Raw genomic sequence first — 72089 nt, forward strand, 5'->3', positions numbered from 1 at the left:
AATAAACAATTACAGATGTAAGGCTACATTGAAATACTGGCAAAAATATTATATGCATATTTACATAAATACATGTTTGTTAGCAACTAAGTTAGTAGTTGCTAACAATCATATATTTTTGTAAATTTGAGAAAAAACAAGTACTATAAAATAAATACCTACTTGCTCAGGAACCACATTTTATGATGACATTTGAGAGCTTAATGGCATCCAAACTACATCCTTCACAACCTGGTTTCTATTGAGATGCTATTCAAAACAGGAAAATCAGAGGGAATGATGGGAATTATATATTTATGTTTACTAAAATAAAGATTTTCCAATGCAAAAATAGTCCATGTAGAGTTCAATATAGGAAAATAACTATATGCAGCATTTTATATTTAGTATTTCTCAAGACCAAACTTCAGAGAAATTTTCTTGATGAAATTATACAGATCATCTAAAAATCTACACAAATTTTGAGATTAAAAAATATTCTAAAGGCTGGCTGTGGTGTCCTATGTCGTTAATCTCAACACTCAGGAGGCAGAGACAGGTGGATCTCGGTGAGTTCAAGGTCAGCCTGCTCTACAAAAGCAAGTTCCAGGATAGCCAGGGCTACACAGAAGAACCCTGTCTTAAAAAAAAAAAAACAAAAATACGAAAATAATACTCAGTACTTATATTTAAACAATTTCATGAAAATGAATCCATGACATTTTTATTTAAGTAGTAAAAGTATCCATTTAAAATAATATTTACAGTTTACAATTTATGATACTAAATATGGGGGTAAGCTGTCATTGAATTGCCTTATGAAAAGAAAGTAAGAAATGAGTCTTTTTGTTGTTCAGAAAGAAAGCCTACTCGCTCAGGAACCACATTTTATGATTACAAATGAGAGCTCATTAGCTTCCTAACTGCATCCTTCACATCCTTGTTCCTGAGGCTGTATATCAATGGGTTCAGCATGGGGATGATGACTGTGTAGAATACTGAGGCCACCTTGACCAGAAGCCAGGAACTTTTGGTAGTGGGAACACAGTAGAGACAGATAATAATGCTATGGAAAATGGTGATGGTAGTGAGATGGGAAGCACAGGTGGAGAAGACTTTGTAGCGTCCACCTGTTGCAGGCATTTTCATAACAGTGATGACAATGAAAACATAAGAGGTGAGGATGATCATCAGACTGCTTAGTTCATTGAAAGTGGCAAAGATGAAAATGACCTTCTGGCTAATGTAAGGGTCAGAGCAGGCTACAGCAACAATGGCATCATGCTCACACACAAAGTTATTTATGAACTTGGTCCCACAGAAGAATAAGGTCAACATAAAGTGTATGAATACAAAGGAACAGGTTATACCCCAGGAGTATGATGCAGTGACCAGTGAGCAGCAGAGCTTTGGAGACATAGCCACTGTGTAGAGGAGGGGGTTGCATACTGCCACAAACCTGTCATAGGCCATCACTGCCAACATGAAGGTTTCTGTCACCACAAATATGCATGCAAAGAAGAATTGCATGACACAGCCTGTAAAGGAGATCCTTCTGTCTTCCACAATCAAATTTTCTAAGAGTTTGGGAGTCACCACAGTTGAGTAACAGAAATCTACAAAGGACAGGTGACTAAGAAAAAAGTACATGGGGGTGTGGAGCTTTGGGTTGAGCTTAATGATGGCAATCATGCCCAGATTTCCCAGCACAGTGACTGTGTATATGGTCAGAAAAATGAGAAACAGGAGCACCTGGAGATCTGGATATTCTGAGAAGCCCACGAGTATGAAAGTCACTGCAGAAGTCTCATTTTCAGGAATACTATAGAGAAAAGAGGAAAGGTCCATCTGTCAGTTTAAGAACTAGTATTTGTAATAGAGAAGAATAAGAAAATCACAGAACAATTTTATGGTTACTACAGAACATAACTAAAAATACAACAGTTTTTTAATTTTTTTTTTAATATTTTACTTATATAACAAATTCAATGCACAATTTTTCTGCTTAATTCATTGTAAAGATAAATAAGACAGTAATAAAGAATTCTAAATTTTCCAATCTGTATTTTAATAAAAAATTGCCACTGTTATTATAGACATCTCTGTTCCTGAGATTGGCCCCTCTAACCACTAACATGTTTTGAAAGCAAAACACTATCCTTAGGCAGTAAATAGACATTACCATTGTCCATGGTTTACTTACTGTTGTACTACACCCATTAATTCAAAGCTTAAAGTAAAAATATGAAAGTAGTTTTCTGGAAATTCAGTGCAAGAGCTTACAAAAGCTCAAGGATCATAAGTGGGTGTCTAGCCTGGGCTACATATGACCATTTCTGAGAAAAGTATAGAACACAGAAAAGTAAATGTTAATCTTTTTTCACAATATTCTAAATTTGTATTTGGAATCTTTTTCTATATTTACCCTTTCAATCTATTTTGAATATCAAGTAACATAATTTCAAAACATATAATTTTAATGTTCTCTGACAAAGTTTAATGCAGTTCTATTTGTGTTAAATTTATCTGAATATGAAAGTTTTATTCTTAGATTAATGTTATCCATTATAATGTGATCAAAGAAAAAGGTATGCTGGGCATGTTGTGGGAAAATGATTAAAAGTAATAGTGAATAAAAAGACTCATGGCTCCTCAATATTCTAGAATAATGTACTGATGAATGCTGTTTTCTAAACATTTTATTGAGGTTGCACATCCTGTGGGGATCAGAAAAATTTTTGGAATGAGAAAGAGAAAGACTGTAAGACTTCAAAGACAGGTATTAGGGGTTCGAATGCTATCTTCTAGGCATGACACTGCTGTGTCAAGCATAGTACAGTTATTTGTTCTGGCTCTGCACAAAGTGAAGCTGTCAATAGGCCTGGGTCAGAGGAGAGTTCCTAGGGCTAAACTCCTAGCAAAATTATAAACAAATGTTGGATTCTGAAGTAACAAACAATGAGCTCATCAGACTCCAATGCATAGTTCCAAACTCATTGCTATGCAAAATGTCTTAAAACCAGAGGGGCAGAAAACAAAGTAAGTAAAAAACCTAGAAGGAGGACAAGAACTTGTACAAAGAGGGTGATGAGAGGGATGAATATGATATCAGTAAGTCAGTGTTGTGGGAGTAAACAAAATGCATTGCACATGTATGATATTGTCAAAGAACAACCTTACCCAGTCAAAATAGTTTATGTGACATTTTGAGAGTAATGTATATGATCATGCTGGCCTGACCTTCATTACTTTAAGAACTTCAAATGTTTTAGGAATGAGACATGAAATCTACATTGTTATGACTTCCTGAAACCACCAAACTCTACATATCCAATTATGTTACAACTGGGACAATCTTCTCAAACCTGGGAATATTTGACAACATGTTATAATGTACATATTCATCTGATAAAATTTAATTTTCTCTTCTGTTCTCAATATTCTCATGCATTATTGAATCACTCTCTGTGATAGGTATTATCCAGTTCATTCATCTCCTCCATTCATAGTCAAGAAAATGGTTGCTATTTTTCCATTATTAAAAATGATTGACTTTTGACTTCTTTTAGTTTTTCTTAGACCAGATCTCAAGTAGCTCTGTCTGGCTTCCAGATAAGTATGAAGCCACAGCTACTGCAACTTCTAGCATAGTTAAAGATGGCTTTGTAATCCTGATCTTCCAGCCTCCACCCTCTGAGTGCTGTGAGTATCAGCTGCTGCTAACATAGAATCCTTGAAGTCTTCTTTTAAAAGTGTAGGATGTGTATTGTTGGTCTTACTTACCTCCAGAGAGTTATTATAAATTACATTTTATTTGTTTTACTGGTACGTTATAATTTGTATTTTATTTATTTTTTTACCAGTATGTTTTTCGCCTTGATTGATGCACAGGAAATTTCCACTAGAAAGCAATGAAGGAATCAATCTAGAGTACTAAGGATTTTTCTTAGGGAAAAATTTGGATTTAAGGTTGTTGAGATCCACAAATATGGATTTCCCTTGTAAAGAATACTAAGGTTCCTCATTCAAATAAAATAACAGAACTGAATCAACTCACCTAAATACAGAGGTCCCTGAATGATGCATTTACTTAAGAATCACTTGTTAAGATTAATGAGCTACAAAATTCTTCTTGCGTACTAGTTAATACATAGAAAAGGTCCTGAAAGAATTGCTTTAAGCACTATATTTTAGTGAGTGTTTTAAATGAAGTTTAGCCACCCTCTTAGACAAACTCAAACATACCAGACCAAATACTGTATCTACAAATTAAATACTGGTTCCAAATTTTGGAAAAAATATTTGTCATCAAGACCTTAAGGAACAGAACACTAGGGAATTAGACTGAAAAATTGCCCACGAGGCTACAGTTTGAACAATTAGATGTAACACTGTCCCATGTGATTGTGTGTTACATGTATAAAGCCCTGGGGAATTTATACTATCAACTGTACTCTGTAATCATAATGAACATGTACTGACTTTTAGTAACCACAGTCCAGTAAATCATTTATTTTATATATATATATATATATGTGTGTGTGTGTGTGTGTGTGTGTGTATTATATACATTAGATGCACATATGTATGTAGTATATCATATATGTAACAATACACAGGTATTATCTATAAGACACATAATATGTGATGTATATATAATGTCACTAATATATATAAATGTTTATATATAACTAATATATATAAATAATATATGTCTGCATGTAATATGTAATAACAATTACATATGTATATATACATATATGTATATATGCATATATACATAAACATAAATGTATATGTATATGTATACACACACAAACCCTATTACCCTTAGCTGTCTTGGACATGTGCTTTTTGACTTCTGGGATTATTTTACTGAATTCTCTCACAAATATGTAGATAATATTAGGGCCCATCAAATGTCAAATTTTAAAGACATGATCTTGTTCCTTTTTAAAATTTTATTTATTTGTTTATGTATTGTGTATTAATGTTTTGTCTGGATGTTTGCCTGTGCACAGTATGTATGGCTGGTACCCAAGGAGGTCAAAAGAGAGCTTGATATACCTTGGCATTTACAAGTGATTGTGAGCTGTCATGTGAGTACTGGGAATTTAACCTGAGTCCTCAACAAAAGCAGCTAGTGTCATTAAGCACTGAGCTATCTCTCCAACCTTCCCCCTACTCTTTTATGTATGTATAAGTGTGTCTGAGGGCAAGGGAAGTTACATGCATGTGACTTCCAGTGCCTTCATAGATCAGGGTGTCTTATGCTAGAATTCTACACAAATAGATAATACTGGGTCTTTTGGAAGGATAAGATGTGTGATGAACCAATGAGCCATCTTTCTTGCCACATAATCTGATTTTTACCTCTCATCAAGTTATATTCTGATGGATATGTTTGATATACAAATAAATATAGGTAATAAAGGCCATGATCAGGTGGAGATACCTATCAAAACACTTGTACAATAATGATCCAAATAATTCTATACATATTAAATGATATCATAAAGATTTGTACAAATTGATAAAGTTTAAATAATAAGGCAATTTTAAGTCCCTAACAGAAATATGTATCCCATTTTATAAAATGTTTGAATTTGATTTTTACTAGTATTTCTGCATTTATGTAGATAAGAACCACAGGCTATAATAACTGAAATGCAAAGAAAAATCATGTCTGGAATAATCCTTTCCCAGATTCACATGTTTAGGGCTTTTAAACTTACTATCTTGACTATTTATTTCAATAAATGAGTAGATCAAAGCCATAATGACCTAATATCTCTCTACACTAAATATGAATATAATAAACAAAAATACACCAAAGCTAAATAAAATGTACAGATTTGTAAAAGTATACAACATTCATGAAAGTATCAGCATTCTAAAGAAACAAAGTAGACTAGTGATAAATGCTATGCATCTAGTCTATCCAAATAACAATTTCAAGAAATAACTACAGGTGTGCAACTACTTTATAATAAATCACATTATAGCTTTGTGAATATATTCAAATATATTTTTGATATATTTAAATGTAAAATGTGAGAAGTGATTACTCAGTGGCTAAGACATAAACACACACACACATATATACACAGCATAATACATTTAATTAAAAATAAAACAAAAATCCTTTTAAAAGAAACACAATGTATAATACCAAATAAAATATAAATCTACTAATTCAAATATAGTAAGGATTATTTATAAGATTTATATTGTTCATTTGTGATAAGCAAAATATCTGGTATAAGAATATCTCTTGAAGAATAAATGTAAGTGTTTTCTTCATTTTTGTCACTCCTTATTGAATAGCTCTAAATATTTGCATTCAAATTATCATAAAAGCTTCCTTGATAAGTTGCTTCAGATCTTCTGAAAAGTCCTATATTTGCAATATATAACTTGAGTTAAACATTTTCATGGGAAGCATTATATTAAACTATACAAACATGGAAACATACAAGAAAACATTGTTCTTAAAATATCTGAATAAGCCCCGTCTGCCTGGAACTTCCATCTGGACCAGAGGTGAGTACCTGGGGTTATAGCCAGAGAGGCACCTGCCCTTGGGTCCCACCACTGGACACAGGCCACCCCAGAAGGACCTGACCAACTAGGCCCCAGCTTCCTGCCAATCAGCAGGCCCTACTGAAAGGCTCCCCTTTTCCAAGACTGCAGGCAGACACTACAGTCTCCACACCCTGCCCCCACACCCATCTGCTGGACACCCCAGCCACTTCCTGAGAATAAGAGACCAGCCCCAAGCTTCCATCCTGCCCTGGAACTCCCATCTGGCCCAGAGACCAGAGGAACACCCATCTGGACAAGAGGAGCTCCCATCTGGACAAAATAAGGAGACATCAGGGATTTCCCAAGACTCAGAGTCCACCCCCTAGCTCCTATCCTGCCAGCACTCTTATCTGGACCAGCTCTCCCATCTGGCCCAGAGCTTCCATCTGGACCAGAGAAAGGCTCCCTAAATCTGGCAACTCTCTCTGGACCAAATACACTGATAAAACCAAGAATGAGCACAAGAAGAGATGGGCAGACATCAAGGCAGCAGTACATACAGCAAAATAAAGAGCAATACAGCATCACCAGATCCTAGGCCTGAACATCACAGAATGGAAGAAGAAGAAGAAAATAACCTTATAAGTAACATCATGAAGAGGCAAGAGCCTTATATAGAAGAAATCAAAAATAAAGTAGAGGAACAGACAAACAAAAAATGGGAAGAACGCTATAAAAAAAAAAAAAAACTAGAGGAAAGGACAATTAAAGCAGAAGAAAACAATAAATCCTTGAATGAAAATCATGAAAAAGCAAGGGAGACAATCCAAGACCTGAAGAGGGAAATAGAAAAAATGAAGAAGACACTAGAAAAAGGAATGCCAGAAATAGAAAATCTGAGTAAACCAACAGGAACTTCAGATGCAAGTATAACCAACAGAATGCAAGAGATGGAAGAGAGGATCTCTGGTGTTGAAGATACGGTAGAAGAAATAGATTCATCAGTCAAAGAAAACACTAAAATCAACAAAGTCATGACCCAAAATGTCCAAGAAATTTGGGACACCATGAAAAGACCAAACCCACGAATAATAGGGATAGAGGAAAGAGAAGAATACCAACTCAAAGACAGAAAATATATTTAACAAGATCATAGAAGAAAACTTTCCCAACTTAAAGAAGGAAATGCCTATGAAGATACAAGAAGCCTATAGAACACCAAACAGACTAGACCCCCCCAAAAAGTCCCCTCGCAATATAATAATTAAACAACTAAATGTGCAGAATAAAGAAAGAATATTAAGGGCAGCAAAGGAAAAAGGCCAAGTGACTTATAAAGGCAAACCCATCAGAATCACACCTGATTTCTCAATGGAGACTTTGAAAGCCAGAAGGACCTGGACAGATATAATGCAGACACTAAGAGACCATGGATGCCAGCCTAGACCAATAAACCCAACAAAACTTTCAATCATCATAGATGGAGTGAACAAGACCTTCCAAGACAAAACCAGATTTAAACAATACTTATCCACAAACCCAGCCCTACAGAAAGCACTAGAAGGAAAATCCCAACCTAAGGAAGGCATATACACCCATGAAAACACAGGCAATAGATAACACCACAGCAGTAAACCCCACAGAAGAGAAGTACACACACACTACCACCAAAAAAATAAAAGTAACAACAGGAAAGAACAATCACTGGTCGTTAATATCCCTTAATATCAATTGACTTAATTCACCTATAAAAAGACGCAGATAAGAGAATGGGTACAAAAACAGGACCCATCTTTCTGCTACATACAAGAAACACACCTCAAATTCAAAGACAGACACCACCTAAGAATAAAAGGCTGGGAAAAGACTTTCCAATCAAATGGTCTTAAGAAGCAAGCTGGTGTAGCCATCCTAATATCCAGCAAAATAGACTTCAAACTAAAATCAATCAAAAGAGATGATGAAGGACATTACATACTCATCGCAGGAAAGATCCACCAAGATGAAGTTTCAATTCTGAACATTTATGCCCCAAACACAAGGGCACCCACATATGTAAAAGAAACATTACTAAAAATTAAATCACATATAAAACGCCACACATTAATAGTGGGAGACTTCAACACCCCACTTTAACTTCTGGACAGATGGGCCAAATTGAAACTTAACAGAGACATAATGGACTTAACTGATGTTGTGGCACAAATGGACTTAATAGATATCAACAGAACATTCCACCCAAACAAAAAAAAATATACCTTCTTCTCAGCACCCCATGGAACCTTCTCTAAAATCGACCACATGACCACATACTTGGCCACGAAGCAAATCTCAACAGATACAAAAAAATTGGAATAACCCACTCTGTTCTATCAGACCACCATGGTTTAAAGTTAGATTTCAACATCAACAAAAAACTACAGAAATCCTACAATCTCATGGAAACTGAATAATGCTCTACTGAATCACCAATGGGTTAAGGAAGAAATAAAGAAAGAAATTAAAGACTTCTTAGAGATCAATGAAAATAAATACACCACATACCCAAACTTATGGGATAGTATGAAAGCAGTGCTGAGAGGGAAATTCATAGCACTGAATGTCCACATAAAGGAGCTGGCAAATCTCACGCTAGTGACTTGACAGCACACTTGAAAGCCCTTGAGCAGGAAGAAGCAAAGTCTCCCAGGAGGAACAGACGCAAGGAAATTATCAAATTGAGAGCTGAAATCAATAAAATAGAAATAAAGAGAACAATACAAAGGATTAATGAAACAAAGAGTTGGTTCTTTGAGAAGATCAACAAGATAGACAAGCCCTTATCCAAACTAACCAAAAAGACAGAGAGAGAGCATCCAAATTAACAAAATCAGAAATGAAAAAGGGGGACATAACAACAGACAAAGAGGAAATCCAGAGAATCATCAGGTCATACTTCAAAAAACTCTACTCTACAAAACTGGAAAATCTAAAAGAAATGGATAATTTTCTGGATAGGTACCATATACCTAAGTTAAATCAAGACCAGATAAACCATTTAAATAGTCCAATAACCACTAAGGAAATAGAATCAGTCATTAAAAGTCTCCCAACCAAAAAGAGCCCTGGACCTGATGGTTTCACTGCAGAATTCTACCAGATCTTCAAAGAAGTCTTTATGCCAATACTCTTTAAATTGTTCCACACAACAGAAGCAGAAGGTATATTACCAAACTTCTTCTATGAGTCTACAATTACCCTGAATCCTATAACAAACAAATATGCAACAAAGAAAGAGAACTACAGACCAATCTCCCTCATGAACATTGATGCAAAAATACTCAATAAAATTCTGGCAAACAGATTCCAAGAACACATCAAAACAATTATCCACCATGATCAAGTAGGCTTCATCCCAGGGATGCAAGGGTGGTTCAACATACGAAAGTCCGTCAATGTAATACACCATATAAACAAACTCAAAGAAAATAACCCCATGATCATCTCACTAGATGCAGAAAAGGCATTTGACAAAATCCAACACCCCTTCATGATAAAGGTCTTGGAGCGATCAGGAATATAGGAAACATACCTAAACATAATAAAGGCAATCTACAGCAAGCCAACAGCCAACATCAAATTAAATGGAGAGAAACTCAAAGCAATACCACTAAAATCAGGAACAAGGCAAGGCTGTCCCCTCTACCCATACATATTCAATATAGTATGTGAAGTTCTAGCCAGAGCTATAAGACAACATAAAGAGATTAAAGGGATTCAAATTGGAAAGGAAGAAGTCAAGCTCTCCCTATTTGCAGATGACATGTTTCTATACATGAGTGACCCCAAAAATTCAACTAAGGAACTGATACAGCTAATAAAAACCTTCAGCAACACTGCAGGATACAAGATCAACTCAAAAAAAAAAAATCAGTAGCCCTTCTATATACAGTAGACAAACAGGCTGAGAAGGAAATCAGAGATACATCACCCTTTACAATAGCCACAAATGATACAAAATACATTGGGGTTATGCTAACTAAGCATGTGAAGGACCTATATGACAAGAACTTTAAGTCCCTGAAAAAAGAAATTGAAGAAGATGTCAGAAAATGGAAAGATCTCCCATACTCCTGGATAGGCAGGATTAACACAGGGAAAATGGTGATCTTACCAAAAGAAATCTACAGAATCAAGGCAATTCCCATCAAAATACCAACACAATTCTTCACAGATCTGGAAAGAATAATACTCAACTTCATATGGAAAAACAAAAAACCCAGGATAGCCAAAAGAATTCTGTACAATAAAACAACTTCTGGAGGCATCTCAATCCCCAACCTCAAGCTCTACTATAGAGTTATTGTAATAAAAACAGCTTGGTACTGGTATAAAAACTGAATGTGTACCAATGGAATCGAATTGAAGACCCTGACATTAACCCTCATGCCTATGAACATATAATTTTTGACAAAGAAGCCAAAATGTACAATGGAAAAAAGAAAGCATCTTCAACAAATGATTCTGGCATAACTGGATGTCAATGTGTAGAAGGCTGCAAATAGATCCATATCTGTCACCGTGCACAAAACTTAAATCCAAGTGGATCACAGACCTAAACGTAAATCCAGCTACTCTGAACCTGATAGTAGAGAAAGTAGGAAGTACTCTTGAATGCACTGGCATCAAAGAACACTTTCTAAATATAACACCAGTAGCACAGACACTGAGAGAAACAATAAATCAATGGGATCTGTTGAAACTGAGAAGCTTTTGTAGAGCAAAGGACAAGGTCAGCAAGACAAAGCAACAGCCTACAGAATGGGAAAAGGTCTTCACCAACCCCACATCTGACAGAGGGCTGATATCCAGGATATATAAAGAACTCAAGAAATTAGACATCAAAATGCCCAACAGTCCAATTAAGAAATGGGCTATAGAACTGAACAGAGAATTCTCCACAGAGGAAGTTCAAATGGCTGAAAGTCATTTAAGGAATTGCTCATCATCCCTAATTATCCAGGAAATGCAAATCAAAACGACTCTGAGATACCACCTTACACCTGTCAGAATGGCTAAGATCAAAAGCACAGAAGACAGCTTATGCTGGAGAGGATGTGGAGCAAGGGCAACTCTCTTCCACTGATGGTGGGAATGCAAGCTTGTACAGCCACTTTGGAAATCAATATGGTGCTTCCTAAGAAAATTGGGAATCCATCTCCCCCAAGACCCAGCTATAGCACTCTTGGGCATATACCCAAGGAATGCTCAATCATACCACTAAGGCATTTGCTCAGCTATGTTCATATCAGCATTGTTTGTAATAGCCAGAACCTGGAAACAACCTAGATGCCCTTCAGCTGAAGAATGGATAAAGAAAATATGGTACATATACACAAGGGAGTACTACTCAACAGAGAAAAACAATGACATCATGAGGTTCGCAGGCAAATGGATGGATCTAGAAACAATCATCCTGAATGAGGTAACCCAGACTCAGAAGGAAAAACATGGTATGTACTCACTCATAGGAGGATACTAGATGTAAAACAAAGATGACTAGACTGCTACACAACTCCAGGGAGGCTACCTAGAAAGGGGGACCCTAGGAAAGATTCAAGGATCACCCAATGATAGAGAAATGGATGAGATCTACATGAACAACCTGGATGACAGTGGGAGTAATGAAGGGCAAGATTTGAGGGAAAGAAAGCTTAGGGGAGCAGGAGATCCCAGCAGGATCAAGAACAGAAATGGAGAATGAGGAATAACAGACCATGATAAATGAAGACCACATGAGAACAGGAATAGGCAGAGTGCTCGAGAGGTCCCCAAAAATCCGCAATGATATATCCTCTGTAGTCTGCTGGCAATGGTTGAGAGAAAGCCTGATCTGACCTAGTCTGGTGATCAGATGGCCAAACACCCTAACAGTCGTCTTGGAATTCTCATCCAATAACTGATGGAAGTGGATGCAGAGATCCTCAGCCAGGCCCCAGGTGGAGCTCCAGGTGTCCAACTCTCGTGAAAGAGGAGGGTCTGCAAGAGCGTGAATTGTGAATTCAAGATTGCAAAAAGCACAGGGACAAATAGCCAAACTAATGGAGGCACATGAATTGTGAACCAAAGGCTGTGGAGCCCCCAGCTGGATCAGGTCCTCTGGATAAGTGAGACAATTGAATAGCTTGATCTGTTTGGGAAGCCTATAGTCTGTGGGACCGGGATCTGTCCTTGGTGCATGAGGTGGCTTTTTGAAACCTTGGGCTTACACAGGGACACTTTGGTCAGTCTGGAAGTAGGTGATAGGACCTGCCTGTACTGAATCCACCAGGTTTAAATGAATCCCCAGGGGTGCCTTGATCCTGGAGGTCATGGGATTGGAGGGGAGGGGCTGGGGGGAAGGTGGAGGTGGTGGCAGGTGGGAGAGGACAGGGGAACCCATGGCTGATGTATAAAATTTAAAACACATAATAATAAAGAAAAAAGATATTAAAATATCTGAATAAAATATTTAGAGAAAATAACCTAAGCTTCATTCTCAAATAATATTTACATTTTGAAGGTTGTTGTAATGTATATTTTTATTAATTGATATTGGAATGATGTATAGAAAGGAGCTGAACATATAGATTCTTACTGATTTCTGTACCAGATCATAAGACTTTAACATAAAAAAACTCATCATTCTAGAACCATACTTTACAATGATAAATGAGAGCTAATAAGCTTCTTTACTGCTTCCTTCACATCCTTTTTCCTGAGGCTGTATATCAATGGGTTCAGCATGGGGATGATGACAGTGTAGAAGACCGAGGCTACCTTGACCAGAAGCCAGGAACTGTTGTTGGTGGGAACACAGTAGAGAGGATGGTACCATGAAAAATGCTATTGGCAATGAGATGGGAGGCACAGGTTGAGAAGACTTTGTAGCGTCCACCTGTTGCAGGCATTATCATAACAGTGATGACAATGAAAACGTAAGAGGTGAGGATGATCATCAGACTGCTTAGCTCATTGAGAGTGGCAAAGATGAAAATGACCTTCTGGCTAATGTAAGGGTCAGAGCAGGCTACAACAACAATGGCATCATGCTCACACACAAAGTTATTTATAAACTTGGTCCCACCGAAGAATAAGGTCAACATAAAGTGTATGAATACAAAGGAACAGGATATACTCCAGGAGTATGATGCAGTGACCAGTGAGCAGCAGAGCTTTGGAGACATAGCCACTGTGTAGAGGAGGGGGTTGCATACTGCCACAAACCTGTCATAGGCCATCACTGACAACATGAAGGTTTCTGTCACCACAAATATACATGCAAAGAAGAATTGCCTGACACAGCTTGTAAAGGAGATCCTTCTGTCTTCTATAATCAAGTTTTCTAAGAGTTTGGGAGTTACCACAGTCGAGTAACAGAAATCTACAAAGGACAGGTGACTAAGAAAAAAGTACATGCGGATGTGGAGCTTGGGGTTAAGCCTGATGATGGCAATCATACACAGATTTCCCAGCACAGTGACTGTGTAATGGACAGAAAGAGGAGGAACAGGGGGACCTGAAGGTCCGGGTATTCTGAGAAGCCCACGAGTATGAAAGTCACTGCAGAAGTCTCATTTTCAGGGATACTATAGAAAAAAGAGAAAAGGGTCATCCGTCAAGGCAAGAACTAACATATGTAATAGAGAAAAATAAGAAAAAAACACTGAGCAGCTTGACAGGTACTATAGAAAATGGCTGAAAATGCTAGTACTTCATCTAATTTTAATACTCTGTTACATAACTCATATTCCATAAACTGATATTATCTGATTTAATTTATTAGAAGGAAAGCGTCTTCATGAAAGGAGATAATTGCTAAATATATTTATAGAAAGTGAGTCATTATTATCACCTACAGTTAGCTTCTTTGAAAAGGTTCATGCTAACCACTCCAATTAATTTTACCAAAATTGAGCTGGGACATGTATTGGAGGGAATATACATCATAAATTCCAAATGTTTTATGTCTTTAATTACTACTATTATTTTAGTGTTATAGAAAATACTATATGCTATGATTCTTGGTAGTTGGGATTTAAGAAAGAAATGAGGTACTTTTGAAGCTAGCCTATATTATAAAGTATGACACTGTTTCAAAAAAATTAAAAAGTGAAAAACTTTTTTATTATATGCTAACTTTAGTATAATATAAGTCTTTTTAAATTTTCTTTTCAATGTTATTTTTACTCTTTGAAACATATTATTGGAGCTTATTATGGATACATACTTTGGCAATACATAAAATGTCTAAATTCTTGTTGAATTTGAATGCATTGTATTTTGTGTAGAGCCAAATAGATGCTTTGTCTGTCATGACATAACAGTTGAAAAGAAAGAGTTAATGTTATGCTGTTCTTTTTCCCAGTTTGGTATGTTTCTGAAGACAGGAAATTCAGACAAAATTACCACTGAGATACACTAGACATTCAATCATGTTTTAAGACATTGAAGAAAATACATTCTTGAATTTTAAGGATTTATCAAAATGACTATTGAAACAGATCTAATATTTCGGGATGCTTTTAGTTGCATCCTCAAAAGCAAGAGGAGGATGCTACTAATATGAAATGAGGTTCATGATGACATACACATTATAAAATACACCATGATGGAGAGCAGATACACGTCACTGAGTTCATCAAACTTTCAGTCATATTTATTTTTATTTTTACTTTTAATGAACTATATGGTTCTCAGAATCAGGCCCACACATGGACAGCTGTCAGTAGTGGCAACCTTTGGGAATCAAATATTAAAAAACTTCTCTTGCTGAAACTGTGAATCTGATACTACAGAAGCTCATCCGGGAACCTAGTCAAGGAATTCATGTCTTCCATGAATTGTCTTGCACTCATGTCTTTGTCCTTTCTCTGGTTCCTCTAGGCTTCTAGTTTTGGTAATAGTATCTGCCAAAAGAAAATACCCAACAATTCCTAGACAACACTCATCAGTATTAACTACAACATTTCTAGATTGTGGTCATATTTCTCATACATCTCTATGATTTTAGAATAGTCTGTGTAACACTGTAAAGATAATTTATATCACAACTCTAACCTGATGGTGATGATTTTTTGCATTTTTTGCATTTAACTGCAAAGTTCAACCTGGTAGATTCAGTCCAGGCAGGTCCAGCCCCCTCCTTCCAGGCTGAGCAAAGTTCTAATACTATCCAGCTAAAGAGTTGCAATCTCGGTACCATCAATATAGACTTCTATTACCCTTATGGATTTATCAACCTGATATATTACACACAACCATATCAAATGTTAACTTTTTCATCACATTCTCAATACTATGATATATTACTGTACCATGATCCATGGTAAACTGCCTCTTCTCTGTATGTAGGCAAAAACGATAAGGTTTTAAGCTCTCAATTACAAAACCTATATTCTATTTCTTTTCTTTTTTACTTTTTTTTCTGATACAAGATCTCATAAATTTCAGGCTGACCTTAAACTCTCTTCATAATCAAAACTGACCTCACATTCACAATTTAGTTAAGGGAGACCTTGAAATGTGGAAGGTGGCCTTGAAATTCTGATCCTCTCCAGTCCCTTCTGCATGCTGGGATCAAAGACCTGAGGCACTATGTATTACTCAATGACTCTTTTACTATATATGTTTTTAGACTGGATTGTTATTCTCCATTACCTCCTCAGAGATTGTAATAATTTAAAGGTGCATTTAACAATTTAATGATATTTAAAATGTTGATTCCATTGATTAATATATAGTAGATATAAAAGAAAACTATGAAAGATCAGGATATAATATACCTTTTTCTTAGTGACAGTTTCCTTAGTTCATTTGAGGGTGTTAGTTGTCTATTGTTTTTCCCTGAAAATGTAGCATTGGAATGAAACAGCAGAACAGAATCAACTTACCCAAACATGTGGGCCTCTGACGACGACTTTGTTAAGAGTTATGCAAGCCTGAAATAAATGTTCTTGCTTAGTAGTTAATATAAATAGCCAAAACAAAACAAAACAAACAAACAAAAACAGTTGAATCCACTGGGTATGTCATTGAGCATTTCATGTAACATTGGCCTACACTACTAGAAAAATTCAGAAACACCAGACTAAACATTGCATCTAAGAATTATATAGGAGTACCAAGTTGCATCACAGATATATGTCATCAAGGCATCAGGGACTTGAAAACTAGGGAGTATCAGAAAAAATGCCAGGAAGGGTACAGTTTGAGCAATTAGGAACATCATCCCATGTGATATCTTGATTGTATGTTACATTTCTAAATCCCTGTGGTATTTCTAGAATCAGCTTCACTGATTCATAATCATAGTAAATGCACATTGCCTCTCAAGGATGTGAAATGTAGAAATACACAGGGAAAAGGAATTATTTAACAATATCTCAGAGAGATGTTATTAATTAAAACCTTAACAAATATATATTATTATATTCTAACTATCAATTTCCTCCAAACTTAAATTCTATCATCATTTTCATTGTAATGTATAAATATGTGGCAAAATACATTTTCTATTCATTTAACTATCTTAATATGTAATAGTGCATTATATGTGAAAATAAATATGAAAACATATACATAAAGACTACCAGTATCTTAGCAATAAAATTTAAATTCTCATTAGTATGTATTGCAAAATGTGGGCAGTGATCATCCCTGCATTGATAATAGGAGTCCTGTTTCTTTTACCTTCTTTTAATCATAATGCACCTGATTTATGGTTTCTTTTTTTTTTTTCTTGATTTTTTTCAAGACAGAGTTTCTCTGTGTAGCTTTGACTGTCCTGAAACTCATTCTGTAGACCAGGCTGGCCTCAAACTCACAGAGATCTCACTTTCCCTGCCTCCTGAGTGCTGGAATTAAAGGTGTACACCACCACTGCCTGGTGATTTTATGGTTTCATTGTCATGAATATTTCAGAATACAGTTGTACAACTGTAGTTTCTTTAGTGACAGCAAATGAGCTTCCCAAAATAAATATCTAATTTTACTTTCTTTAATTTTTAGAAGACTTTTATAAGAATTGTTAAGAATATTTTTTTTTTCCTCTTATTCCTTGTTCTCCCACTCTGTTTCTGATCCAGCTGGGACCTCCTACTCAACTAAGCTCTCTTTCTCCCATCCCAGCTGGATAAGGAACAGAGTGGGAGAACAAGCAGAGATACCATGATAAATGAAGAACCCATGGGAATAGGAAGAAGCAGAGTGCTAGAGAGGTCCCCAGAAATCCATAAAGATACCTCCAATATAGACTACTGGCAATGGTCAAGAGAGTGCCTGAGATGACCTACTCTGGTGATTGGATGGCTGAACACCCTGTCATGATACAATTCTCATCTAGTGAATAATGGAAGCAGATGCAAAGATCCACGGCCAAGCACCAGGTGTTTGGAGCTCCAGGAATCCAATTGGCAAGAGAGAGGAGGGTCATATTAGCAAGAGATATTGAGACCATGATTGGAAAAAACACAGGGACAAATAGCTAAACTAGTGAAAACACATGAACTGTGAGCCAATGGCTGAGAAGCCCCCATGGAACTGGACCAGGCCCTCTGGATAAGTGAGACAGATGATGAGCTTGAACTGTGTGGGAGGCCCCCAGGGAGTAGAACCAGGACTTGTCCTTAGTGCATGAGCTGGCTTTTTGGAACCTATGGCCTATGCTGAGACACTTTGTTCAGACTTAGTATAGGGAGGAAGAGCCTGGACCTTCCTCAACTGAATCTATCAGGCTGGGCTGACTCCCCAGGGGAGACCTTGCCTTGGAGGAGGTGGGAATGGGGGGTGAATTGGGGGAAAGGCTGAGGGGTGGGTGGAGGGAGGATGGAGGAATATGTGACTGATATGTAAAATTAAATTAATTATAAAATAAAAATATTTTTAAAAAGAATATTTAAATGTTTAGACCTATTTAAAGGGAGTCAAACTATACTTTAAAATTTTTCTCTTATTTTTGAGATTATAATATAACTACATCATTTCCCTCTTCCCTCTCCTCACTTCAAACCCTCTCATATATACCTCCTTACTCTCTTTCAAATTCATGGCCCCTTTTTTTCCATTAATTTTTGTTTTATGCATGTATGTGTATACAAATATATTTCTAAACCTGACGGTCTCAGGCTATATAACCTTAGTCATAATTATGTTTCCAGGGCTTACCGTTTGATAGTTAGAACCAAGTAATGTTTTCTGCTGACTTTCGTTTTGTACTCTCAGTATCTTCCATCTCTTCCTAACTTATTCATGGAGGAGTACAGATTATTAGCATTCATCTTCTTCTGATACTGTATAGAACTCATTGGAAAAGTGTTCTGTGCGTCACTTCATGTTCCTTTTAATTTCTCTGGCATCAGATTATGTGACTACTCTTTGGTTTCTGATTTTGAGTCTTCTCCATCTTTTTCTTACTTTGCATATATCTTGACCAACTAATTTTGTTGTTTAAAAAAAAAAATAACAGGAATTCAGAACATTTTTACATTGTTTATCTCTTTTGTACCTTATTTATGTAAGTTCAAACATTTTTCTTTCTTCCATTTTAAATGTGTGCTTTATGTGTGTCTTAGTCAAGAGTTCTAATGCTGGGAAGAGACATCAGACATCGGACCATGGACATATTTATAAAGAAAAACGTTGAATGGAGACTGGCTTGCAGGTTCAGAAATTCAGGCTCTTGTCATCATGTTGAGGAGCATGGCCACTACGAGTTGCCCAGAGTCCGAGGAAGATACTATGCCCAGTGTGGGATATGAGGGGAAAAAAAAATCTACGTACACTATGCTCTTATGTCTGTTAATGTTATTCCTCTAAGACAAAATTCTATCTTTACAGTTACAGCCCTGTTGGGAATTCAGGACAGGAATAAATCTAGATACACCAAGCTCTTTATCCATCTACTACATTTCTCTGGGATAAAATCCTGTCTACATAGCTTCAGTTCTGTCATGACACTCAGTTCCACTTTGTCCCCTCATTTACTGCCATATTATAGTCCTGCTAACAAATAAGCTCTCATGCTTCCAACCTCATCTTCCTCTCTTTCTATGCTCCGCATCTCTACTTGCTCTCTACTCCTGATTAACTCTACAAGAGTTTTGCCTTACCATCTACAAAACCTCTGTGTTCTTCCCTTTTCCCGGGTTATGCCCTTCTGTCCCCCTCTACAGAAAACACCTGTTTCTTCTTCCCCTGGCCACATGGTTCTCTGCCTCCTCAGGAACCGTTGCTCTACCTTCCACCTTTATATGTAAACATTTCTTTTGTTCTCAGTCAGTTACTCTGGAGAGCCACTAGGCCTCAAGGAAAGGGGATGGTCTGAGTTTCATTTGCACAAGAAACAAAGCTGTATATCTACTGACTGCTTGGCTTTGCCTACATGACCTTATCCAAGTACTGGCCTGAGCAGGAAGTTCACACAAACATTCTATGGGAATTGTGAGCACAAGAAATTTACAACAAGGCACAGCTGAATGTTAAGCTGTGTAACACCAAATAGTCCGGGATAGATGGTTTCCCACTTGACTGACCCTTGGCCTGGTCAAGTTATAGTTTTAATATACAGCTGGACTCCTTATAATATATTCTTCTGGCTTACCACAGGCAACCTGCAGGCAAACATAGTGTTTAAGAAGTAGCTGAGAATTCTACATCTGAATCAGCAAGCAGCAGAAACAGAAAGACACTGAGCCTGGCTTAGGCCCTTGAAAACTTAAAGCCTGCTCCAGTGACACACTTTCTTCAACAAGGCCAAACTTCCTAATCCTTTCAGATAGTGCCAGTCTCTGGTGACCAAGTATTATTCAAATCTGTGAGCCTTTGGAAGCCATTCTTACTCTAGTCATCATAACAGATAGTTGTATAGAAGGTTTTTATTTTTTTATTGTTTTGATTGGCTCATACTAGCTGTGCATATTTATATTTCACAGTATGATATTTCAAAGCATGTGGACTGTTGTGTGAACTTTTTCTAAAGAAATGTGAACAAAGTATCTTCTCATCCAAGATAGGGTACCAAGAACAGAAGCAATTTCAATCAAGTATAGCTTGAACTACTGAGTTTAATCAGGGCTTCTTATAAGAAGCAGAATAAGCTGTTCCTTACTAGAGCATGGGCAACTCATGGACATCTGCACCAGTGAAGAAAAAAGATTTCTTTCCAGCAATGTTTAACTGTACAGGTTTGGGGTAAGGGGCAGCCTCACTAGCTCCTTTCCACAGCAACAATTTATTCCTTATAAATCTTAGGACTGTTATTTTAAGTTCTCTTACCTATTAAGCATTTTTAGGTAATTTTAAAAGTATTTTTTTGTTTTTCAAGTAATCATAATTTTCTACAGTACCTATTGATCATTCCCATTGATCACCATCTCCCTCCAAATTTTCCTATCCCACTCCTTCCCAATTTTATTTTCTAGTTCTCTTTTTATTTTATTTTATTTTATTTTATTTTAGTGATTTATTATCTTGAATCTCATTAGTGCTGCCCATTTGCATATGTGTGAAAGACACCTACTGGGGACATGAGCAGCTTGTCAGTGGTCTTGTTCCAAAATTGACCACCTCTTCTTCCCCTAGTTGCTTTCAACTGTCAATTGCTTTTCGTAAAAGAGTGAGGGCTTAGACACCATCACCAACTATGCTGGCATTTTAATTGATTGATTTTATGCAGGAACACATAGTTGTTACAAATTGTTGCATACAAAAAACATGCCATGTTCAGAATCAGTATTTCACAAATCTATTCATCTTCTAGTTCTACACACTTTTTCCCCTCTTTGTGTAGGTGACCTGGATCATAAGGTTGTTCTTCAGTGACAGTTTCTGGGTGAGAGAATTAGTGGTTCAGTGTTGCTTGAATTGCTAAATGCTTTTCTTATTTAAAAAAAAAAAAAAAAAAAAAAAAAAGGATGGAGCCTGGTATTGGGGTTGTAGATGAATTCCCAAATAGTCTTATTAAATAAAAAACACAGAGCCAAATATAGGGGTGAAAGCTTTAGATCAGGGAGATAGGGATAGCTACCAGCCAACCTTACCTCACCAACTCTGCAGCTTCCAAATATGCATTACTTCCTGTCTACCCACGCCTTTATTGCCTTGTTGTTCTGTCCTCTCATTGGCTCTCTTAGTCCAGCTACCTTACTTCTGCTTTCCATAAACCTCTGTCATTGCCTGTCTGTACAGATCTCCAAGTCTCTATGGTTGGTACTTGGATTAAAGGCGTGTGTCACCATGCTTGGCTCTGTTCCCTAGTGTGGCCTTGAACACACAGAGATCCTGCCTGCTAAGTGATAGGATTAAGAGCATGTGCTACCACTGCCTGATTTCTTTGTTTACTTAAAATGGCTTGCTATTTCTTCTGATCTCCAGGCAAACTTTATTAAAGCACAAATAAAATATCAACACATTTCCTCTTGTTTGTCTAATAAAAATTTTTTTAAAAGTTAATTTATTATTTAATATAAGTAAAACTTGCTGTGGATATTGCTCTGTGTAAATAAAGTTCTGATTGGCCAGTGGCCAGGCAAGGAAGTATAGGCAGGACAAGAGAGAAGAGAATTCTGGGAAGTAGAAGGCTGGGGAGAGACACCGCCAGCCGCCGCCATGAAAAGCAACGTGTAAAGACACTGGTAAGCCACAAGCCATGTGGCAAAGTATAGACTAACAGAAATGGGTTAATTTAAGATAGAAGAAGCAGATAACAAGAAGCCTGCCACAGCCATACAGTTTGTAAACAATGTAAGTTTCTGTGTGCTTACTTGGTTGGGTCTGAGCGACTGTGGGACTGGCGGGTAAGAGAGATTTGTCCTGACTGGGCCAGGCAGGAAAACTCTAACTACAAAAACTATATACAATAAGTACAATAACTATATACAATATATACAAGCAATAAACACATCAACAATGCCTAGTCCATTTGCATTTGACAAATTCAGAGAAAATATTCCATTATCTATCCTATTTTGGTAAGTACAAAATGTACCTAATTCACTTTCTATCCTAACTTATATTATCCACAGAAAACTATCTTATGATATCTTTCAAAATTATATACTTAACACCTCTTAGTTTCCTTTCTGAATCTCTTAACAAGTAAAACTGTAACTATAACTATCTAATTTTTAACTCCCTCAGAGACTAGAGAAGGAAATAATATGACCTGGTAAAACAGGAAGTGCAAGAAATTGCATATGGAGTTAACTTTCATCGTGGTAAAAGTGAGCCACTTGGCAACAAAATGCCCTCACATCGACTACTGACAGTATGCTATTCAAAATGGACAAACAGGACACAAAACAAAGGACTACTTGTCCTTGCCAAGACAAGTGTGGTCGCAGCTTTGGCAACAGGTGTCCTCTGAGGCCAGGAAATATGACACCGTTGCTGAAGTACCTTTGCAATCAGGAAAAAGTATAGTGCCCTTTTCTTCAAAGGCAGCTAAACAGGCAGTGGGCTGTTGGCTTTTGGTGTGCAATGGAACAGTAGCTCAAACAGTTATTCTTGAAAGAGTAACTAGTATAACAGAGGAGTCTAACCTCTCAATGGTAGACTGGCATTTAATAAAGGAGATGAAGCCTCCCACAAACTGAGAAGAATGGGATGTGGAGAAGGATGGGATGCCAAGATGAAGCCACCCATAAGCCAAAAAGAATGGGCAGCTGAATTCCAAAAACACCATCAATTTCCAGAATTTAAAATCCTGAATCATGACAAGAAACTGTCAGAATTCAAGTTTATCTGGTACATTGAATACTCCCACTGAATGTGAGGTCAAGCTGTAGGCCTTGTGTACATCCTACTTCACAAATGAGTCTGTTAGATATGCTAAGCCTGTAGGCTGAAGATGATGCCCCAACATGCAGAGAAACCTCGAGCGACTGTCCAGGCAACTGGCTGTTTCCAACATAACTCAATTTTTGGAAGTCACTTGTTTTCTCTTCCTGTTTACTTAGGTAATAATATATCCTTCTGAAGTCTTTAATATAGTTGGAGACTAGATAGTTATAATTATGGTTTTCCTTGATTATGACAAGAGATAAGGTAGATATAAAACTTTAGACTCACAAATATAGGATAGACAGAATACTTTCTTTAATTTCACAAAACACAAATAAATTAGATATTGTAACTATAATTCTTGCTTGACATGTAATTTTACTAGGTTAAAGTTGAAACTTTCCTTTTGTTTAAACAGAAAAGGGAAGTGATAAGGGGATGTCTTTCTGAATGCTGTGAAAATATGTTTCTCTAATTGATTGATAAATAAAGCCATTTTGCCTATGGCAAGGCAGTCAGAAAATCTAAACAGATAAACAGGAAGAGAAAGCAGAGGCAAGGCAGACACCAGCTACCACTGAAGGAACAACATGCCAGCAGACTGGTTAGCCATGGCCACATGGCAACTTATAGATGTATAGAAATGAGTTAATTTGGGCTGGAGAGATGGCTCAGCCATTAAAGGCTAGGCTCACAACCAAAAATATAAGAGAAATGGATTAATTTAAGTTAGAAGAACTAGCTAGCAAGAAGCCTGCCATGGCCATAGTTTAAAAATAATGTAAGCCTCTGTGTGTTTATATGGATCCAAGCAACTGCAGGACTGGCAGGTGAGAGAGATTTGTGTCAACTACAAGTGGTCTGGGAGACTAGAAATCTTCCAGCTACATGGGGTGAATGCTAAAAGATCATAGAGACAAAGGAACAAGCCACCTCTTACCTCTAACATTCATCAGCCTGAAAAGCTTTTCTTAGCCAAAAGACTGCACAGAACCACAGAGCTCAGCAGGACCAGAGAAACCAGATTACCCAATTGTCATCATAGAGCCTTAATCCAGTAACTGATGGAAACAGATATAGAGACCCATAGCCAAACATTAAGCTGAGGTTGAGGAATCCTGCTGAAGAGAGAGGACAAGGATTGTAGGAGCCAGAGGGGTTGAGGACATCACAAGAAAACCCACAGAAATAACTAACATGGGCTCATAAGAATTCACAGTCTGAAACAAACAGGGATCATACATGAAGCTGACCTAGGTCCTCTACATATATGTGACCATTATGTAGCTTGGTCTACTTGTGAGACTCCTAACAGTGAGATCAGGTGCTGTCACCAACACTTTCGCTGGCCCTTGAGAACCTTTTCCTTATCCTGCATTGCTTTGTCCAGCCTTATTACAAGGGGAGGGGCTTAGTCTTACTGAAACATGATAAGCCATGTTTTGTTGATATCCATGGGAGGCCTGCCCCATTCCCAAAAGAAAAGAAGAGGAGTGGATGAGGGTGGAGGAGGAAAGGGGAAAGAGGAAATAGGAAGAGAAGAGGAAGGGAAAATTGTGGTTATAATGTTAAATAAATAAATAAAATTTTATAAGTATGAAATGCTAAGACACAAGCATGTTCCTGATTTTAGGTGAGGAAGTAAGCTCCTTCTCCAGACAATCAGAGAAAGCCTTGGATAGACTTAGCTCCAAAACAGAGAGGGGTATAGTGATATTTTATTTGTATTGAAATGTGATTTTATTTGTATGTTAATAAAGTTGCCTTGGGGTCAGAGCAAGCCATGGCAGAAGCTGGGCCGTGGTGGCGCATGCCTTTAATCCCAGCACTTGGGAGGCAGAGCTAGGCGGATCTCTGTGTGTTCAAGGATACAGCTAGCATGGTGACACACGCTTTTAATCTCAGTATCAACCATAGAAGATCTGGAAGTCTGTACAGACGGGCAGTGACGAGGAGGTCATGTGGCTGGGTTTACAACCATTGAGAAAGCAGAACAGAAAGTTCTATAAACAAGAAAAAACACACAGAAGTAGCTCTCTGGCGGAGAGGAAAGACAGCAGCAGCAGTGAAGGGTAAGGTCTTCAATTCTCAGCTATTGCTCTGACCTCTTGGCTTTTAACTCTGTAATATGGCTGTGTTTCTTATTTAACAAGACCATTACATCTACAGAGAGGCTTAGCCTCATGAGTCCCACCATGAATGACTGAAAGTTAATTGGTTCAAATCAGTGCAAGTCTCCTTTGGGTAATTGCAGTTGTTAATTGTTCTACGAGGTACCGACCGTGTTTATTCAATATTTGCATGAGTATTCAATAAATGTCACCACAATGTTATTTGCCTCCTATTATAAGTTGATTTATTTGGTGAAGAATTTAGCTGCTCTGCCTTTGTCCAAAAAGTTTGCCTAAAGCTAAAGTACATAGTTTTGGGTTAATTCCTTTGGCAGAGTCTCAAAATATCACAAGAACAATTTCTAGGCAGCATACTAAAATGCTTCTCCTTTGAAACCTCTTAAGCCAGCCTCCCACACTTCAGATCATCCTCAGCACCATTGTCTTCCATGCTTCTATGACTAGGTCCCATTAAACAGTACTTAAAGCTTTCCATTTCTCTCCTAACCTAAAGTACTAAAGTCCAAATTCCTCCAAACAAAATACATGGTTAGGTGTATCAGAAAAATATCCTAGTCCCTGATACCAACTTCTGTTTTAATTAAGATTTCTATTGCTGTGAGGAGACACCATGACCAAGGCACTCTTACAAAAGAAAACATATACCTGAGATGGCAACTTACAGTTTCAGAGATTTAGTCCATTATCATCATGGCAGGGAGTATGGTGACTAGAGTATGGTACTGTGCAGGCAGACTTGGTGCTGGAGAATTTACATTTTGGTTCTGAGGCAACAGGAAATGAACTATCTTACTAGGCATGGCTTGAGCATATATGACACCTCAAAGTCTACCTCCATATTGTTAAACTTCCTCCAAAAAGGCCATACCTCCTAATATTGCCCCTCCGTTTGGGGGCCATTTTCTTTCAAACCACCACACCTCCTATTTCCATTTAAAAATAAAAATAAAATTTTGAAAGTTATTGGGAAATGGTCACTCAGTTTTGCAAAACAACTACCAATAAGTGAACATATACAAAAATGAAATAAGGCCACATATAAAGAGATAACAGCTACTGGTGTTATATTTAGAAAGTGATCTCCTATGCCAATGTGTTCAAGACTACTTCCTTCTTTCTCTTCTATCAGGTTCAGAGTAACTGGATTTATGTTGAGGTCTTTGATCCAATTGGACTTAAGTTTTGTACAAGGTGACACATATGGAACTATTTGCAGCCTTCTACATGTTGACATCAGTTATACCAGCAACATTAGTTGAAGATGCTTTCTTTTTTCCATTGTACATTTTTGGCTTCTTTGTCAAAAATTATACATTCATAGGTGTGCGAATTAATGTCAGGGTCTTCAATTCGATTCCATTGGTCCAAATGTCAGTTTTTATGCCAGTACCAAGATTTTTTTTTTTTTTTTTTTTTTTATGGTAGCTCTATAGTAGAGCTTGAGGGTCGGGGATTGTGACGCCTCTAGAGGTTGTTTTATTATACAGGATTCTTTATGCTATCCTGGGTTTTTGTTTTTCCATATGAAGTTGAGTATTATTCTTTCCAGGTCTGTGAAGAATTGTGCTGGTATTTTGATGGGGATTGTATTGAATCTGTAGATTGCTTTTGGTAGGATCGCCATTTTTACTATGTTAATCCTGCCTATCCATGAGCATGGGAGATCTTTCCATTTTCTGACATCTTCTTCAATTTCTTTTTTCAGGGACTTAAAGTTCTTGTCATATAGGTCCTTCACTTGCTTAGTTAGAGTTACCCCAAGGTATTTTATATCATTTGTGGCTATTGTAAAGGGTGATGTCTCTCTGCAATATATCGAATGCCTCTCATTTCAGTTAGTGAAAGAAAGCCAATTAGATCACAAAAACACAAACTGTGTAACTTTAACATCAATTTACTAAAATATTTTCCCTAGTCAACTGTAGAAGTTTCAAAGTCTTTTCATTTGCTCCAAAATGGATTCAACTGAAAACCCTGAACTTGACTGAAACAAGCAAGGTCAATGAAGAAAGACAGCAGTGGTGTCACCCCTCTTGCTAAGGGCAATGAGTCAGTTTGTAGTGCACGAGAAAGAGCAGTGGTCACCAAGGACAAGGAGTTCAAGAGGAAGCTAGAAATCATTTTAAAAAGTCAAGTAATTCCATAGATCTAAGATGAGGATGAGAACGTTATTTATAAAACCAATGCAAACAGACAGACTCCATTCCCATGTATAAAAATAGCACAATATTTATTGAACTTATTCCAGAAGCTTTATGGTCTCATAGTGAGGTGCTAATAATGCCTGGATGGTTTTTCTTGACAAAGTTTATTTTCCTAAGGCCAGATTATTAGTGGGTTGAATTTCCTCATATGACTTAATTTCTTAAAAGTAATTATTGAAAAAATTGGGATGCTGAGACTTGGTTTAATTCTCTTGTTTTCGGTTCACATGTACATCACAAATACCCAGGGGTTCTATTCCCTCCTGACCATGCATTTAGCTGTAAAACACACAACATAACACTTAAATGTATCCACAGAGTCTGGCTTCTTTTCAAAGACACTCTGTGCAGCCCAAGACTTTCTTCTATAATGGGAATAAATCAAATTTCTTAGCTTTCTTAGAGCCCAGTAATTTGCAAGAAACTTTCACTGACAAGTTAAAAAGGACAAAACTGAAAAAAATTATATATAAGGAAAAATTTAATAATTTTCTTAAGAGAACTAACAAGCCATCAGTAAGTAAACCTGTGAGTTTGTTTAACTTTGGCTAATTTCTGATGAATTATTAGTCAAATATTATATATTATTTTATTTTTGTTTTTTGTGGAAGCTTTGAAAATACTGTATTTTTGTCATAGAAATATTGTTATGAGAGTACTATCTGTTATATCCATCTCACCAATAGAAAATAAAGCAAGGTATTAAACTATTTCTTGTAAGCTTAAAATATTTGAGGTAGTTTCTATTCTGATCTCATTTATTAATTTAATAGTATCTAATAATTATTTTGGGAAAGTTATTTTTCAATTCTGAATTTTTAAATATATTCAGGAAATATTTCATTAATATCTAAAGCAATAAAGAATTTAATGGGCTTCATGGAATTAGATTTTTCTAACATGTGCTAGAAGCAACTGATTGCAGTTTATTATTCATGTCTATATTAATCCCTGATGTTTACAGGAAGGTTGTTCTGAGGTTGGACAGAAAAGTGATAGTGTTCATATTTGATAGAAAAATAAATACATAATTACAGGTGTGAGAGACAGACAGATGGCAGAACATGTTTGCTGCCTGGGAGACTGTTTGCTGTGTCATGTGGAAGACAAACTGAATGTAAAGTGGATGCACAGACACAGTAACTATAGTGGGCAGGCAGAAAGCTTTAAAGCACATGAGTTTTGTTTAAAAAGTCATGGGAGGGAATTCTACTGCTGGACCACCCCTAGCTGGATCAAGAAGAGAAAAGGAGAACAAGGAGACCAGGACAAATGAAGACCACATACGAATAGGAAGAAGCAAAGTGCTAGAGAGTTCCCCTGAAATCCACAATGATACTTCCACTGTAGACTACTGACAATGGTCAAGAGAAAGCCCAAACTGACCTAGTCTGGTGATCAGATGGCCAAACACCCTAACAGTCGTGCTGAAACTCATCCTATAACTGATGGAAGTGGATGCAGAGATCCTCAGCCAGGCCCCAGGTGGAGCTCCAGGAGTCCAATTGTCCAGAAAGAGGAGGGACTGTAAGAGTGTGAATTGTTGAGACCAAGATTGGAAGAGCACAGGGACAAATAGCCAAACGAACGGAAGCACATGAATTATGAACCAAAGGCTGTGGAGCCCCCAGCTGGATCAGGCCCTCTGGATAAGTGGGACAATTGAATAGCTTGAACTGTTTGGGAGGCAACCCAGGCAGTGGGACCCAGACCTGTCCTTGGTACATGAGCTGGCTGTTTGGAACCTCGGGCTTACACAGGGACACTTTGCTCAGCCTGGAAGAAGGGGACTGGACCTGCCTGTACTGAATCTACCAGGTTGAGCTGAATCCCCAGGGGAGTCTTTGCGCTGGAGGAGATGGGAATGGGGAGGGGGCTGGGAGGCAGGAGGGGGGAGGGCAGGTGAACCCGTGGCTGATATGTAAAATTAAATTAAATTTAAAAATAAGTCATGGGAGGATATGAAGGGAGTAAGAGATAAAAGTTGTAATAAAATTATATTTTCAATTATTTTTAAAGTCATGCTACAGGTGTATGCATATTTGCACTGTACCAAGACAACTTTAAAGACAGTTGATGAATTTTAAGGAAATGCACAGACTATGTTGATATCTACTCTTTCCTGGCTGAGAAGTGTTGTAAAGTAGAAAAAAAGGCAGGGGTGCAGTTTGAAAATCTTTTATTTCACCCTAATCTGTATTTCTTGGAGCCAGAATTGTGTGTGTGTGTGTGTGTGTGTGTGTGTGTGTGTGTGTGTGTGTGTGTGTGTGTGTATACACAAATACATAAGCACAAGTTGCTCAGTCTATTTTTGTTGTGTATGTGTGTTTTCAGGGGTGACCATTCTGCACTGGACAACCAATAATGAAAAAATAGCCATAATATCAACATGAACAAAAACAAAATAAGGCACGTAGAAGAAATCAAAACAAAACAAAAGTAAAATCAAGTGTCACAGTGTACCTGTTCTCAGCTACTTCAGTTGCTGGAAATGTGCTAAGTTCTACTATATCCTCAATTTTAGTGAAACTCATGCTGAACTTCATCTACGTTCTTACAGATTGTTTTAGCTGTTTGTGTAGTAACAGTGCTTTGTATATCATAATCTGTAACATTTCCCAGTTGAAGCAATTTAATTTCTGCCTTTTACAGAGGCCTCTTTAGTTCATCTCTGTTGTATGGCAGATGTTTGCACATGAGCTCCAACCAATGACCTTGCTATAGGCCTGGAGCAATTTATCAGGAAGAGCCTCTGAAATGTGCTCTCTTACATAACTGTTTTACCTATAAAGAGTTTATACAATGTTAAGTATTTAAGTTAATATTCAAAACTGACTTGGATTTCAACGAAGCCTGCAAGTTAAAATTAAATGTGGCAGAAATATTAATATTTTGTGATACCACACTAATTTCTGAAGCTTGATAAGTGTTAAGTGTTATAATATAGTAATATAATATCCTTCAAGGACTATTACCAGCATCATGATAAATAGTTCTCATTATAAATCTCTGTTTTCTTAATATTTGTATATTTTATGCTTCATAATTGCTGATGATTGTAATGTTATTGTCCCTCATAAGATGCACTTTTTGATAGATGGGAAAGTAGCTAGCCACAGGGACGGAGAGAAGCAAAGGCTTAAATCTATGTGCTTTATCAACACAATCAAGATAATAAAACATTAACAATTCAGCAAAATGTCTGATACTCTTCATTAGGAGCCATGATGTAGAGACTTCTGGATGCTTTCTGGATGGCACAATATTTAAAAAAAATTGTTGAAAACTAAAGATCAATTTTATTACAAAATATGAATTTATGTGTGGGCTTGTCCATATGAGGAATTTTATGCAGTGCTAAGTACAGGAAGAATATTAGTAGAGTGCCTAATTACAGTAATTATGAGTATTTTGAATGACTTCTTGGTCAACATAGAACTGTGCTGCAGCAATTGTCTTCTGGTAGTATAAAAAATAAGAAATTCCTAGGTTAAATACTCTCAGCATTTCTAACTTCAGGCTCAATGGTATAATATATTCTGTTGCTGAGAACTCCAGTGTCACCCCATTTCTATATTATTTTTCCTATTATTCTTCAACCTTATTTAAACTTTGTGTTATAATTACTTGAGATAAATTTAATGAAAGTCAAAAACAAGTTTATCATTTAGCTTTTACAAACATATATAATGCAAGTATATAATTTGCGAATGAAATAATCTCATTTCTTTTTCTATAGCTGAGGAAATGAATACCTAAAACATATGGGAACATTACAGCTTCAGACAGCAAGTGTGCAAAGATTCAAGTCACACAAAAGAGACACCAAAGCTGAGAACAACAATATTCACTTGTTACTGCATATTGGATAGAGCAATCTTGGCAGCCTGCCTGTATCTATTCATAGGCACTCTCTTAACTCTACACAGCTACTCAGGATGAACTCTCTGATTTCTTCCAACAGGAGCCAGATGCAAGATGAGAGAAACCACAGTGCCAGAGTGATTTTTATCTTGTTGGGCTTCCCAGAATATCCAAACCTTCAGATGCCTTTGTTTCTGGTGTTCTTGACCATCTACACCATTTCTGTGTTAGAAAATCTAGGCCTGATTTTAATCATCAGGATTAATCCCAAACTCCACAATCCCATGTACTTTTTTGTCAGTCACCTATCCTTTGTAGACTTTTGTTATACTTGCGTAAATACCCCCAAACTCCTAGAAATCATGCTTACAGAAGACAAGACAATCTCCAAGGAAGGATGCCTAACACAGTTTTTCTTTGGATGTACCTTTGTGGTAGCACAAACATTTATGTTGGCAGTGATGGCCTATGATCGGTTTGTGGCTGTCTGTAACCCTCTGCTCTACACAACTTCCATGTCTCCTAAACTCTGTGCTCTCCTGGTAGCTGGAAGTTACCTCTGGGGTGCACTTTGTTCCTCCACACTCACACATTTTCTTTCACAACACTCCTACTGTGGACCTAACATTATAAATCACTTCTGCTGTGAGCACTCTGCCATTCTCTCCATATCCTGCTCTGACACTACAATTAGCCAGTTTGCTTGCTTAATCATATGCACATTCAATGAGGCTTTCAGCCTCCTGATCATCATTGTCTCCTACGTTGTCATCTTTGTCACTGTCATCAAGATTCCTACTAAAGGAGCACTCCAAAAAGCCTTCTCCACCTGTGCCCCCCACCTGACGGCCATCTCATTCTGTCATGGTGTCATTCTCCTTCTTTACTGTGTGCTCAAGTCTAAAAGCTCACTGCTCCTGGTTAAGACAGCCACTGTGTTTTACAGCATGGTCATCCCCATGCTGAATCCTCTTATTTACAGCCTAAGAAACAAGGATGTGAAGGACACCATCAAGAAATTTATTCACATGAAACTGGTATCTCATTCAGTATAGACACACACATGCACTCAAACACACACACACACACACACACAAATGCACACACAACTTTCCTAATCATATTCATAAATATGTTTATTGCATTGAAACATTAGCACAGATTTTTAATTTTCATTCTAAGTATCATAAAATATTCAGAGAATTGAGAATTGTTTCGATAATGTCTGTACATTCATATTGACTTAACTGCAATTTGCCTTAAAGTTGTTTGATGTACTGTAAAAGACTGAAGTAATTGTTATTTTGAACATAAATTTAAAATCTGTTTGATAAATAAATGAATTAACTTTTTAGTTATTTTTTAATATATTTTAATTATATTTTCCCTCCCCCAACTCCTCTCAGGTCATTGCCACCTTGAACTACTCAACTTCCATTTCACTATGGCTGTAGTTAAAGTAAAATATCATGCACATTGTCTGTCTATGCCCACTTTGAGACATTTTACCAGTTTTCTCCAGCAATGTCATGTGGTTACTTAGGTGTTTTTTAAGCTCTTCTGGAGAATGTTTGACTACAATTTGTCTTTTTTAAACTAAGACATTGAGTGACTCTTCACAGATTATTTGACATTTTGTTATTCTGTTTTGGTTAGCACTGCTACAGGATATTTGCCCTTTTCTCTGTTGGATTTTACTTGGTATTATTCATTTTAGAATTTGTCTTCAATTATGGCAATAAGTTGTTTGTCTGATATGTGTTTTATAAGCATCTTTTCCTTTGGCATTGTTTCCTTTATACTTAATTGAACAATGTCTTTGATGAAAAGAAATGTAATATTAGCTATACAGATTATAATTTATTTAATCATCTTTCTGAAAAAAAGAGAACATCCACATACAAATTAGTAAGAGAGTACAGCAAGCAATTGGTTTTTAGTGGTATTGTAATGGTACAGACAAGCACAACAGTACTCTGCACAGACACTGGCGCTCCTTCTTCCTCTATCAGACTTTTAAAGAAAAGCACTACAAGGAATAGGAAGCTCCTTCAGGAGTCTCAGGATGGCAAAAGCTAACAACTGACTCTTTGACTAGCAGGGGATGGGGGAAAGTTTGTCTTCTAGAAAGAGATATAGCACTTGTCAGACTTGCTCCCAGGAGATGCTGGAGACAAGAGAATGACAAGTCAATAATGGTTGAGGCCACACCTTAAACAGGACATTTAATTTGGCATACTAATGAAATGTACACCTCATGCTAGTATTCTGAAGGTGAACTTGGGGCTGAGTCACTGGATCTCTTCTCACTCTTTCAATGTAACCATAATGAATAAACTTCCTTTTAATGTTCTTACTATCACGTATTTCTTTCACTTAATATGTGCTTGATTGACTCAGGGGAGGATGGTTGAAACATGTTTATTGGAGCTGTCATGACGAAGGTCTGACACTTAGGAACTCCAGTCAGTGTTCACATTTACCTAAGGAATATACGCATGTAATAGTTTTTATAAAATACTTTCAGATGTTTTACATTTCCTCTCTGAATGTTTTGTCCTTCCCCTCTCTCTCTCTGCTCTCCTCTCCTCCTTCGCTTTCTCCACTTTTCATTCTCCAACAAGGAAAAGCTTAAATACTACCATATTTTCAAAGTCCTCACTTGTACATCAGACCTTTCAGAGAGAATATATCTTCACATAATGAACTCCATGGCAAAAAAATCTCTCCATGGATAGAAGACACTGGCCCTTAATGCTCAAGAAGCTAACGCAACTCAAAAGACTACAGTATCCCACATAGCAGGATACTCAGGAAGACAATGAAAATAAAGAGGTTCAGTCATCTCAGGAAGTTTGACAATCCCTTTTCCAAGGTTATGTAACTCATAGAAATTTCTGGAAAAGACAAAACTTTTCATGGGGAACTGCCTAGAAGTTCATCAGGTAGCGCCAAGAGAGAAGGTTTTTGGTTTTATGAACCATCATCAGTTCTCATGTGAGGCTTCTGGTTATGATTACAAGCCATCCATTCCCCACAACCTTTCCTTTAAGTAAGGACCATAAATTCATTGGCCCACCAACCAATACATGAGTGGAATTTTTTCTTTTTTTTTGTAGTGAGGGACAAATCTGGACTGAATAGATACTACTGACCTCTTCCCAGGATGTTTTGCTTAGCATCTACATATTTAAAAGTCCATGATGCCATAAATAATATCATATATTAAAAATAAATACCAATACTAAAATCTGTAATAAATATATGTCATAAAGACTTCAGGGACTTGAAAATTAAAGATGATTACTGAATCCTGATCTTGAAAAGTATAGTTTAAACAATTAAATTGAACATGATTTTTGATTGTATATAATTATTGAAAAACCCTAAAACATTTTATTAGTATCTCTATTGAATTATATAATGAATATATCATATCTTTAACAATGCATAATATATAGATATTCAATAGAAAAATCAAGTTTTAGACAAGAAATAATAGTCCGATGGACCTCTAGTATGGTTAGATATGTAGTCCATCTGCACATTGTTCATTTCTCTTCTCAGGATACAATAGATATTGTAGAAAGTGACCAAATAGGAAAAAAGAAAATGCAAAGAATCAATTAAAAAATTGCTTTTCAGTCATAAACATGATTGACAATTCCTTAGAAAACTAACTAAAAGAAAGAGGCAACAAAATTATTAAACTAGAAATGAAAAATGAAATATTACAAAATATGTGAATAAAACCCAGAGACTTGTGAGGGAATAATTGGAAATGTATATTTAAGTAAAATTAAAATAACAAGTACATTTATCAGTGTTTATAATCTTCCAATTGTAGAACAAAATGAATTCAGCCTCAATATGAGGGCTTTTCCCTTGTCCTATTGTATCTTGTTTTGTCTTGTTTGGCTGTTGTTCTCTTGGAGGCCTGCTCTTTTCTGAAGAGGAAAGGAGGAGGAGTGGATCTCAGAGGGAAGGGAAGACTTCACCAGAAACAGGAAAAGGAGAAGGCACTGGGAGGAGAGTGAAGGAAGGGGAAACTGTAGTCAGGATGTAAAATAAGCAAGTAAATAAATAAATAATTAATAAAGAAATAAGAAAGAAAAAAAGACTCCACCAGAAATCTTATATGACTCAATGCCACATTAAATGGAGCAAAATAAATGAAAAAAATCCTTCAAGTATATGATAACTTGATGTACAATTTTCTTCCTTTTGGCAAAATTAGTAGATAGGTGATAAAACCTTCCTTTCAGTCTGCTGAAATTTCTTAACTTCAAGTTGTAATTCTGGTAAAAGTGTAATACAAGACACAAACTAGGGTAATATTTTAATAAAATAAGATTTGGGATATTATGTCTAAAATATATTATAAATAACAACAAACTTCAAGGATATACACTTGAATTTTCTTCTAGTGTTTCTGTAACACAACTCAGCATAGCCCCCAAATATTATTTTTCAACACATGTAACAATTGATGAATAAATATGTATGTATGTATGTGCATAATCAGCTTTCTTATAAGATGAAAAATTAGCTTGAAATGATAATTTAAAAGACAAATAATGATACAGAAAGTTTTTTATTAATTCATTAAAAAAAATAAAGCAAGCTGATAAATAAGATGTAATTTTTTTGGAGACATCTTATTTTTAACAATAAATTTAATTTGTTTTGAACTGCATATTGGTTTCTCTGAGATGGTTGTATTTTTCTACTAAAGATTATCAATCTATTTAAGCATCCCATATGAGTTGGTGATTTGGATTAATTATGCTCATAATTGGGAAACATTTTTCTTAGTCATCTTGTTTCTAGTTCATGGTAAATATTTGCTCAAGATTTCTGTGTTATGATTCCCTGGGGCCATGCTACAAGACTTTAAACACACTCTTTGATCTCCTAATTTGCTTTCTGAGTCTTACTCACATTGTGAGAGATTTTATGCTCACAATTATTCTTTTAATAGTGAATTTTTTTTGCTCTTCTACTGACATATTTTTAAAATGAAATTACTATGGCTTAATTCCAAATTAGATTCATGTAATTACTCAAACTTTTTAAAATTGTTTTTATAATTTACTGAATTGATCAAAGAAACCTTTGATAACTGACCCAATAGAGGGTACTGGGTTTTGGGTGGATGGTTAGATAACACGTCATATCATCATTCAAAAATGAAACAATGTAAGTTGCAAGTGTATTTGTATTAGGGAAGGAGATCTATGAACCTAGTGGCAGTGACAACATATGATTCACTCAAGATTCGTAATACAAGGTACTGAACTACTTATTACATTAGTTGAAATCTTGACTTGATTTTGTCTTTGAGTTTTGCTAGTGTACCAAATGTATAATAAACCTGGTGGAATTAAAATAACATTAAACATTTTCAATTTTAAATATAATTTGGCCGCATGTACATATAAAGTGGTTCTCACTGAGCCACTGTTAACCTGATAAGTTTGGCAATTTGATAATGCTGTGAAGCTAGAATCCACATACGAGTGCAAGTTTGAATAATTACTCTATTTCATCTTAACTGGAACAAAGAAGAAGATGAAAACAATTTGTGCTAGTTTAAGATACTCCAGGAACCTGTAGCTGAAAGCTTAGGAGTAATCATAATAAAATAAAGGAAGAACATTCCTGCCAGTGTGTCTCTGCCAGTGTTTCCTGTTATGGTTTCTTATTTACACCAGTCATAGTTTATAAAATAATAACTACTATTAATTCTATATTTGTTTCGCATGTATTATAAATTCTAAGTAAACTCAAGAAACCACGACAGAGAAAAAACAGCCTTAGATTTGTGGGCATGCACTGAAATGTGTAATACAGTATTTATTGTTCTTAAATTAACTTATTTAAAATACATGATAACATAATAACAGTGACATCAATACCATTGAATTAATAATTACTCATTATATTTTCATGTGCAAGGAAATGGGCAACAGGCCTTAAACAACTTATTGGAGCCATGTATGAATAGTATACTTAAGCAGAATTTCAAACTGTGCTGACCTGATCCAGTCGACAATCTTAGCAAATTCCCATCTGTACTTTCAAAAAGACTCAGTAAGTGGACTATTTTTAAGACTTGAGTAGTAAGCCATGTTGTGTATAATACTGGGACATAGTTATTTGATGAGAGGATGTTAGGTCTAGAACAAGTCAATTAAATGTCAAATTAGTGCAGAGAGAAAGGAGAGACAGTTAAGATGTTTGTGGAGACAAAAGTGTATTACATCTGAAACACGAATGAGTAAACCTAATTTTAGAGATTCAGGCTTGCTAAGAAATGTTAAATAATCTAAGGATTTTAAGATTACCAATGACTGGACAATAAAAATTTCTGCTTGAAAATAAAATACTGCATGAGGTAGCACCATCAGGGGTGGGTGGACCTTTGTCTTGGCAGTCTCAACAGAGAGAATCCAGACCAAGTAGGATCTTGCAGAAGGTAATTTTAACCTAAGATACAAGGAATGGAAAAATCACTGCAAATGGCTTGTTATAGAGAAGTTAAAACAAGAACTATTGGTTTTCATTATAAAAAAAGTGATTTATATTATATCTCTGTCTTGCAAAACAAGGTTTCCCTAAATACTGTAAATTAAATTTCTGTATTTAAAACCAAGATTTTGTTCAAGGAGACAAGCAATGCAAGAGACACGAAACATGTCTCTCGTGGCTCTCTCCCCTTTGTATTGATGTGTTATGGGCAAGATGAGTGAGTTCTGGGAAAGAACTAACCTCACCACCTTGTCTTATAGAAGAAGATTCCGGGGAGTGTTTACTATTATAGTGTAGGCTAAATTGTTCCTATGTTTCATGTCTCAAGAAGGTAAAATTATGTCTATGATGGCAAGCTCATTTGAAAATTTCAGTACTTTTTACATTATGTTTATATCATGGTACTTTAAAAGAATTCAAGATTTTGTAACATATTCCTTTCCATGCATATCCTTTTACCAACATGTACAAGGAACTATGTAATTCCTTTTCTTTTAGTAAGTACTTTAATGTTCATAACTACTAATAAATGCATCTTTTTCTGTCTTAGAATACAGAGGCAGGAAGACAGAAGCATAGAAATAGACACTGAAACTAGATCACCATACAATCTAATAAGAGAATGCTTTATTTTATTTTTGTGAAAATACCAAACATTCTTTAAGAAGAGTTATTTGGCATTCTAAAGCTATTAAACCTATCTGTACATCAACACACTCGTTTAGAATTTCTATTCCATTATTATCAGAAAAGTGGCCTGAAGACTTAGGTGGCAAAATGAGATTTCTGTCCAGTTTGGAGTGTGGACTATCCCTGAGTGATAACATTAAAATACACAGGATTTTCATGATTTCACAGTGCATATTAAGTGAGGTGATGTTTTCCCCATCTGATCTAAGAAATGTATGTGTAGAAACAATCTGTGATTTAAAGCCACGCTACTTTCTTTTGAAATATGTCATATCGTAAATTAAGATATAGTTCTTCTGTCTCCCTTCATACTGTCTATGTCTTCCATGTATCCTGCTGCCTGGGATGGACTCTCTGATTCTCTCCAATAGAATCCAAATGCAGCATTCAAGGAATCAGAGTACTGGAATCTTGTTTGTCTTCTTGGGATTCTCAGAGTATCCGAACTTGCAAGTGCCTTTGTTTCTGATGTTTTTGATCATATACACCATCACTGTTTTGGAAAATATAGGTATGATTTTGGTGATCAGGATCAATAAGAAACTTCACACTCCCATGTACTTTTTCCTCAGCCATTTATCCTTCATTGATCTTTGTTACACCACTGTGATTGCACCAAAGCTGTTAGATCTTCTGATAACGGAGGACAGATCTATGTCCTTGAAAGGATGCATAATCCAGTTTTACTTTGGCTGTACTTGTGTGGTGGCCCAAACCTTTATGTTAGCAGTCATGGCCTATGATCGATTTGTAGCCATTTGTAACCCTCTGCTCTACACTGTGGCTATGTCTCGTAGGCTCTGTGCTCTTCTAGTAACTGGAACTTACCTATGGAGTGGGCTTTGTGCCACCACACTCACATATTTTCTTCTGGCACTATCTTACTGTAGATCTACCATCATTAACCACTTTTGCTGTGAGTATTCTGCCATTCTCTCTGCAGCCTGTTCTGATTCTTCCTTCAGCCAATTGGCATGCTTGCTAGTTTGTATGTTCAATGAGATTTGTAGTCTCCTGATCATCATTGTCTCCTATGTTGTCATTTTTGTCACTGTCATCAAGATTCCTACTAAAGGAGCACTCCAAAAAGCCTTGTCCACCTGCGCCCCCCACCTGACGGCCATCTCCTTCTGCCATGGTATCATTCTCCTTCTGTACTGTGTGCTTAAGTCCAAGAGTTCACTGCTCCTGGTTAAGATAGTCACTGTGTTTTATAGCATGGTCATCCCCATGCTAAATCCTCTTATTTACAGCCTAAGAAATAAGGATGTAAAGGAGACTTTGAGAAAGTTAATCCATGTAAAAATCCTTTCTCACTCATAGATACACACACACACACACACACACACACACACACATACACACACACACACACACACACACACATGCACAGAAAGAGAGAGAGAGAGAGAGAGAGAGAGAGAGAGAGAGAGAGAGAAGAGAGAGACATACCTAAAGTATTTTTTCTTTTATTCATTGAATTCCTAAGAGTCAAATATGAAACAAAAATAAAATATTTTGAGAAACTGTGGGGATAATGTGTGTGTGTGTACATGTGTAACAGTTACATTATTCACTGTAAATAACTTTATATAGAATGAAAACTGTGGTCTTTATCTTAGAATAGAAAGAGCTAACTCATGGTTCTCTAATGATATCCAAATACAAGTTTTATTATATTTTGTATTTTTCTTTTCTTTTCATTCTTCCTTTCCTTTTCTTTTTCTTGTAATCCACCCCTTCTTTTCCTTTCTCTGTCCTTTATGTTCCTCCTCTTGTATGCATATTTGCATTTGTGCCTGAGAATCCTCACATTCATATGTGAGTACACATGAATGATAATTCCCATGGTTTGTTTCTCCAATGAACAATAAGAAAGCATATTATATTATATGCATTCTGCAAACTTCACATGAGCACTTTTGGAGTCAGTTTTCTTGCCTTCCCTCACTAAGAAAGAACTACACTGTGGGAATTATAATGTTTATAACTTTCTTTCCAAACACAGTATCTAACTGCTGGTCTGAGATTACAGACTTACTTTCACCTACACTTCTGAAAGTTATACATGTAAAATTTTAATAATTAGAATCTATAAAGGGTAGATAAAATTTTAAAGATTCTGTTCAGAGCAGTATATATGTAATTATTTGTAACACCATTTACTTTTTTATGGCCTTTAAGCGTCTGCTTATCTGTACTACAGCTGGCTTCTTATACTATTTCCTTTTGGCCATCCTGCAATGACATCCAAGTATCTTCTCTTGATTGCTGTGCTCTGCTGTTTTAATTCACAAACTGTGAGGAAATTAAATTTTAAGGATGGATCCATTCCATTCATAGGAAGCTTCAGGCATTTGTTCTTTGTGTGCATCTTATTAAAGAACATTTTTATCTTTAATTATTTTGGGTATGTTGGAGTGTGGACTTATGGACTTAAGTACAGTGCCCATTAAAGTTATAAGAGGATCTTGGATCCTTAGATACTGGAGTTATAGTCAGTTGTGGGCTACCCAATGTAGATGTTGGAACATGAACTCACATTCTCTGTAAGAGCAGTATGTGTTCTTGACCACTGGGCCATTTTTCTAGACCTTGCTACTAGATGCATCCATGTTGGCAGGAGTTGGACAATGGCTAATTTGTGGTGACCCATAATCATGATTTCTAAAAGGCTGTAGTCTTCAGGAGACTTCTTCCGTGTCAGTGTCTAGGTCACACTCTTGAGCCTCCATTGATTCTTTAATATTAATGTGCTATTTGCTGTCCTGATCCTCTCACAGGACTAAGTTCACAAACAGCTATCTGTGAGCTTGTTCATACTGTTGCAGCATGCTATTCTAAATAAGGCATCAGCCAGAATACTGTTTCTTTTCTCTAATTTTTTGGATAAAATAGATTGCCAGATTTTTTTCTCTTTTCCTATACTTTCATTTTAATCACCATCATATGATTTCACTGGTGGGATGATACACAGCTGTACACATGTGTCTGTCATCTAACTGTCACTTGGACTTCATGGCACCTGTCTGATTTGTCCTGTTGTGGAAGGTATCCTCTATCTGTGTTTGACAGATCATGACTGAACTATGCTCTAAACGACAAAGATGTGATGGAGATAGAAAATAAATAACTGGTCTATTACAGCATAACATTTTTAAAAATTTTATTTGGTTTTGAAAGTAACTGTGCATGAATGTAAGGTAACCCACTGATGAATATATCATTGTTACATTATTTTTCATTACAGAAATTATCAGGATTAAAATCACAGACAAATTAAAATGTATCACTGAATTAGATTTTCTAGCATGAAGATTAGAGTACCAGTAGACTCTTCCCTCTCTAGCCTGATTAACATTCATTTCACTTTGTATGTCATGAAGTGCAATTATTTTGAGATATTATCAAGTGCACGTAACTTAGTGCGGAATACTCAACCATCACTTATTTTAGAACTTTGTGTAGCTGTAAGATGGCTTTCACTAAAGTTTTCTAGATAAACTTCACTAGTTAAAACTGGTAATGATGAATACAAACATATGTTTGTCAATGTGTGTGTGTGTGTGTGTGTGTGTGTGTGTGTGTGTGTGTGTGTAGAAGGTTGTTTCGTGCTAAGTATCAGAATTAAGTCACCCCCTAGTTCCAATACCCTATCCTGCCATAAATTTTGGAATTGATTTACATTACAAGGTATGAGTTCCTTCCTATACCCTATAGTGGGTCCAAATCTAATTCTAGAATGGTTGGTTACCCCTAATACAGTTATTTTCATAATTTTGTTTTCTTCTACAAATCAGGAAAGCTAATTACAATGTCAAAATTATAATTTACTATATATCTATAATCTATGTTTTTTAAGATGCTTGAATTCAAAATACAAATTCTTATATGACAAATATAGTTTATTTTCTTGTTATTGCATTCCCTCAATGTGTTATTTATTGTTGAAAATATTATCTTCTTTAAAGGTATACAGTACTTGGCAGAGCATTGGGTTGAATGCATATCATATCTGATTTACAAACGACCAGATATTAAATAAATGAGGTATTCCTATATCTAAACTGCATGACTTGTTGATACATTACTGTTTATGTTTAAGCACTTAGAAAGCTTTGGTTGCATAGACTAAAAATTATTATAATAAAGGAGACTATGATTTTTTTAGGAATAAAAAGAAACAATTCAAAAGAAGAAAGACTGACTGTAGCTTGAAATTTGTAGTCAAATAGTCATTGAGCTTTATTGAATTTAACCAAGATTTTGATAGTCCAAAAGATAATAGTCAAGATTAGCAAGTGACAGTAGCAAGGATATAGTCATGTAATCAAGGTAATTTAGCAGGCTACTAATTACACATACAATTTCCATCAATTCCATGTATCTAAATTTCCATTCTCCAGTGACTGAAAAAAAGAAGAAACTTGTCTCATCGTGATTGGGTGCTAATTTATAAATTATGCATACTAAATTTCAGGTGTGAAATCGTCATTTAAATAGAAAGGTCATTGCTGCCTTGTTTATTGTTTTATAGCTGAATACTCGACCTCATTTTAAATAGATTTTGAATAATCAGCTAACTCAAAGTTAAACTCAAAGTCTTTTTGTTTTTTTTTTTTTATTTTAGTTTTGTCAATTATTGTAGAAATCTTAGAAAATTTTGTGCAATATTCCTGAAAATGAATGAATATGGCACTATAGGTTTTTACTAATCAATTTTCTAACTGTCTCTTTGACATCTTTGTTCCTAAGACTATAGATCAGGGGATTTAACATGGGATGAAGACTGTATAGAATACTGAGGCCACCTTGACCATGATCCATGAGCTCTTAGTGTTTGGTACACAGTAGAGAAAAAGAATTGTTCTGTGGAAAATAGTAGTGGCAGTCAGGTGAGAGGCACATGTAGAGAAGGCTTTACTACGGCCCCCAATGGAAGGCATCTTCATGACAGTGATGAAGATGAAAACATAGGAAATGAGAATGATGACCAGACTGCTTATTTCATTAAATGTAGCAGAGACAAAAATAATCTCCTGGTTAATGTAAGGGTCAGAGCAGGATACAGCCAAAACAGCAGCATGCTCACACACAAAGGTATTTATAACATTAACACCTTGAAAAGATAATCTCAGCAAAAAGTAAGTAAGTGTCAGGGAACAGATTAGACCCCAAGAGTATCATGCACCCACTAAAAAGGAACACAGCTTTGGGGACATGGCAACCATGTAGAGGAGAGGATTACACACTGCAACAAACCGGTCATAGGTCATCACTGCCAACATATAGGTTTCTGTCACCACAAATGCACATGCAAAAAAGAACTGCATGATGCAGCCTGGGAAGGAGATGGTTCTGTCTTCTAAAATCAAGTTTTCCAACAGTTTGGGTGCCACAACAGTGGAGTAACAGAAATCCACAAAGGACATGTGAATAAGGAAATAGTACATGGGGGTACTGAAGAGCTTTGTGTTGACTCTGATGATGCCCAGGTTTCCCAGCACAGTAACTGTGTAAATGGTCAGGAACACAAAGAAGAGGGGCACCTGGAGGTCCGGATATTTGGAGAAGCCCAAGAGGATGAAAGTCACTGAAGTAGTCTGGTTTTCTTGGTCCCAGAGATAAAACAGGAAAGTTGAAACACAGAAGCAATTAAATAAAACAGTGAAAAAAAAAAAAGTTTGGAGATTTAAGAATTACCCATAAAGAGCTACTCAGAATTTGATTTCAGTAGTTATGTTAATTGAAGTTCAAAACACAAGTTAACATATTATAAATGTTTTTATCCTTTGCAGTTCACTGTTGTGTACTCTATAATAAAATACCATTCACAAGGTAAAAGATGGATCACTGAGACATAATATAAAATCTCATCATAAAATTAAGAAGGTGCTGTTGTATGCTGTAGCATGCATAATGTGTACTCAATGTATCAAGACACATTTTAGTTATACAAAACAGCAACTACAGTGAAACCGCAGATTTTCTAATTCCCTAATTATTCAAAGCAATTGAAATTATGGAAAAAATAGAAAGGGGTTATTCCTATATTTGCTATGATCTTCAAAAATGTCTCAACTACTCCTTTCTACAATTTAATTACAATTTTTCTTAGAACTACATTATGACCACTTACTGACCCTAACAGAACACTCAGCATAAAATATAACACTGTTGCACATAAGAATGACATACCTGTGTGCCAAAATTAAAAGGCCTATATATTTCACTGTATCGTGATTTTATTCTTTGAAATAATATTAGATTTGTGCTTTCCATATAAAAATATCATTGACATATACATGCAATTTTTTCAACTATTGTTTTGGGTTTTATTAAGTATACAGCACATAATATAACCTGAATAGATTTACAAATCTCATAAAAATTATATTGAGTCCAAATTCTGTAACTAGAGTTTTTAAAACTTTATGAAATCTCTGTTCTTTCTCTGGTCCTATTCTAATAAAGTGTGAGAAACTTAGGGTTGAAAGAATAATCTTTTCCATTGATAACAAATATGATTTCAACAAGTTCAGATACATTTTTCAACGTGTGTAGCTTTTGGGTCCACTTCTTATATTCTGTGTTTATCTTACTACACTTGTTGCTAAACTTCAAAGGCACCCATTTTGCTCCAGGAAGTTCCAACTATATTCAGTTGTTTGATGGCTCAATGTGCTGTGTACACATTGAACATATGTGTCTATAAAGAGCAAGTACATTCCTTCCTTTCTGTGAGATCCATTTTGGGTTTCTCATTATATTTCTTTTATTACTGATTATAATATTGAGAGTTTTAGAAACTACAGAATTATCAAATATAATTCATATCCTCAGTTTTTCTTTTGAGAATTAATATGAATTGAGATATACAGTTACAAATAAGTATACCATGCATGCATTATAATTGATTAAAACTAAAATGTTTGTATATATAAAGAAAAATTATATGAAAATATAATGAACAATTAAACATCCTTTAGAAATATTGGTCACATAATAACACATAAACACAACTTGATAAATTCATCTAGTTAGCAAAACTATGTGGTTATCATAGAAGGTAGATTTATACATGGATTTTAAAGCCTGAGAAGATTAGGATTATACAGTACTTTAAAAAAACAACAAAAACAAAACAAAACAAAATAAAATGAGACTTGGATAAACTCACCACAAAGCAGAAGAATTTGATGTATGCATTTATTTAAGACCCGTAACAAAAAATAATAGGCTCCAGGGCTGCCCTGCTAGGAATTCAATTTATTTTATTTTATTAATTTCTTTATTTTAATTAATATATTTTAAGGAATATAATACAAACCATGAAAAATGCAAGTTTTACTCCTTATGTCAAAGAAATTTTTTTTAGAAAAATGACTTCTATCACATAACCATTACAAAAACAAAACAACAACAAAAAAAACCCACCTCTCTCACTGATAAGTGAGAGAAAGGGACAGGGAAAAGGCAGAAACCCAGCACCAAAATGTATCCTACATATATGTCACAGAGTCCTTGGGGATGTGAACCCTAGAGAATGCCACTGAAGAATTTCCCAGAGGCACAAATCAAACTATTGGATGAAACAAAGCCCCATGTGATATTTTGTTTGTAATTTTATCTAAAATTAGTAACATGTTCATAACCAGTTTTAATGATTTGAATATCTTATAAAACATTCTTTACAAAATTAGTTTTCTAGTGTTATTCTTCTTAGGAAGCCATACAAATAACACAATTAAAGCCAGCTCAACACAGCATATTGCACAGAACCACGGCAGTCACATCTCCAGAGAAGGTATACAAACACCGATAATTAGGAATGCAGCAGTTCCGCATCACTAATTACTAGGCAAAGAACGAAACCACAACAGGAACAACTCACTTACTGATTTTGAACAAGAAACAGATTTCTTTTTCTTTCTTTCTTTCCTTCCTTCCTTCCTTCCTTCCTTCCTTCCTTCCTTCCTTCCTTCCTTCCTTCTTTCTTTCTTTCTTTCCTTCCTTCCTTCCTTCTGTCTGTTCTTTTCCTTCCTTCCTTCCTTCCTTCCTTCCTTCCTTCCTTCCTTCCTTCCTCCTTCCTTCTTTTCATTCTTTCTTTCTTTCTGTTTGTTTTGTTTTGGGATTTTAGACAGGGTTTCTCTGTGTAGCCCTGGCTGTCTGGGAATTCCTTCTGTAGACCACACTGGCTTCGAATTCAGAGGATCTTTCTGTCTTGGCTTCCTGAGTGCAGGATTAAAAGTATGAGCTGTCACCACACATTTTAGCCAGATGTGGTGGCACATGTTTTTAATAGCTGCACTTGAGAGGCAGAGCCAGGGAGATCTTTGTGAGTTCAAGGGCAGCCTGGTCTACAAAATGCGTTTGGTGACAGTCAAGGCTGTTACATAGAGAAGCCTTGTCTCAGTACTTTTGTAGTTTAGCATAAAATGTGCTGAATATAGCATAAAGGGAGATCTTGTGTGTTTGTATCTTATGACAATAATGCAACAAAATGAACCAACCAACTATTTCCAACGAATGATTAATGTATAATAGACTACCACATTCCTATTGTGAGGGCTGGTACCAAACGAAGAGAATAAGACAGGAAAAGAAAAGAGAAGGATGGAAGTAGGGAGGGAAAGAGAAAAAAGTGGATAAGAAATATAGAGATCAAGGTGTCCTTTGAGTATTATTGAAGATGTACAGCTGTGATAGGCCTATGGAAACAAATTCCACATAACTCAGCAGTTCTACCTCTAATGTGTACCAGAGTAATTAATACCAGACTCACATATTTGTTTTCAGATCATCTTTATTCACAAGAGGCAAATGATAGAACCAAACCCAATAGCCATCAACAGATATGCACCCTTCAATGTGGATGATGTATGTAGACATTAAAATAAATTAAATCAGTAACATGGAGAACACATAGTGTATAATTCCAATCATGTGTGGTACTCATCAGGGTCAAGTTCATGGATGCAAACAGTACTTAATCTGGTGAGTAATCATTCAGTATGTACACAGCTTCAGTTTGGGATGGTGAAAATATTCTGGAGATAGTGGACACAACGGCACAACACTGTAAATGCATTTGATAACACCAAATTGTCCACTCTCAAGTTTATATGTGATAAATCTATGTCCAGGGCACTTTAAATTAAGATATTAAAAAGCAATAAAACACAGTTGTGAACAAAATAAATGGTAAAATATGTGGGTAGCTAATAATGAATAAAATATAAACACATTAGTGTCCGTGTGATTTTAAATTAAAGTCCTAATAATACAAACTTAAAGTATCCATTCATGAGACTAATCTATCACACATGTTTATATTTTTGTTTGTGGCTTAGCCTTGAATAGCTGAGCCATCTCTCCACTTCAACACAAGTTTATGTAATTTTCCCAACTATTGGAAATTCTTGAAACTGTGTGCTAAATTAGTACATATTTTAATCTCAAAGTTTGAAACTCATATTGAGTTTAGTGTTAGAGGTGTTAATTAGAATTCTTATGTTATTTATGGGAAGGAGAGCTGACCATCAAAGGCTCCTCCTTATGTGTTGTCCTTAGGTAAATGATATTTGAACCATAGTATCTAAGTCACAACTGATGACAGTCCTCAGTTTGCCTTTATTTTTCAAACAGGAGGGTTAAAATTAGCATTAACACATGATTTTGGATTGACAGGTGGTGGTAGAAGACTTTGTATGTGGATAAATATAGTCTAGGACTAAGAGATATCTCTATGCTTAACTGCCTGTATGTATTTAAAGATATTTTTAAGTCTCATGCTTTTTGTGTTTACACTTACATATTGTGAAGTTATATATTTATAAATCAATGAAAATATAAATATTACCACAATGAGTGCCAGTACTCTCTAACTGATGGAATTTCTTTTCAAATGCTCTAATCATACTAAAAACCTTCTCAGAACTGTGAAGATTTTGGTTTTGCTTACAAATAAACTCCACTAGGTGGCAGAATTACACCATAATGCTAGTCAATAGAAAAAAAAAAGAATCTTGTTTTAAGGACATAAACATTGAATACCGTATCATTCATATTTTTATTGGAGCCTGGCTATCCATTCCACTGCTTTCTCAATTAATGGATGATAAACAAATCTCCAGAAGTAATAAAAGGCATGGCTGAATTCAATGTTCGTAGGCATTTTCCCTCTCCCTTTGTTAACTTTGACTAGAAATAATGCTTTAGCTCACTATTACTAATTTAAAAAGATAAGGTATAGTTGCCTAAAACATAACAACTACTATACCCTAAAATCTTAATTTGAAGCTGTAATATTTACTAGATTTAATGTCAAGGTTAAACACATCCATGTAATATACAGGTGAACACTTTCTCAACAACAGTAACAGCACTGGCTTATAAATGTATTTTATTGCTACCATAAAAGTATTCTGAATTATAATAGAATCCTTTCAGACTTATGACTAAGAGAAATAAAAGTGGAATCACCACGTTTCTTTAAATAATTTTAATTATGAATGGAATGACCTTTAAAAAATACAGAACACTACATAAACTTAAATGACATTTTTGTACAATGTCCATGATAATCCTTTCTCAAATGTTAGTTTTAGTATACTTGCTGCTGAAGTGAGCACTACAAATGGTCTTGACACTTCAATTAAAAAAAAAAACACATTTTAATTGACTTAAAAAATAACATCAACCAAAATATACCAGCTTACTATCTGCTAAAAACTCAGTGGCAAAGACATAAGGCTGAAAGTGAAAGTCTAGACTACAATAACCTAAGCAAGTGGAATATGAAAGAAAGTGTAAGTTGCTACACTGGCATCTGTGTAAGCAATTTTTAGACAAAAGTAGTCAGATGAGATAATGAAAGCTACTAGACACCAGTGAAGGGAGTCTCCCATCATATTGATATTATATTATAAATGATATTTATCTGAATGTTTGTCTACCCACTTTCATTTGTGGACACACAAATGGATGGCAGATCTTAATGCTATAAAAATGTGCTGATCTTCTTGCTTCTACAACTAAGTACTTGAGAAGAAGTGAATAAAAGCATGAAAGTGTTATTTAACTCATAGTTCATGAAATACTGTCCTACAGTAGGAAAGATAAGGTGGTGTGATCCTACCTTCTCAGTAAATCAAGAAGGAGAGAATGTGAAATTTTGGTGCTTACTGTGTATTCTCTCTGTCTGTATCTCTATCTCTGTTTCTCTCTGTCTCTTTTTCTCTCCTATTCAATCTAATCCTGTAGACCATGAGATGGTATTGACCACATCTAAAGTACATCTTCCCCTCAGTTAATCTTCTCTAAAATATATTGGTATCAAGATAAATGAGGACATCATGGGAATAGGAAGAGGCAGGGTTCTGGGGAGCCTCTCAGGAATCCATAAGGATGACCCCACCTTGATCTGCTGGCAGTGGTCCAGAGGGTGCCTGGACTAGTCTACTCTGGTGAGCAGCATAGCAAATAACCTAGCTGTCATCATAGAGCCTTTGTCCAGTGACTGATGGAGACAGATGCAGAAATCCATGGCCAGGCACTAGGCTGAGCACCAGGAATCCAATTGATGAGAGAGAGGAAGGATTCTGCAGGTGAGGGACTTTGAGATCATGATGGGAGGACATGCAGAGATGACTTGCCACACTAGTGAAAGCCATGAACTGTGGACTGGTGGCTGTGGAGCCCCCATTGGACTGGACTAGGCCCTCTGGATACGGAAGACAGTTGTTTGGCTCCAAATGTTTGGGGGGCACATAGGCAGGGGAATCGGAATCTGTCCCTGGTCTATGGGCAGGCTTCTGGGAATCAGGTGCCTGAGGTGTGAAGCCTTGCACAGCCTTCGTGCAGTGGTAAGGAGCTTGGACCTGCCCTGCTCAGTGTGCTGGGCTCTGCTGACTCCCCATGGGAGACCTCGATTTGGAGGATGTGCAGATGTGGGGTGGCTTAAGAAACAGGGCTGGGGTGGGGTGGAGGAGGGAGGAGTGAGGATCTGTGGATGGTATGTGGAGTGAGTAGAAAATTTCTTAATAAAGAAAAAAATTGAAAAAAAAAAAAAGAAAAAAAGCATATTGGTATCATCCAAAACAAATACCATGGTTTTTGTTACTGAGTAGTAGTCAATAGCACCCTTTACGAAGGGCTTGGCCAGTGTTTAGTAATAACTTGTTGATATACAAGTTGCTTCTCTTCTTTAGACAATGCCAAAGACTACACATATTGAGGAGAAAAATCAGGAAGCATCACACGAGCTGATTGCCAAGGAACCGCCGGAGGGCTATCCCCGTGGGTCTCGACCCCCTCCTTTCCTGGTGAGCACCAGATCAATGGCATTTGTCACACAGGCGACACCGCCGTGGGTGTGGCAGCAATGGACTACTACTTATATATTATAAGAAATAATTAAATCATTTTGTTGGCCAGAAGTTAGGTGGAAATAACAATCATCCTGCTATGTAAGCAAAACTCAAAATAAGTATTGCTTGTTTTATGTCTTATATATGTAGCATTAAAGTTTTAATAACAGACATGAAAATACAAGGATCATGTATCCAAAGCTAGAGAAAAGAAGGAGACAAAAGACTGGATTATAGGAGAGTAAATGACCAACAGGATTGTATGTTAATATAAAAATGTTAGGATGAAACTCAACCATTTGACTGCTATGATCTACTCATAAAATTTATAAAGGTAATAGCTAAAACATTATATGACAAAAACCAATAATTAGTTATTCAACTTGCTCATATTATGCTAAATATTATTGGAGAGAAAAACACATAACATAATAAATATAGAGATAAAGAGAAACATTCTAAACTAAAACTAAAGTGAGACAATAAATATTTAGCAATTTAGGGCACAATTAATCAAACAGACTATAATTGCAAAACTGAAATACCTGTAGAAAACATTATAACAAAATACATCTTATATAATTAATGATGAATACTAATCAAAGTATAATAAATAAAAAGAAAAGATCACAATATCACCCAACTAAAAATCCTGTGACCTACAACAGTGGAATATTTATAAGACATTCTGATACAATAGTGACGATAATGTTATGGAAATAACTAACCAACTTCTGAGTGTAGGTAGGGTTCACTCCATGAGATAGAACCCATACTTACACTGCTCTAGTGGCTGCAGGGCTGGGCTGAAGCTAAGCAGTGGTTGAAATTGCCTAAAACCTAGATTTTTCTCATCCTAAGAGCAGCAAGAGTTTGGCTCCTCCTCGACCTTGCCCAGGCAAACCCCAGTAGTTACACTTCCCCGAGTGTAGACTTGTTCCCATATACATAGCATCTCACATCTCTAAAGAGGAATTGGTTGCTACTTCTCCAACAGCTGAAATATCCCAAACTGGACTTTCTATATGAACTTATAAGATTCCTTCCCCTGTCCCCTGAGTATGCAAATAAAGAATGCCCTTGATGTTCTTTCCCCAGTCATGACATATCACTGCATGGACCCAATGGGCCATTCTTCCTAGGGTATATATGTCCCTTTCCCCCTCCAAATAAATGAGTTGTCTACTGACACAGCCTCCCAGATGTCTTTTTCCTGTCATACTTGTGGCCACTCAGGATTCGAATAAGGTCCTTGCCCCTGCTTGGCCCATTTTCCATCCCTGGATTGTGCTAGTGCTCAATAGAACATGCCAGGACAAAGTGGTCCTCAAACCCAGCAAGTGGTTGAGAACCTGAAACTAGATAGTACACAGGGCTAGGGTACAGCCTACTAGTATGATTCTGATAAAGCAATATAGGCATAAAATGACTCAATGCCATACTGCAATAGCCATTGATTAGTGTCTTACTCAACACACATAAGAGAAGCTTCTACTTGCAGTAGATGACAATTAACCCAGTGACCTGCAAGTAGGCAATGTACAAAGAGTAAAAGTACTCAGTTTTAAATGGGATGTCTTCATCAACCCTCTCCCCTCAAGGCTCAGGGATTAATGCAGAAGAGGAGATAAGAAGATTATAAGGGCCAGAGGTGATGGATGACTTCAAGAAAACAGTGTCTTCAAGACACAACTGGACTGGTGCACATATTAACTCACAGATACTATAGCATCATGCACAGGACCTGAAAAGATTCAAACCAGCACTGAGAGGGAGATGTGGAGTCCCAACCCTAAAACAAGATGCTATCTGCAGTGGATACCCACTGACAAAGTAAATGTTAGTTTTCTCCAGTGGAATGGGTAAATCAACAACACTTGAGGGCACGAAATTTTCTTTAATTTGGTTTGATTTTGGGGATTTTTATCTTATTGGTCTTTTTTGTTTGTTGTAATTTTCATTTTTGTGGCTTTTTTGTTAGTTTGTTCCTCATTTTGTTTTAGAGGAAAGAGAGAGAGACAGAGACAAACAGAGAGAATAAAGGTGGGTGCGAGGATCTGGGAAATTGTGTATAGTATAAACATAATTAAAAAAGAAAAAGACTGAAATGTATATATGTGGTAAATCCTCTAAATTATAATGAATTTAGTTTTACCAATTACTAAGACACATTACATGGCATTGGGTTTCTGTGCCAATAAGTCAAACATTCTATAGAAAAGCCTAGTATAAAAATCTTTAAGTAAAGCAGCATTTATAAATGAGTGATGATATCTACTCTCCATCCACAAAAACACTTAAATGAAAGAATGAAAGGCAGACATACAGAAGGAAAGAAAGATATGAAGAAAGAAAAAAGAAAGGAAGGAAGGAAGGACTGAAGGAAGGAAGAAAGAGAGAGAGAGAGAGAGAGAGAGAGAGAAAGAAAGAAAGAAAGAAAGCTATGTTTACTGCATTATGTGAGACATCTGGCCCTATGAAAGAGTGAATTGCCCAATATGTATTGCCCAAAAATTCTTGCATGTTCTACCTGCCTTGGAGTATGGTTAATGCACCATTAATCAAGGCATTAAAGAAAAAATATTATCTATCTATCTATCTATCTATCTATCTATCTATCTATCTATCTATCTCTCAACATCTATCACTCCCCCAATAGCTCCTCAGCTAGGCGAGAAACTATATGCATACATCCTGATTCTTCATTTCTACATCCCTGCTCCTTGCTGGGATTTGTATTTTTCTGACTTGAGCTTCTGTTCTTTCACACTGTGTCACATCTGCTGTGAGGTCTTGTGTCCAGTTGCTCTGGTGATTTCATTAAACACTGCTTCCTTGTAGTCATCTACTACCTCACTACCTCTGGCTCTTACAAACTTTCTTCCCCTTGAACTTGTGGGGAGGGATGTGTTATAATGCTCCATTTAGGACAGAGCACTTATAATCTCTTATTCACTGCACCTTGACAAATTGTGAGTCTCTGTTAATTGTCAAAAACAAGCTTTCTGAAGAGGCTTAAGGAGTGCACTATTTTAAGAGTACAATGACAGATCATTATGAGTTATTTTAATATCTCTACTTAACAGAACTATAGTAGCATACTCTTCTCTTGGTTCTATGTGATAATTTAATTGAGAATGGCCCCTATACACTCATATATTTGAAAGCTTGGTTCCCGCTTGGTGGTGGGCCTATTTGGGGAAGATGAGAAAGTGTATCACTGTGCACGGGCTTCAAAATTTCAAATGTCCATGTCATTCTCAGTGCTTGTGCATATGGAGTAGGAGGTAGGATCTCATCTACCTCTCTAATGTCATACCTGTATACCTGCTGCCTAGCTCCCTGCAATAATGGACACAGACTGTAACTAACCATCTGAAACTGTAAGTCCCAATAAACTTTTTCATTTATAAGTTTTCTTGGGCATTATTTCTCTTCACAGTGTCATAAAAGTAACCAAAACAACCTATTATCTCTCTTGCCACAGGTTCTTGGCTGTCGGATAATGGTGCCAAGTAGAGGGTCCATCTCATGAAATGGTCCTGAAATCACATCAGAGTGATTATTTCATTCCATAAAATTCATGCCATCATTGTACTAATTGGCATGTCTCATCAGGTAATGAATTGTGTTTCTCAGGGCATATATCTGGATAACATGGATGATTACTTTCCATCTCTAGTAGTATACATAACGCCTTCCAGCCCTGTTAAAGATAACTAGTAGGGATGAGGCTTCTACATCAGAACTTGCTTATTTTCTCCATGTTTATGACTTGTGTAAAGCATCTTCACTAATAGAGATTTACTTTTAAGTTTTAGAGGGTAGCAAAAAGCAATGGCAATATCTGTGATGTTTGAGAGTCTGTGGGATCCCTTGGCTAACAACTCAAGAATGGGTTAACCTATTCTTTTTGTTGGAGTATTTATCTATTTATTTGTTTGTTGATATATTTATTTGTTTGTTTACTTTATGTATGAGTGTTTCAAGTACATGCATGCATGTGCACTATGTGTTTCTGGACCCCATGAAAACTAGAACTTATCTTTTATCATAACTGAGGAAGTTATAACTATCTAGTCTTCAACCACATCAAAGACCTCAGAAGGATATAATATTATCTGAGAACTGGGAGAAGGATGTAAGCAGCTTTTGGGAGTCTTGCAGGGTAGACAGAGACAGCTGGCAGCCTGGACAGTCACCTAATGTTTTTTTGTAAAGTTGGGGCATTTGTCTTCAGCCTACAGGGCTAGAGTCTCTTGGTCACTTCCCTCGGTGTCCTGTAGAATGTCTGGCAGTTTCCTCTGCGAAGCAGGTACCCAAAGGACCATTTTGTCAAGCAAAGTTTAGTGGTCACCTTTCTATGGGTCTTGTATGTCCAGTTGATCAAGCAGTCCAGGCAAGAACAGTTTCTTGCCCAAATGGCTATTTTTGCCAAGGTAAATATAAGCTCCATATGAAGTGTCTTCAATGCCCATCCTCCTCTCTGAAGTAAATTGGTGCTTCTAGGAGCAGCTATGTCTCACTGTCCAGAAAGTCTAAATTTTAAAAATATTTTAAATGCTATATTCTGTAGACCTTTGAAGTGTTTGAAGATAACCTGTCTATCTGAAATATATCTATGTATTTCTAGAAAATTTAACATGACTATAAGTTTAACTATCATAGAAGACTAATTGATCTGTATTTCTTAATTATCCACTACAATCTAAATGAGTTGCATAAACATAATACCTCAAACGAGAGTAGAAATATATATTATAACAAAATTAACTTTAAGTTTGTATCAATAGACTAAAATCTATACCAAACATATTTTAAACAAGTTGTTGTTCTTTAAAAGTAAGTTCATTAATCTACCCTTTCATACTATTATATCTATATCATATGCCCTTTTCTTCTTTAGAAAGAGATCACATTTATAATCAACCTTCTTTAAATAAAAATACTGTTGTTTTTTTTTTTTTTTTCTGTCCCACACCAGAGGGCTATTCTGATTTGGGACACAAGAATCTCTTAACCTTTTTTTTTTTTTTTTTTTTTTTTTTTTTTAAGCAATATGTTTGGGTTTAGAGAAGGAGTGAGCCAATTTCATCTCCAAAGCCAACTTGATAATTTTGGGAATGTGGGCATAGTTTTTCTTACTTACTTCCTGCTGGAGGGGGGCGCTGTATCTTATGGGGACACAAAGAAATTTTAGGATTATGGAGTAGTCCATGAGGGTGAACCTCTGAGCCAGTTGCCTTGAAACCATTTTGGATGTTGGATCATCTGGGCCATAGTGTCATCAGAGACCTTTTAGGTGTTCTTGGCTGATCAAACCTGATGTATCTTAATCTGGAACAAATCCACAGCCTCTGGCTTTCTGTGGAAACAAAAGCAGACTCTTTTCCAAAGCAACAAATCCTTATATCTACATTTTTAAGTCAAGGTACCTTTAAAATTTACATATTTGTTTAACTCAACAGTTTTTACAGTCAAATCTTTTTTTTTTTTTTTTTTTTTTCAGTTAAAAATCCCAAAGACAACACAAACCACATACTTTGTGTATTATCCATCTTTGTAAGACTGAAATACTGCTGTGGCTGCTGGCTCCACCCACCTCAGCTTTCCAAAGTGGCGGTGGTACAGTTTACTGCCAGCTCTGGGTCTGGACCCATGTGTACCATCAGCTATCAGAAGCAGTTCTATCAAAGTAGTGCATAACCCAGAAACTTTTTTTTTTTTTTAACTAGCAAAGGCTAAATCCACCATGCAGCAGAGTAAAGTGCCACTTGTAGACTCCTCATTCCCGCCACACTGCAGGTCAAACACACACTCCAGGAACCTGCCATAGTAGCTCAAACTGGCAGGCTGCAGCTAACTTGAGAGAGACAACTAGGAAGCTGTTTTTAGCTCCGTTTTAGAATCTTTTTTTTTTTTTCCAGGTTTTAGGTGGAAACTCTTGCCCCAAGATGGGCGCCATTTGTAGTTAGAGTTTTCCTGCCTGGCTCACAGTCAGGACAAATCTCTCTCTCCTGACAGGCCCATAAACGCTCAGAACCAACCAAGTACACAGAAACTTACATTATTTAGAAACTATATGGCCATGGCAGGCTTCTTGTTATCTACTTTTTCTATCTTAAATTAACCCAATTCTATTAATCTATACTTTGCCACATGGCCCGTGGTTTACATTACCTTACATCTTCCTTGTCATGGTAGCTGCTGGCAGTATCTGTCCTCCCCAGCCTTCTACCTCCCACAATTCTCTTCTCTGCGTGTCCTGCCTATACTTCTTGCCTGGCTACTGGCCAATCAGCATTTTATTTATACAGAGTGATATCCACAACAGTAGTGGCTCCCCACTATTGAAATTATGAACAGATATACACTATCATGTAGGTATTGAGGGCTGAATCAGGTCCTTGGCACAAAGAGCAGGTCTTTTTTAATTAACCACTGAATCATCTCTCTGGCCCTTAACATATGTTTTTACTTGTTATAGTGTGATGTGTAGCTGGGGCATTGTCCCCATAAGTGTCTAAAATATATACATATGCAAAAATACATATGCATATACATACGTAAACATATATGTGTACATACATGACCAAAACATGCAGGAATAAGGGTCCTTAGTGGTGAAGTGTTTATTGGGATGATGGGGATTAAGGAATCAGGAAGACAAGAAATAAATAAGAGAAAAGCAGTTGTTGGGATGGGGAAGTCTTGCATAAGCTAAAGTATTATGCCAAGTAAATATATTATGGAGTACAGCATCCTGAAAATGGCAAAGAAAAAAAATGGCCAAGGTCAGAAGAGTGGTAATGTTGGCAAAGATAACACAGGATACCTCAGACACAGATACCATAGGACTGATAGTGACTGGCCATGGGGAAGTTCCAGTACACAGAAACTGAAATCTGGATTCTTTTGAGGTACTGGCTCTATTCCCAAACCAGCCTTGCCAAGTCAACACCTGGTCAGTGACACAGAACTAATGTTGCTTTTTCCTTTTCTAGTACTCTGAGAAAGTCTCGGGTCAGTCTGACTCCCAACACGTATATACACATATGTATATGTTATACATAGATATACATATATGTTTAAATGCAGTTAGAAAATTCATTTAGAATAAATAAATTTATCCTTCATATCTTTAGAATTGCAGAGTAATTTACAAAATGTATTTAAAATAGAAACAAATTTGTGAGATTTGTAACATCCAAATTTTAAAAATTGTAATTTAAAGTTTACTGTTAAAACATAAAAGTTATCCTTCTGGTACAGGAGACTCAGAGAGGAGAGGAAGAGGAGGGGGGGGAGGAATACAGGGAGAGATAGATAAAACTAAGGGCTATTTGAGAGGTCATATGCAAACCTAATACAGTAGATGCTATCTAAAACATATGCATATATGAAAGCAATCTAACTGAAATCACCAAATAACAGGGGATACAGAGCCCCAACTGAACATTCCTTCTCAGTTCCCCCACTTCTAGATCTTCTTGCCTTCTGTCTCTCAATAGAAAAGAACAGTTTTCTATGAGATAACAACAAAACATACAAAAATAAATAAATAAAATATAATAAGTTAAGACAAAAACTATCACATCGAGTTGGACAAGGCAAACCAACAGAAAGAAAAGAACCCACGAGAGGCCACGATAATTAGAGACCTGCTTGTTCACACACTCAGGAGTACCATAAAAATACTAAATTGAAAGGTGTAATATGTGTATGTGGAGGGTCCTGTGCTTGTTTCTTCACCCTCTTTAAGTTCATATGAGATTTACAAAGTTAATTTATGGGGCTTTGTTCTCCTGGTGTCCTCCATCCTCTCTGTCTCTTATACTCTGTCCACCTCCTCTTCTGTGGGTTTCCCTAAACATTGAGGAAAGGAGTTTGATGTAAACATCTTATTTAGATCCATATGTTCTAAGGTCTCTCTCTTTCCCTCTCTCTTTCTCTCTCTCTCTGAAATGACTTTTTATAGTTCTCTGTATTTGTTACCATCTTCTGTAGGAAGAGTGTAAATGGATGCTTCTTGTCCTGACTACCTGTTCCCAAATATCCAGTAGCCACTTCCCAATTACCACACAGAAGTGTATATGAATAATAAATGAGTGGTCAATAGCTCAGGCTTATTACTAACTAGCTCTTAATTTTAAGTTAACCCATACTCCTTATTTATGCTCTGCCATGTGGTAGTGCCTTTATTGGCATAGCATGTTCATCTTCTACTCCTTCTGCATCTGGTTGGTGACTCCTGACTTCACCTTTCTACTTCCCATCATCATTAGTTTGGTCCCCCTGCCTATATTTCCTGTCTGGCTACTGGCCAATCAGTGTTTTATTAAATGATTCAATTGACAAATCTTTACAGTGTAAAAGAGGATTATTTTAAAACAGAGGTGGCTTCTCTGATGATGACTGAATAAGGTACTGACCTATGAGTATAGCAGAGTATCATTAGGAATCATTTTGTTCTTACTTTCTTTTGTATTGACCAGTAGTATTTGATTTTACCCTAAGACTCTGAGATATCTAGGCTCTGGCTCTTGGTGACACAAAGAGTTTTGGGTATGGGCTCCATTTTGCAAAATGGGCCTCAAGTCAAATCAGATGTCAGACAGTTAGTCCCACAACTTTTGTGCTACCACATTTTGTGGGCAAGAGAGTATTGTAGATCAAAGGTGTTGTGGATGGGTTGGTATTTATATTTCTCTTTTTGTAGCCTGCAGAGAACCTTTCTACACCAAAGACACTAGAACATAGGGGTGAAGTTTCAATGTATGAACCAACTTGACCAGCTTGACCTTTCTATGTTCAATAAACTGTGTGGGTGTTATCTTTACCAATGGGGTATTACTTTCCATCTGTGGAGAGCAACCTATTATCTTGGCAATAGCCTAGGTTTTTGGGGGTTTTCCATGGAACCCCTTTGGCCAGCCACCTAATTGGATGTAACCCAGTTCCAGTACTAGAACTTTCTTTTAATGACAAGATGTGGTCAGTTGGAATTCTGACTACCTCACTATTTGGAGACTTCATTAAGATCACTTTCATATCTTTTAGTACATTTCTACTGCACTAGGGTTTACATATCACCTCTTAAATGCTCTCTCTCCCCTATTTCCTAACTCAGCCCCATCTCCCCTCCACACCTGGTCTTCCCTTTTCCATGTCCTATGCCCCTAGTCCACAAAAAATAGTTGATTCTATTTTCCCCTTCCAGAGATAATCGTGTGTTCCCCCCCACCATTCCTGTATACTTAATCTCTGCAGGTCTATGGATGGTAGCTTCTATAACATTTATTTAATGGTTAATATTCACATATAAATGAATATATACCATATTTTTCCTGTTGGGTCTCAGTTACCTCAGTCAGGATGATTTTTTTTCCAGCTCCATCCATTTGCCTGCAAATTTCATGATTTCAATTTTTGAACAATTTTGTAAATGTACCATGTATTCTTCATCCACTCTTCTGCTGAGGGACATCTAGGCTGTTTACAGTTTCTAGCTATTATTAATAGAGCAACAATGAATAAGACTGAGCAAGTGTTCTTCTAGTAGGATGAAGCATCCTTTGTGTATATGTCCAAGAGTGGTTCAACTAGATCTTGAGGTAGTTCAATTTCTAACTTTCTGAGGAACAACCATACTGATTTTCATAATGGCTCTACAATTCTGCACTCCCATTAGCCATAAATGAATGCTTCTTTTATTCCACATCCTTTCCTGTATGAGGTGTCACTTGTATTATTGATCTTATCTATTCTAACAGGTTTAAGATATAATTTTTATTTGCCTGATTATGGTGATATTTTAGTTGCACTGAAATGTGATTTTATTTGTATGTTAATAAAGTTGCCTGGGGGGTCAGAGCTAATAGCAAGCCATAGCAAGAGTTGGGTGGTGGTGGCATACACCTTTAATCCCTATCACATGACAGAGAGATCTCTGCATGTTCAAGGATACAGCCAGCATGGAGACACATACCTTTAATCTTAATACCAACCATAGAGGACCTGGAGGACTGTGTAGACAGGCAGTGACAAGGAAGTCATGTGGTTGGGTTTACAACCAATGAGAAGGCAGAACAGAAAGTCAATATAAAGACAGATACACAGGAAGTAGGTCTCTTTCTGAGGGGAAGCTTTTAACTATGCATTTGGCTCTGTTTTTGTTATTTAATAAGACTGTTATATCTACATTTGGCATCCAACGTGTCAAGAATTCATTAAAAACCACTTGGCTGGGCTTGGCTTGGCGGCCAGGCCCAGCTCCCCACCTTGGTGGGCCGGCTCCCTGCCTGGGCCTAGCTTGGCCTAGGCCCAAGGCTCTACCAATTGTAGCTACAATTGGTCACCCACAGCTGGTGCTTTGATCAACTCAGGCCTGCTGTAGCTACCAGTTGGCTGCACCCTACTGTAATTGCAACAGCTACACAGAAGTGCCAACACATGTAGTTGGAGCTTAAGGAAGACAGAGCCCAGGCTCTACTCAGCTCAAGCAGGAAAATATGGCTGGATTTTATCTTTTAGCCAGAACTCATGGCTATTCTCTCTCTCTCTCTCTCTCTCTCTCTCTCTGGATTCACACCTCTGATGCTAGGTAGCTGTTCTGAAATTCCCTTGGATTTCTACTGTTCTATGTAGACTTGGTAAGTCAATTAAGATATCAAATATTTTAAAGGAAAAAAAACTATTTAAAAGAGAAAATAAATCCACATTAATAAAAATGGGTTTTATGTGTACATTGGAAGAAAATTGGGCTTTGTTTGATAAAATTTTATTCAGTCTGACAATGGAACAACTATATGAGAAGATTAATGTTGATGGGATTATGCACATTATTACTTTCCTTATCCTTATTTTACTATTTAAAAAGATAGTAAATTTAAGTGCCAGGGTAAAAGCTTTAGAAAAAAACTGTTAAACCTGTTAAAATGAATTATAGAGAAATTCAGATTCAGAGAGAAGAAAGTAACAGTGAAATTGTTTCAGGATTGAACTATAAGGTTACAGAAAGAAAGCCTGTTTTCACACAATCATCCTTAATTTTCCAGTAACCATACAGCAGCTACCTGGTCAAGTGAATGCACAAAATATTTTGACTCCACATGAAATGTTAGATTTATGAGGGTTTAAGGAGCCAATAGTATTTTATGGCATGCATTCCTGGTCAACTTATAATAAAATTATACCACAGGAATTACAAGAGCTGGTAAATGCTGTTCTGGAACCCAGGGCACAGCTGTGGTGGCAAATGTGGTTCAAAGAGGAAGCTAAAAACATAGAAAATCAATAGAGGGCTAAAGGTATACAAATCTACCAAGATCAGCTTGTTGGAGAAGGCCAATACGCCGCAATACAAACACAATGTTTATTTGATACCCAACCCTAATTCTATGTTAAATGGCATTCCTTGAATGCATGGGACAGAGTTAAGGAACCAGGAAAGAAAACTGAGTCATTTACAAAGGCTATACAGGGCCCAAAAGAATCTTTCACAGATTTCTTACAAAGACTGGCTTCAGCAGTAAAGAATGGTCCCAAATTCAGAAGCTAGCAAGATAACAATTGAACCTTTGGCTTTTGAGAACAGGAATTCAGCATGCAAGAGAATAATTAGACCATTAAAGACCTTTGGAAGATTGGATTAGGGACATGTTTAATGTTGAGGTTCATGACCATGATGATATATGGATAGGAGAAGCAATTTCAAGAGGTTTTAGGAATGTCATACATTTTGGATACGGAAAACAAGGACATTTGAAAAGGGACTGTAAACAGGGCATTCATAGAAACAATGTTTCTTCAAGGAACAATGGCAACAGAATGCCCCTTTCTTCTGGAGTACACAGAAGGTGTGGTAAGGGAAAACACTGGACCAACAAATGTAGATCAACAAGGGACAGACAAGGTAATACTTTGCCTCAGTCTTTGAGAAACTCCAAGAGGGGCCTCAGGCAGGCCCCTACATTGAATCCAGTTCAGACCTTTCCTGCAATTGTAGAGGAAACCTCTACTCAGAGCAATTAAATAACAAAATGCCTATTGAAATAAACCAAGCTGCTCAAGATGATGAAACAGGGAGAACAGAAAATTCAGGAGAAAACATAAAGAAAAAATTTTGGCTAACTTCAATAAATGAACAAAGACCAAAATTAACAATAAACATATATGTTGTTTTGTTGTCTGGTCTAGTAGACACAGGTGCTGACGTGACCATAATTGCATGAGAATTTTGGCATCCAACTTGGCCTCTTCAGGAATTAAACATTCAAATATTAGAAATTGGAACATTATCACAAGTGAAACAGAGTGCAAGATGGCTCAAATGTATAGGTCCAGAAGACAGAGAGGAAAATTAAAACCATAAGTGGCTAACATAGCTATTAACCTGTGGGGTCAAGACCTGTTACAACAATGGAATATTCAGATTAACATCCCTCCAACCTCAATAACAAATCATAAACTAGCACATGTTTCTGAGAGAAATATTAGAAGATATTATTCTAATGAGTGGTCACCAGCTATCCATATTATACAAAAACAGTGCACAAACCTGATGATATTCCAAAGACACCAACAGCTCTGCCTTTAAAATGGTTAACAGACAAGCCTGTATGGGTTCATCAATGGCCTTTAACAACAGAGAAACTCCAGGCTTTAGATGAGCTGGTAGAAGAACAGTTAAATGCTCAGCATATTGAAGAATCAACCAGCTCTTGGAATTCTCCTGTATTTGTTATTAAAAAGAAATCTGGTAAGTGGAGAATGGTAACAGACCTTAGAGCAGTTAAGAAAGTAATTCAGCCAGTGGGCTCTCTACAATCTGGGATTCCTTTGCCTACTCTGTTACCTAAAGGATGGCCTCTCATAGTTATCGATTTAAAAAACTGTTTCTTTTTAATACCTTTAAAAGAAAAAGACAGAGAAAGATTTGCTTTCACAGTGCCTACTTATAATAATTCTCAAGCAGTTAAAAGATTTCAATGGAGGGTCCTTCTACAGGGAATGTTGAATAATCCAACCCTGTGCCAATATTTTGTACATCAGCCATTGGAAGTGATACATAAAAAATTTCCTAAATCTATAATTTATCATTATATGGATGATATATTTCTCACTGATTCAAATGCAGATACTTTAGAAAGAATGCTTGAAGAAGTAAAGAAAATTTTGCCTTGCTGGGGATTATAAATTGCTCCTGAAAAATACAAAGAGGAGACTCATTAATTATTTAGGACATAAAATAGAACTACAAAAAATTAGACCCCAAAAAGTGTAAATTAGGAGAGATAGACTACTGACTCTAAATGACTTTCAAATATTACTTGGAGACATTTCTCATCTATAAACTATTATTGGGGTAAAAATTGATGAACTGAATAATTTGTCCAAAACCTTAGAAGGTGAGAAGGACTTAAATAGTCAAAGAGAATTATCACCTGAAGTTGAGAAAGAATTGGCCTTGGTTGAAAAGAAAGTACATGAAGGACACGTGGATCCTATTGATCCAAAGCTGGATTGCATTTTGGTTATTTTACCTTCTAGGCATTCTCCAACAATAATATTAACACAGAGGTAAGATATATTGGAAAGGATACTTTTACCAAATAAACCAAATAAATTAAAAACTTATGTGGAAAAAATTTCTGACTTAATTTTGAAAGGAAAATTGAGATTTCGTCAATTAGCAGGAATAGACCCAGCAGAAATTGTCATACCTGTAACTCAGGAGGATATTGAAAAATTATGGACAGAAAGTGAACCTTGGCAAAGAGCTTGCAGTAATTTTTTGGGAGAAATTAATAGCAAATACCCCCCAAAGTGATACAATTGATCTTATAAAGAGAGCTGATTGGATTTTGCCTCGAATTATACAGGAAAAACCCATATCTGGAGTTCATACATTTTATACAGATGCAAACAAACAAGGAAAGGTATGTTATAAATCAGAAAATTTAAGTAAAGTGGTTCAAAGTCCTTATAATTCAGTTCAAAAATCAGAATTGTATGCTTTTCTGCTGATATTAATGGATTTTTCAGAACCTCTCAACATAGTTACTGACTCTCAGTATGCTGAAAGAGTGGTATTACATATAGAGACTACAGAATTTATCCCTGATGCTTCAGAATTAACTTCACTATTTATTCAATTACAAGATACAATCAGAAAAAGGAGTCATCCTTTTTATATAACTCACTTCCAATCCCATACTGGTCTGCCAGGCCCTCTAGCACAAGGTAATGATGAGATTGATAAACTATTGATAGGAAATATGCTGGAAGCCTGATAATTTCATAAAAATGTCATGTCAATAGTAAAGATTTAAAAAATGATTTTTCCATAACCTGGCAATAAGTCAAGGAAATTGTAAGGAATTGTCCTACTTGTTCCTTTTACAATCAGAGGCCATTACCAGCAGGATGAAACCCAAAGGGTACTCAGAGGAATGAAATCTGGCAGACGGATATTTTTCACATTGTGGAATTTGGAAAATTGAAATATGTACACCATACCATTGATACTTATTCAAGATTTCAATGGGAAACTTCTTTATGTTCTGAAAAAGCTGATTCTGTAATCACTCATTTGCTAGAAGTTATGGACATCACAGGAATACCTGCAAAAATTAAAACTGACAATGCTCCAGCATATGGCTCTATTAAAAATGAAACAGTTTTTTGCTTATTACAATATAAAGTATATTACAGGCATACCACATAATCCTACAGGCCAAGCAGTTATAGAAAGATCAAACAGAACTTAAAAGGATATGCTAAATAAACAGAAAGGGGTAAGAAAAACTCCTAGAAATAGACTGCATAATGCTCTATTAAATTTGAATTTTCTCAATGCTAATAGGAAAGGAACAAAAGCTACAGAGAGACATTGGATAATAGAAAAAAACTACAGAATTAAATCAGCCTATATACTTTGAGGATGTGCTGACCTCAGAATGGAAAGAAGGATATCTGTTACATTGCGGACGAGGTTTTGCTTTAGTTTCTACAGGAGAAGATAATCTGTGGATACCATCAAAATTGATAAAGGTTTTATTTGAACAAAAGAGACCTCTTAATGAGAGGAGGTGATAGTTCATTAGCCAGCATGACCATCTAATTTAAAATAACTTATACCATTAACACATGCCTTTTCATTTAATCAGATAATAACTTGCCAAAAGGGAATCTTCCCAAAATTAGTCTTGGGAAAAGGTTTTTGTTTTTGTCTTTTAGGAGAATGAAGGCTAAGGAATCTGAAGAACACTGGACAAATGAGACAACTGAAGAAAATGGACAAATCATCTTTGCCAGGAGACAGAGTAAAATGGCCTATTGGTATATCATCTATAAAATTTTATAAGTCTTCCTATATGTTTATTTCTGCTCTTCTCTAAAAAAATTTAACACTCTTGGTCTTCTTGTTGTCCCAGTTCAATTAAAATTTAAAGCTGACTTTGGAGTTGGAGAATGGTACTCTCTTTAAACTCAAGCATGTTGTTAAAAGGAAATGCAAACTCCCTGTATCATGCCAGAAGAAAGATCCATCTTCTGATATGAGACAGGAGAAAAATCAAATTAATTAAGGGACTATTCTATTACTACTAATCTCAATTCTTTGATTCTATTCTGATTCTTAAACTTTTCCTAAAGTATGAATTTTATATTAAATTTACAATATATATATATATGTGTGTGTGTGTGTGTGTGTGTGTTGGGGATTTAGCTCAGTGGTAGTGTACTTAGTGTACTTGCCTAGCAAGCACAAGGCCCTGGGTTCAATCCCCAGCTCAATATATATATACAATTTAAACTTTGTTAGGATATTAATGGTCATATAGAGTACTAACTAATTCTAGAAAAAATGTCTCAATTAGCTGCCTATACATGTCTTTGTGTTCAAGTCTCTTATTAGTTTTCTGTAGGAAATGATGGCCAGGCCTACCATCAACTGAAGTCCAGGAACAAGATAGGGCCCCACAACAACAATTTCACAGGGACAATAATAGTATCACTAGGCTGACAAACATCATCTACAGATCAGCTTTGGACTACAAACTACTCCAAGCAATTTTGAGACGGCTAGCTGAAATGACCCAGTTTCAAAGACTACCTGAATTAGGACTTGAGATAAGCCCTGAACTTTGACATTATGCACAGACTGGATAACAAATTTCCTAGAATTTGACAATTAACCACAAATTTTGCTTTTCAGAATAAAGATACCTTCGCCCATATCCAGCAAGAAGCAATTTTAAGAATATGATGCCCACATTCTCAAAGAGGTGGTGTAGGGCAGGTGGATTTTTGGACTTTTAATGGGTTTTTGGGTCTGGGATAATTTTCATTGTTTAGGAGGGTTGGTTACAAGTTGTTGTTAAGGGAGAGGAAAAGGGCTAAGCAAAGGAGATTAGATTTAAGGTTCTTGTTTTAAAAAAATACAATTACTAGTTTTAAATACTTTACATTGGATTGGATTGTTTTTTAGTGTATATAAATTATATATATAGTTAGAAAATGCCATACACATAATTCTAATCTTTTGCAAGATATTGTACTTATACTCTTCATTTAACAATGTAATGCAATTCGGTGATCCTTGAATGTTATTATTACCAACTATTAAGATATAAAGAAATGAAAGTGAGTAGTTAGACATTACAATCGAACTTGTAGTCATATTAGGTATGTTTTCAAGATTGAGCAGATGTATTTTAGATAGGCAGGTCATCTTCAAATCCTTCAGAAATATATATAATATGGCATTTAAAATGTTTTAATAACTTAGAAAATTTTTCTTTTTTGTTATGACTATGAGACATGTCGGCTCCTGGTAGTATCAATCTACTTTAGAGAAAATATGGGCATTGAAGAAACTGCATATGGAGTTAACTTTCATTGTGGCAAAAGTTAGCCACTGAACAACAAAGTATACTTGAATGAACTGCTGAAAAACAGGACAAAATGAACATACAGGACAATAAACAATGGACTAGTGATTCTTGCCAAGACAGGTGTGGTTGTGGCTTTATCAAAAGGCATCTTCTGAGGCCAGAACAATATGGCACCATCCCTGAAGTGGCCTTTGCAATCTGGAAAAGGTACAGTACCCTTTTCTTTGAAGGCAGCTGAACAGTCAGTGAGCTGATGGCTTCTCAGGTGCAGTGGAACAGCAGCTGAAACAGCTGTTCTTGAAGAGTAACTAAGCTCACACCTCTCAAGAGTAGACTGGAATTTAATAGAAGGATGTGGAGAAGAATGTGATGCCAAGATGAAGTCACACACACACACACACACACACACACACACACACACACACACAGCCAAGAAGAATGGACAGCTGAATTTTAAAAAAAATCAACAATTTCCAGATTTAAAAATCCTGAATCATGACATGACACTAATGGAATTCAGGTGTTTCTGGTACAGGGACTGCTCTCACCAAATGTGATGTTGAACTGTTGAACTTGTGTACCTCCTAGTTCACACATGGGTCTGTCAGATAAACTAAGCCTATAGGGTGAAGATGATGCCCCAACACTTCAGAGAAACCTCGGGTGACTGTCCAGCCAGCTGGCTGTTTCTGTCAATTCACATTTTTTTTTTTTTGAAACTGCTTGTGTGCACTTTCTGTTTTTATTTTTGTTAGGTAATATTTCCTTCTTGGGTCTCTGAAGGAGTTGAAGATTTTATGGTTATAGTTAAAGTTTAGATAGTTATAGTTTTCCTTGTTAAAAATTTTTTTTAAAGATTTATTTATTTAGTATACAGAAGAGGGCATCAGATCTCATTACAGATGGTTTTTAGCCACCATGTGGTTGCTGGGAATTGAACTCAGAACCTCTAGAAGAACAGTCAGTGCTCTTAACCTCTGAGCCATCTCTCCAGGCCTTTTTTTTCCTTGTTAAGAATTTTATAAAAGAAACTCACTAAAGAGTAATTATATAAATTTGAAAGACCTTATAAGATAGTTCTCTTAGTAATATGTTAGAATAGAAATTGAATCAGGTACATTTTGGACTTACCAAAAGAGGATAGATAATGGAATTATTTTCTCTGAATTTGTCAAATGCAAATGGACTAGACATTGTTTAGGTATTTATTGCTTGTATATATTGTATATAGTTATTGTACTTTTGTATATAGTTTTTCTTATATTAGTTATAACTTTTATCCTTTTTTCTTTTTATTAAAATAGAAAAGGGAAAATATGGTAATATTTCATTTGTACTGAAATGAGATTTTTATTTGTATGTTAATAAATAAAATCGCCTGGGGGTCAGACTTAATAGCAAGCCAAAGCAGAAGCTGGGCAGTGGTGGCACACACCTTCAATCCCAGCACTTGGAAGGCAGAGCTAGGTGGATCTCTATGTGTTCAAGGATACAGCTAGCATGGAGACACATACCTTTAATCTCAATACCAACCATAGAAGACCTGGATATCTGTACAGAAAGGCAGTGACGAGAAGGTCATGTGGTTGGGTTTACAACCAATGAGAAGGCAGAACAGAAAATCAATAAAAAAGGACAGATACACAGGAAGTAGGCCTCTTTCTGAGGGGAACAGAGAGGACATGAAACAAAGAACTACTGATTCTTGCCAAAACAAGTGTGTTTGTGGCTTTAACAAAAGGCCTTTTCTGAAGCCAGGGCAATATGGCATCATCCCCAAAGAGGCCTTTGCAATCTGGAAAAGGTACAGTACCCTTTTCTTTGAAGGCAGATGAACAGGCAGTGAACTGATGACTTCTGATGTGCTGAGGAACAGCAGTTGAAACAATTATTCTTGAAGAGTAACTAAGCTCACACCTCTCAATAGTAGACTGGAATTTAATTGAGGGATGTGGAGAATAATGTGATGCCAAGATGAAGTTACACACACACAGCCAAAAAGAATGGACAGCTGAATTAAAAAAAAAAATCAGCAATTTCCAGAATTTAAAATCCTGAATAGTTATAATTTTTTCCTTTTTTCTTTTTATTAAAATAGAAAGGGGGAATATGGTGATATTTTATTTGTATTGAAATGTGATTTTATTTGTATGTTAATAAATAAAGTTGCCTGAGATCAGAGCTAACAGCAAGCCATACCAAAAGCTGGGTGGTGGTGGCGCACACCTTTAATTTCTATCACAAGACAGACAGATATCTATGTGTTCAAGAATACAGCCAGCATGGAGACACACACCTTTAATCTCAATACCAACCATAGAAGACCTGGAGGTCTATATAGACAGGCAGTGAGGAGGAGATCATGTGGTTGGGTTTACAACCAATGTGAAGGCAGAACAGAAAGTCGATAAAAAGGACAGATACACAGGAAGTAGGTCTCTCTTTGAGGGGAAGGTCAACAGCTCCAGGGAAGGGTGAAAAAGGATTTTTAGTATCAGTTCTCAGCTACTACTGTGACCTATTGGGCTTTTAACTCCGCATTTTGGTTCTGTGTTTCTTATTTAATAAGACTGTTACATCTACACCTGATATCTAAAGATATTAAACACAAAATTTCACAGCCATTTTTATTTTGTCTATAGAGAATTTTCTGTTTACATCTGTACTCAGTTTTTAACTTGTTTATTTGGTGTATTGAAATCTAGTATCTTGATTTCTTTATATATTTTGAATATGAGTCCCATATCAATGACAAAATGGGTAAAAATCTTTTCCCAACCTGCAGGCTGCCACACTTTCCCAATGATGGTATTCTTTGCACTTTACTGAAAGCCTATAGCCAGCATCACCTTAAATGGAAAGAAACACAAAACAATTCAACTAAATTCAGAAACACAATAAGCTTGTCCTCTCCCTCCATACCTGTTCAATATGACTGGATTAACAGCATAACTGACAGATATAAAGGGCATACAACTGGGAAAATAAGAAGTCAAAGTATCTTAATTAGCAGATGATACATTAGTATACATAAGACACCCTAATAATTTCACCAGGAAACTTCCACAGCCAAGAAACACTTTCAGCAAAGTATCTAGGTACAAAATTAACTAACAAAAATCAGTACCCCTTGTATATACAAATGACAAATGGGCTAAGAAAGAAACCAAGGAAAGAAAACCATTCATAACAGTCTCAAATAATCTAAAATATCTTGGGGCACTCTAAATAAGCAAGTAAAATATTTGAATGATAAAACTTTAAGTCTTTGAACAAAGAAATTGAAGAGATATCAGAAGATGGAAAGATCTCCCACACTCATCGATCAGTAGGCTTGAGGTAATAAAAGTGGACATCATACTAAAATCAGTCTGCAGATTCAACGCATTCCCAATCAAAATTTCAACACAATTCCCCACAGATTTTGAAAGGAAAATTTTCAACTTTGTGTGGAAAAAAACAAAAACAACAAAAATCCCATGATATCTGAATCAATTCTGAACAATCAAAGAACTGCTGGGGCTCTCAGAATTCTTGATTTTAAGTTGTACTACATAACCATAGTAATAAAAGCATCATGGTATTAGCATAAAAACAGATATGATTTTCAATGGAATCAAACTGAAGACACTGACATAAATGTACACACCTATGGACATGTGATTTTTTTTTTTTTAAATAAAGATGCCAGAAATACACACTGGAAAAAAGACAGCGTCTTCAACAAATGGTGTTGATCACACTGGATATCTGCCTGTAGAAAAGTGAAAATATTTTCATGCTCATCACCCTACACAAAACTCAATTTCAAATGGATTAAAGACCTCAACATAAAACTGCATACAATAAACCTGATACATGATAGAGTGGAGAATATCCTTGAGCTCATTTATTGGCACAAGAGAAGACCTTTTGAAGAGAATATGCTGTTAGCACAGGCATTAAGAACAATTAATATCCAGGCTGTGGGACTTGGACCTGTCCTTAGTGCATGAGCTGGCTGTTTGGAACCTGGGGCTTAAACAGGGACACTTTGCTCAGCCTGGAAGGGGGGGATTGGACCTACCTGTACTGAATCCACTAAGTATAAATGAATCC

General features: G+C 36.3%; 3 protein-coding genes and 2 pseudogenes across 3 annotated transcripts; 2 read left to right on the forward strand and 3 right to left on the reverse strand.

Annotated features, from left to right (window-relative positions):
- Positions 1-873: 873 nt before the first annotated feature.
- LOC118581806 (olfactory receptor 5D13-like) lies at positions 874-1827 on the reverse strand. The gene has a single exon (XM_036184244.1). The coding sequence runs from the start codon at positions 1825-1827 to the stop codon at positions 874-876; it is 954 nt and encodes a 317-aa protein (XP_036040137.1).
- An 11355-nt stretch (positions 1828-13182) lies between these two features.
- On the reverse strand, positions 13183-14137 carry LOC118581807 (annotated as a pseudogene).
- A 17438-nt stretch (positions 14138-31575) lies between these two features.
- On the forward strand, positions 31576-32556 carry LOC118582923 (olfactory receptor 5D13-like). The gene has a single exon (XM_036186091.1). It carries the CDS (start codon positions 31576-31578, stop codon positions 32554-32556), a length of 981 nt encoding a protein of 326 aa, XP_036041984.1.
- Positions 32557-39067: 6511 nt separating this feature from the next.
- LOC118583055 (olfactory receptor 5D13-like) lies at positions 39068-40045 on the forward strand. The gene has a single exon (XM_036186333.1). The coding sequence runs from the start codon at positions 39068-39070 to the stop codon at positions 40043-40045; it is 978 nt and encodes a 325-aa protein (XP_036042226.1).
- A 3375-nt stretch (positions 40046-43420) lies between these two features.
- Positions 43421-44370, reverse strand: LOC118581808 (annotated as a pseudogene).
- Between the last annotated feature and the right edge of the window lie 27719 nt (positions 44371-72089).

Source organism: Onychomys torridus, chromosome 4, assembly GCF_903995425.1.
Source record: "Onychomys torridus chromosome 4, mOncTor1.1, whole genome shotgun sequence".
NCBI classification, from domain to species: domain Eukaryota; kingdom Metazoa; phylum Chordata; class Mammalia; order Rodentia; family Cricetidae; genus Onychomys; species Onychomys torridus.

Excerpts from the sequence above, each read along its gene's own strand:
- LOC118582923 (XM_036186091.1), top strand. The coding sequence starts at position 31,576 with ATGAACTCTCTGATTTCTTCCAACAGGAGCCAGATGCAAGATGAGAGA.
- LOC118581806 (XM_036184244.1), bottom strand. The coding sequence starts at position 1,827 with ATGGACCTTTCCTCTTTTCTCTATAGTATTCCTGAAAATGAGACTTCT.
- LOC118583055 (XM_036186333.1), top strand. The coding sequence starts at position 39,068 with ATGGACTCTCTGATTCTCTCCAATAGAATCCAAATGCAGCATTCAAGG.